Raw genomic sequence first — 72,089 nt, 5'->3', positions numbered from 1 at the left:
TTATATTGACAACGTTTCTTTTTGTGATACAGTAATATGCCATAAAACCCGCCAGCTCTTGCACTATATATTATTTGTACAGCTTTAAAAGTTATATGTGTGAACAATTTCATCTAATCAATTGATGTTAATGGCAAAATACTAAGTTAATGTGTCTTAAAGTAAATTGTTTCATATTGGGATGTTTGTTATACAAGAAAATAAATAATGTTGTTAGTACATTTAGTGCAATTACATGAACCCAGGAATAATTATATATAGATGTTGTTGGTAAGTGTTAGTTACCTGACCCGATTAAAATATTTATATAAAGCAGTAAGCAAATGAAGACATAGAACAAGGCAAAGGCAATGTTCTCAGAAAGCAGCACCCGACACAAACCAGACACAACAGCAAGGCAACCAGCAAGTTCCGAACTAACCAAATCCAAGTAATAGTTATTATAAACTTTAACGTAAGAAAGCCAGCACAAATCGATATGATATGTATCTAGTTGTTTCTATATTAATTTAATTATTTGATAAATATTGATTACAGAGAGTTTAAAAAAAACTTCAATCTTCCTACTCAATCCGTATATTTAATATGCAGTACCCTTTTATGTAAATGTACAGATAATAAATAAATTTTGTTGAAACAAAATTCTATCAGGTCAGGACTACCAACAAATCTCATTTCCTCAAATTGATTAAGAACAAGATATTATCACCTGTCACATATTTTATACGAAATCACCTTGAGCCAAAACTACAACTTAGTTACAGAAATATTTCATCTGAGTATACACAATAATATATTGCCATGTGTTTTTTTATCAATATTTGGAATACGTATAGGAAAAGTGGCAATTGTTGACCTATTAGCCTAATGCCAAAAAACTTGAATCATAAAAAACATCAATGTCTACAAAATTTGTTCTGTGCCTAGTTTCTCATGCATTTAATCATAAAAAATGAATTAAGAATTAGAAAGATAAAAGCCAAAAATATAAAATTTATTCATAGGTCAGCTACAGCTTTTACAATGGAAGATTATTCAAAACCGAACAAAATATACATTCGGAATTAATTAAAAAAATTATTTATTACGAGGTCTGTCCGATTTGAGTTAAAAAGTGGATAAACACATTTCATTTTTTGATCATTTTGCACATGAAACGATCTTTTCTTTTTAAAGAAGTTGCTGAATGATCCTTAATTTTGCACAGAAGTTATTAGTCTAGGCAACGTCAATTGTACGCAAATCTATAAAACCAAACTTTCCGATGCCTCCATCCCCTAAAAAATAAAGATAAAAATAAAATATATAAAAAATAAAATAAATAAATAAAATAATTTAAAGAAAATAAATTTGAGGTCTACACGGCAAAATTGAAAATGTTGCAGGCTCGGTTTGATTGAGCCTGTTCCTGGACGGTACTGTCAAGTGCAAACTACCGTCCACGCAACCTAGCACCGGCTTAAGCAGATTTCAACATTTAAAATGAACTGGTACAATTTTGAATTTTGAAATATCCGCAGATGTGTTTTTATGGCGGTTTTCATGGAACCTTCAAAGTGACACGTAAGTGCCATTCCATGAAAAGCTGCATATGGTCCCCAAGTAAAAGAATGCGTGTGCCATATACAGAAATATATATTGGGCGGAACTAAATTAAATGGATTTTGTAAGGAAATCAGAGTTTATGAAGCCTGCACAGACAAGACGTCAAAAGACAATTTAAAAAGCAGGCCACATATCCTAAGGGTGATTCAACAGTATTCATGTGAGGAATACTGGAACCACCCAACAAGTAAATAGCTGAAAAGAAAGACAAAATTACCACAAGCACAACAAAAATATCGGGCTGAACGTTCTTTAAGGATCGAAAATATAACACCTATGATTGAATGTACGGGGATACTTTTTACAGCCTCCACAAGGCACAAACAACGCTAATGTGCCGATAAAATAGAGACAATAAGAACCCCTAAAGAAACCCAAACCCGGCAAAATCGAAAATGTTGTAGGCTTGGTTTGATTGGGCCTGTTCATGGACGGTACTGTCAAGTGCAAACTACCGTCCACGCCCCCTAGCACCGGCTCAAGCAGAATTCAACATTTGAAATTAACTTGTACAATGTTGAGTATTGAAACATCGGCAGATGCGTTCATTTGGCGGTTATCATGGAACCTTCAATGTGACACGTAAGTGCCATTCCATGAAAAACGGCATAAGATCCCCAAGTAAAAAAAATGTGTGATAAGATCTTCAAGCATTAGTTCTAGATCCGCACATGCTCATAAGTTTTCTTTAATTTGTATGTCGCCATTACAGGTCAATAAAATGTCAATGTAACATTTTACGTGCAACAACATCTGCAGAAGCACGAGGTCGCATTGAAAGCCCGAGAATAAGAAGTCCTCCAGAGGAACCAAAATTATCAAGATAATCAAAGAAGAGAAAAATAGTACAGAAACTTTAAGAAAAGTTAAAAAAAAATCATATTAAAGTAACAATGTCCATGTTAAGTGCGAGTTTTGACAGCTCTTGCAGATTTTTCACCATATGCCTACTGTGTTTTTAACGCAGTACGGTCTTTTTAAGCAAATGTTTACCTCTTTTGGTTATTAACGCGGAGTTTAAGTGCAGTTTTTAAAATAAGTAAATTACTTTCTTTATTCTTTCCACAATATTTTAATTTAAAACAACTAGATAATCGAGTACGACCATTAAACTTTGTTTGTTTTGTAGACATTGTATAGTCATCAATTTGCGCGAACAGTTCAGTGAACTGGACAAACATTTATTTGATAAAGTTGAAGATGAATAAATGATTGACACATCCGTATTTTGTCACAATTTTATGCAGCATTATTATATCACATAAGTATTGTATTTTAAATAATGCATCACAAAAATAAGTCACCGAAGTAAGTTTAATTAGACAACACTAACCGCATGAGATCATGAACCTTATCAACACACGCGCAAAATTGTCCAATCAATATTCTATTAGGAAAACCGTAATTATGAAATCTTCGATGCAAGACGATGCACAACTAGAAAGTTATTAAGAAGTGCATGGACACAATATGAATCGTTGTTAATACAATTGAGAACTCTGACCTCATTTAAATTATACAATACCGCATAGTGACACATAATATGTTTGAAGGTTGATAGAAATAGATATTATTCAAAATCTTAATATAAAAATCACAGAAAACACATTGATAACCATGCAAAATATGCATGCTTACTTGAAAAATATACTTTCACAAGGCTTTCTGATTTGTCCCAGGGCGCGTAGGCCCAATTTTTTTTTAATCAGATGTGTTTTGATAGTCTTTCTCTTTTGTTTTATAGACATAAACAAAAATTAACACACATTTCTTTCGTCAAAATATAAAACCCAAGAAGAAGAAACCATTGTACGTTCATATGGATATATCTTTTAATCACTATGTATCCTTTCCCTGTCGTCACAATCATTAAAACCAAGAGGAAAAAAATCAACCAATCAACGACCATGCTCTTTTTTTTATCTCCGAGAGACAGTGCCGCATCTTGTGTGCGGATTACTAATATCTGTACTCAAGTTATCGCACCGTGCATGAATGGGTAGAAAGGTATCCAAACTATGATACAATTAACAAACACTTTATATTAGTTCGATTGTTCAAAAAGCAAAACGCCTCTATTCCGTTTGTCCACCAAACCATTAACTAAGCATTGTGTAAACAGATTCTTGCTCGCTCAAGGAAACACCATCTTGTACCTAACTGGGTTTGAACTCACATTTTAAGCAAATCAAACTCGTTTATACTCTTATTAAATTAATTAATAATAGACATGCACCGTCCACTTCTCTATATTTTATGATCGTTGTGTTACGAAACTGTGTTTCATCAATGTAATTAAATTAAATGAAACAAAAATTATGTCGAATTTATGACCGAAAAATATTGTATATTTTCGCCACGTCGTATTATTGAAGTTGAAACTTATTCATTAGTTAATGCAGACGAATAACTATGAATAATGAAATGGTAAGATATGCTGTTTAAATTATCATTAAACTGCCACTGTCTGTTTTCATTTTATTTTTAATATATTCATTTTTATTATTATGATTATTAATATTCCCAAATCACCTATTCTTGATGAAATGAATATGGATACCTAATCTGTCAATCAATTTAACAATATCATCGATTGTAAACAATATCTTTTAAAAAGCGTTTGTTTCGTCATAACAATGAATAATTGATAATCAATTATAAGGAACATACTATGGATGATCGACGGTCTTGATTAAAATTTGCTTCGTTTAATATTTATATTCAATTTATTTTCTTGCAAGCTTGCAAATTACATGGTTTTAAAATTAAAAAAATAATCCAAAAAAAAAAAAAATAATAATTTAAATAATCACAAAAACTTAAAAATTCGGAAATAAAAAGACAACTGTTTAAGTAAAGTTTAGTATGGATATTTATTTGCTGACGATTCGCAATTGAACATGGCATTTAAACCAAAGAAAGCCATTTCACGCAATGAGACCTTGCGACGGATTTAAGCATGCCTGAATGATATCATTCTATGGATGAATAATAACTTTCTGAAACCACACAGGTGATCTTTGTACCAAAGTAATTACTGTAATTCGTTACTATATGGGTATCCAATGTACGTTCTCAACAAGTTCCAAAATGATCAAAATACGGCTGGTCGTTTTATAACAAGGACACCGCAAAACTGCCACATAACCCCAGTTTTAAAGGAACTACATTGGCTTCTTGTGCACACCAGAGTCAAGTACAACTCCTTACATATGCGTTTAAGGCGCTTCATGAACAGGCGCCTACGTACATACGAAACATGCTAGACATCTATACCCCATCCAGACAACTTAGGTTCCAGAATGATTGCTTAGCACTTATTGTATCGTGTAGTAGGACTGTGACTTATGGTGATCGTGCTTTTATGACGACAGCCCCCAAAATCTGGAATGCCCTACCTAGAACACTTTAACGCTGTGAAACTCTAACATGTTTTAAGGGAGCACTTAAAACTCACTTATTTAAGAGGTTTTATTTGGACTGATTATGTTTTAGGTTCTTACCTGAACTTTATTATTTATGTGGTTTTGATTTGTTTTGTGTATTGGCGTATATTAGAGGAAAGTAGTCCGACAAGACACCAGTGAAGAAAAAAAAAACGGATAATATAATATTATTTCACTGCAGTGAATGATAATTTTACAATGTAAAGAAGGAAAATCTAAATACGCATTTTGTTTCATTAATATTTCCCAATAGCTCATTTCAAAGACTAGAACAAAGCTAAACATAATAAATTGCCAGAATATAAAAATGATGACATTTCCATTCGTCATGCCATATGCATACATTCAATTAGGTTGTGGTATAGCAGAAATATGATTAATCATATAATAAAACAAGTAATATCATCTCTCAGCATAATGGCGTATTTATAACTGAGCTTCGGCTAGCGATAATTGTAAAGCATGACGATTTAATTACAATTATCGACGATTTAATAACAATTATGAAAGTTATTCAGGCTTATATGAAAAAGTGTCTATTAAATTTAATGAGATGAACATCCGTCTGCAACATGCAATTTTATAACAATGTAACCGATCTTGTGACAAATTAAAGAAACATTTTCAAAAAACAAAAAATGTACCATTGGTTAGTTTCATTCTGAGTTAAAGTTCATTGCAAAAATTCGACTCAGAAACTAAATTATATAAATCTTAACATTGACAAACATATTATATAGTGACAATTATTTTGTAAATAGCAAAAAACGGTGTTCAGAAAGGCTAAATATATCGTCTGTTGTAAATGCAAGTAGCGTTGTAAAAAAAACAAAAAACAAAAAAACATGGAAACTGTAACTAGTTCGACGCTATTTTGATTTTATAACATTTAATGTTTTGGGGGACACCGCATATGTCAACAGTGCAACTATAAATAGAGAGCTATTAACAGAACTTGGTTTTTGGAAAACTAATGTGGCAGGTACTTCTTTATAAAATCAAAGTCAAAAAAAGGGGGGGGGGAATTGTTTTTCATAACTTTTATAATGGTTTCAATCAGATAACTTGTTTATAAATGCATTTGGGCGAAAACTTTTTGGCTACTTTATCGTACACTTTTTCGAAACTTGTCACTTCAAAACTACTGCTTATTTGTGATTTATGAAACTATAATGATTAGTATTGTATCCACAAACTCGATCTGCATAATTACGGTATAAAATTGTTAACATGTCGGATTTTGCATTGCGATACTTTAAGTGTATTCATCTTGTATTACATTTTATTCGTCCATAATTTTATTAATTATTTGCTATTCAGGTTTTTATGGAGGAATATGCATTGAATGGCATGTATATTATTTAGAAAAACTACTATTATATTGCAAATATCTCCACATATCTAGACAAAACTAAATTATGCTATTATTACTGAATATAGTTAGCTATACAGTATGCTATAAAGGTAATTGTTTACTGCTCACCACTGTGTCTGTATGATTTATCTTGTTACTATATGAAGTCACAAACTTGCTTATTATTTCAATTTGCTCTAAGTGTCACGTGACCGGGTTTATGGCACAGGGTATACTTATTTAGTAAATAACTTACTTGCTTACTTACGAACGTACTTACTAAATTTGACTTTAACTCACTCGCTTATTTTCAAATTAAATCCTATAAATAAATTGCCATTTCACTTTTACTACGCTTCATACATGTATCATTACATGGACGTGACTAAAATCATTAAATACAAGCAACTCTCCATGGTGCCTTATCTGCAAGAGAAGAATGAAACATTGAACATGACAATGCTGACAGTTAAATCAAAGAAAGTGTTATTTGATTAATTTGTTTTGAAATACTCCAATTCTTTCGGACAAAAATAATTTCAAACACTTAATTTAGAACTTGCTGCAGACGTGCTCAAGAAGGTTAATGTAGGAACCTTCTATGTGACATTTGCGATAGATATAACTTAAAAAATGAAAACAAATATTGATTTCCGTTAATAATAATTTAAACAAAATTTTCAATAATATTTTGGTTTCCAGTTGAAAAAATTAATGCTTGAATGATTTGAAAGTATATTATCAACATGTACCTAATAAATGATATAATGTCAGACAAATTTTTATGAATTTGTACAAGTTCCCTTTATCTTAGGAAGAGTATCCTAATAATTTCTTTTCGAAAGTTAGATACTTCTGACCCTTACCACGCTCAATATCAGAAATGGACATTATTTTATCCGGGACAAAACCATCGTCATTTAAGTTAAAATTCAAATAAGTATTGACTTGAATAGCTTGCAGTGCAGACCATGATACGACAACACACATGTGTTTATACTTAGTTGGACAGTGACATAGATCAAGGGATTAATATTATAAAGGCACACTATCCCCTAGAAATGCTTTTATATTTATGTTTCCAAAAGCTTGTCCTGTTATAAATTCAAAAAAAAATGCTCACTACCTAAGTACATGAATCATCTTTTGCTAGTATTGCCTTTTGGAATTTAGTAGGTTTATACCGATTTAGTATTTTGTATGAAAATCAAACTACTCAGACTACTCAGTCTACATTTTGCTACTTCTATAACTTATGTTTCATCCAGTGCTATTTTTTTCAGGCATCTTACATGCTCTTTATCCATTATCTAAACGTTATGAAACAAATGTTTGACCTTTCTCAAGGAGGACCTAATAATTCGTCTCTGAAAGATACCGTGCATTTAATGACTTGTATCTATTACCATGGGCCCCTTTTGTACGCCTTGAATAGAGTATATACGACTGTATCAATTGTAACTATTTTTACTACCTGGTTAAAATGAATAAAGGACACACACAGTCATTTGTACTAAATTCGGATTGAAACCATTGTTAAATAATTTGTTTTGTTTTTGTTCTTGTTTCCTTAAGTATTGCATTAGTTTATGAAGCTTTTGTTTAGGAGACAAGCAAAAGATGGTATGACCAAACTTTTTTAAGACAAGATAGGAAAACTAAAAATTGATGGTAATATTTGTCATTGGTCTTACACATATACTTGTAATATATCTATGATTTAAGTTTCTTTTATGATATAAAATATCTTGTGAAATCATTTTAAAATGACAAAACAAATTGATTCAGTCACATGTGTAACCAAAATTAATAATATAATTATTTTAAAAAAATCTTTGAAATACCAAACGAACAAACCTAATAAGAATTGTTTACACATGTTATTTTATTTATACGTCAATAGCAACCTATTGATTTTTATTCACAGATATGTTGTTCGCATCACTTAAAGAACAAAAAACGCGCATTATTAACAAAAGAGTAAATAAATAAATAAATAATTACACACAAAACGGAGTAATAACAAACAATTAATGAAACAACCAACAAGATAAACATATACTTTTGTATAAAAATACTGACAATTACAGACTGAGGTACATATATATTTTTCACCCTGTTTTCTTTTTTTTTTTTTTTTTGACCTTTGCAAGGACGTGAATGATTGTTTAAAGGTATGTTAAAGGTATGCGATTTGAATGTTTTTAAACTAAAAAAATATTATGTCAACCGTAAGTAGGTTAACTATAAAGATGAAATAGGAAAACAAAAAGGAAGTTTTAAGTGTTTTTTTTAATCATTCAATCGAACAACTGAATCTGATTTAACATCTATACAGTGGCTACACTGAAGCAAAAAAAGGAAGTGTTTTTGCTTAAACCAGTTTTTGCTACGCAGAAACGCCGCGTATTATAACACTTATCATAAACAATTTGTGTCATGAGTTTTCGTTATTGTTTTGATGCAGCAAGCATTATCATTTTTAACAGAAGCAATTTAAATTTGTATCATCAAAACTTATTTTATTGGGAAATGGGGTTGACGTTGACAATAAAAGATAAACAAGAATTTGTAACAGAGTTACCAACGTCCCCCGCCCCGGGAGTTTTATATGAAGCATAAAATTGTGCTATTTCAAAAGATTGAGGTATGGATCTCAGGACATTCAGTCCAAAATTATGATCAATGCTAGATCTGCAAATGTAACAATAAATTTGTTAAAAAAATAAAATGAAACACTGAATTTAAAAATCTATCATGTTAAGCTTGGACCTCTAAGTGTGACCTTGACCTTGGAGGTAGGGGAGTAGGTGTTGTGCATGACATAATGTCTCATTATTGAGACTATTTGTGCCAAGTATTTTTAAAATCCCTTGAACTATGAAGAAGTTATAGATTGGACACAAGATATACCCTATAACAGACTATGTAAATCTTTGACCTCTAAGTGTGACCTTGACCTTGGAGGTAGGGACACAGATGTTACGCATGACATATCATCTAATCATTGTGACTATTTGTGCCAAGTATTTTCAAAATCCCTAAATCTATGAAGAAGTAATAAACAGGACCAAAAATATACCAAATAACAGACTCTGTTAACCTTTGACCTCTAAGTGTGACCTTGACCTTAAGAGGTAGGGGTGCAGGTGTTGTACCTGACATATCGGCTTATTATTGTGACTATTTGTGCCAAGTTATTTCAAAATCCCTTGAACTATGAAAAAGTTCTAGATTCGACACAACATATATCCTATAACAGACTATGTAAATCTTTGACCTCTAAGTGTGACCTTGACCTTGGAGGTAGGGACACAGATGTTACGCATGACATATCATCTAATCATTGTGACTATTTGTGCCAAGTATTTTCAAAATCCCTTAATCTATGAAGAAGTAATAAACAGGACCAAAAATATACCAAATAACAGACTCTGTTAACCTTTGACCTCTAAGTGTGACCTTGACCTTAAGAGGTAGGGGTGCAGGTGTTGTACCTGACATATCGGCTTATTATTGTGACTATTTATGCCAAGTTACTTCAAAATCCCTTGAACTATGAAGAAGTTCTAGATTCGACACAAAATATATCCTATAACAGACTATGTTAATTTTTGACCTCTAAGTGTGACCTTGACCTTCGAGGTAGGGATGCAGGTGTTGCGCATGACACATCCTCTTATTATAGTGACTATTTGTGCGAAGTATTTTCAAAATCCTTTGATCTATAAAAAAGTTTTAGACCAGACACAAAATATACCCTGTAACAGACTATTTAAGTATTTGACCTCCAAGTGTGACCTTGACCTTGGAGGTAGGTGACCGGTTTTTGCGCATGACACATCATCTGATTATTGTGAACAATTATAGCAAGTATTTACAAAAGTCCTTCATAGATAAGAAAGTTATGGACCGGACACGACATATACCCTCAAATAGACAATGTTGACCTTGAATGAGCCAGTACGACCTTGACCCTGAAGGTACGGGTCTGGTTGTTGCGCATGACACATTGTCTTATTATAACAAACATTTGTGCCAAGTTATCTTAACTTCCTTTGATAAATGACAAAGTTATGGACCGGACACGAAATTTACCCTGTAACAGACTATGTTAATATTTGACCTCCAAGTGTGACCTTGACCTTGAAGGTAGGTGACTGGTTTTTTGCGCATGACACATCGTCTGATTATTGTGAACAATTATGGCAAGTATTTTAAAAATCCCTTCATAGATAAGAAAGTTATAGACCGGACACGACATATACCCTCAAATAGACAATGTTAACCTTGAATGAGCAAGTACGACCTTGACCCTGGAGGTACGGGTCTGGTTGTTGTGCATGACACATCGTCTTATTATAACAAACATTTGTGTCAAGTAATTTCAAATTCCTTTGATAAATGACAAAGTTATGGACCGGACACGAAATATACCCTGTAACAGACTATGTTAATATTTGACCTCCAAGTGTGACCTTGACCTTGAAGGTAGGTGATTGATTTTTGCGTATGACACATCGTTTGATTATTGTGAACAATTATGGCAAGTATTTACAAAATCCCTTCATAAATAAGAAAGTTATGGACCGGACACGACATGTACCCTCAAATAGGCAATGTTGACCTTGAATGAGCAAGTGTGACCTTGACCCTGGAGGTAGGGGTCTGGTTGTTGCGCATGACACATCGTCTTATTATAATAAACATGGACCGGACACGAAAGTGTGACGGACGGACGGACGGACAGACAGACGGACGGACGGACAGACGGACGGACAGACGGACGGAGCCTATTTCTATATCCCCCTTTTTTCTTCGAAAAGGCGGGGGACAATAAATATCAAGACTCAAGAATACGTCATTGGGATTGAAATATTGTGTCAAATCCGCCGCGGCGGTTTTTTCCCTTGATCAATTAAGCATATAAAAAGAATGGGGAATCACGGAAATGTGTTGGGTATTTTTATCTGATATAAAGCGCTTATTCACATACCTATGTGAAATAAATTTAAATTGCTTGTGTTTCGTTCAGAAATTGAAGGTGCTCCACTAAGGCAAACGAGCTTAAAAACAGAAGATTTGAAAGCCTTACATAGATAACTGCGCAACTACCAACGGACGAAAATGTAAGAAATACACTCAGATTCAAATTAATAATCGATTTTATTTGTTGGTGCGATTCTTTGCTGACTTTGAGTTAAAAGCTTTAAAACACGTTTTCACTTTCGTGTCACTTTGCAGAATAATATGACTATAAGGCGAAACAGAGTGAACTTATGATATGTCATGTTGCAAATAAGTAAAAATTTAAGTACCTACATCAAATTGTACACAAATCTAAACAGAGTGAACTTATGATATGTCATGTTGCAAATAAGTAAAATTTTAAGTACCTACATCAAATTGTAAACAAATCTCTAAAAAAATAATTCCTGTAAAATTATGATGAAAACATCAGTCGAGTTCCTTTAACTTATGAAATGTAAAAAAAATAGGAAAAGAAGTTATAAGATACGCTATTTTTTATACATTTACTTGCCTCTTTTAAAATGCTAAACATTCATCGTTTGCTTTTTTATTATTCCATGGCCGAGTGGTTAATGTTGTTGACTTAAAAAATGCTCAACACCCCTGAGGGTTCAAATTCCGCAAGAAACGTAAGATTCCTTTATGCGAGGGAGCTATCAAGCTATGGAAAGTTGATTGCTACTTAGGTACTTGACATAATACACGAAGGGTATCTGAGATCCTCTGCCACCAGTAAGGCTGGAAACTCGTCATATTATGTGTTGGTGCAAGATAACCCAAATTTTGTTCAGGGCGTTTATCGATATGTATTAATTTAGACAAATACTATATTCTATATTTATATGGTCAATTATGTGACTGTTATTTTGCTAACAGTAACCTTCAGATTTTATTTCATATTGGAACATATCTTGGATAAAAGTAGGAAAATGAGCATCTACAACCGGCTTAACCTCCATAGTTGTGGTTAAGGTACTGGTTATTTCACTTTATATTTGTGATCAAATGTAAATTTCTTTTCATGCTGCCTCGCTGGTTGGTGTTTAACATGCTCTGCCTGTGAATGTTGCCCGCCTTGTTGTTCTATGTTCTCAGTATACTGTACAAATTTAAAATGTCATATGAAACTTTTTCTCTCACAAATGTCTAAACACCACATCTCTTTAATTGAGTAATTGCCCATTACTTTTATACCTAAACATTTTCTTGGAAATAACTCTATAGGAATTGCAGGTATAGACTTAAATCTCGTATGTTTGTAATGTATAAAGAACTCATTAAGACGTGTGTAAGAGTCATAACTTTTGAATGCATAATTTTGGGGTAACTACAATTAAGATTTTTATACTTTAATTTTGTTCGGAACAATGTTTATCTGTTACACATTGAACGGATTGTATAGGCGTTTTCATATATCTTTGATTCTTAACATATATGTACACTATAACTCTTTAATCAATGGTTAAGCTTGTAAACGACATGGATAGGTGCAAGGTGGTTTCGAGCGATATCGACTTTTCCATTATCACACAAGCCGGACTAGGGTATTTGTGTCTGTTCTTTTCTAATCGTTTATTGACTTCTTGATTTTTTATACTACTGTGTAAGTAAAACCGAACACTCATGATTTGACTGAAAATTCGGATTTTCGTGTAATTTTAAGTGTTGCTGTATGTGAATCTCTTTTGTACGTATGAAGTCATACACAATGTTATGTGTGTCCCTAATAAGAAGGAATACAATCAAAAGTTATAGCTTCATTAACTATAGCTTGTTGTTCTTTGTTGGAATGCATTAAGAGTCGGTTTGTATCTAACTTGTTTCCTATGGGACTTTAACAATAGCACATGCAAATTTATTGAACATCTATATTGTGCGCCTGTATGTATATGTTCCGTGGAATTACTGGACTAGCAAGATACAAAAATTCAGGCTGTAATAAAATGCTGCATAGAGCGGATTTATTGTAGTGCAGAGCATTTATACTTTGGTTCCGGGAGCTCATACACAGTAAGATATTGAAACAAAACAACCACACTTTTGGTTCAAGCAGATTAAGTTTTACACATGACATTGTGTTTTCCATGGTTGAAGTTATTAAAAAAACATTATTATCTAGGTACTGATTTCGGTGGACAACAACACAAATATACGATTTCTTGTAAAAAAGGTTTATTCTATTTTTTGTTGAATAATTTTTGCTAAGAAATATAACAGGAAGAATTGTTTATCTATATGACTATACATGGCATACATATTGTGAATAGATGAATAAAATCCATGTTTTGTCCTTACTGAAATGTCTAACTAAATGACGGTGACGAGTGCAAGTATTTAATGTAGCGATTAATAATATATATACAATTAAAGTCATTCATTATTTTATAGTTAGACGCTTATAAAAAAAATAATAAAACGATTAAAACAGCTAAAAAGGAACACGAGCAACTGCAGCTGCTTAAGAAGTTTCTCTTTTTTCATACAAGCGTCTTTCTAACTTACTTAGTCCTTGACCTACTTTTTCTACACACACGTAGTGATATCTAAATAGACGCAGCGTTTGATTTTTTTTCTTCATAAGCCTCTAACTAACTTAGTCCTAGATCTTCTTTTATTTCACACGCGTAGTCATATCTCATTAGAATCAGCCTTTAGTTTCCTCTTTTTCTTCTTATTAGCATCTAACTTAATTAGTCCTAGATCTACTTTTTCTTACACACGCATAGTCATATCTAAATAGAGGCAGCGTTATATTTCTTTTTTTTTCTTATAAACGTTTGTCTAACTTAGTCCTTAATCTATATTTATTGTCTGCACCCACGTGGTGATATCTAAATTGACACAGCATTTAAATAGTTCAATAAACTGTCAGAAGAATTCAAATTAAGATATCCCAATTCGGCGAAAAAGTAGGACAAAGACTATTTTCAAACAAGTGACTTCAGACAAAACAATAAACTTGATAAAAAAATGTCGTCAAAGGGTATAAAGCTTTAACATGTACAAGTGCCATATCATTAAAAAAACAAGTATACTTTCATGTTATTTACAAACTCGATTTCAAAATTGGAGTGTTTCTGATATCAAACACATATGACCAACGGCATAAGAAAACTGACCTTAACTTCACGAGTTTTTTAATTGACATATTGGATTCATAAAGAAATTCGCCTCTTAATATAAATAAAAAAGAACATTTGGAATTTGCTTATTGTTACTTATTTATATTTCTCTTTAACATTTCAATGGTAATTCACATTTTTAATTTGAATGTCAATTACAACGTTAAAGTCTTTTGATATCATGATGTAAAATGTAAACAACTACTTAATTGAACGAAAAAAACAAACAAAAAGTCTTTCTATTTATTAGTTGTATTTACCTATGATATAGTTGCTTTAAATAAAAATAAATAAAAAACTATTGCAAATTATGCACTTAAGTTTTATACACTTCAAGTCATGGTTATGCTTTGATAGCATATATGAAAACAAAAAAAAAACAATAATAACATTACAAGATGTTTTTGAAGGTATTTAGAATGACACATGCAACAACTGTAATAAGGCCGAATGTTGACATGTATTTCACGGAAGCTCCGTTGCAAAGGTCCGAAGTGCATAAGCACACCGCTGCATCCCCTTCTTCTTCGCAGTCGTCCGTCTTGACAATTGGTATACATCCTCTGACAACTTCTGCAAAATATATATGAGATTCAATTGATTTATGGCAACACATGTTTCTCTAAAAATGTTTGTCCAAAATATATCTCCTATATATTTATTAAAATGAAAAAAACTGTGATAGTCATCATCATAGCCCAACTGCTATGCATCTACCGAATAACGGTGTATGTAAAATATTAATGCACGGAGTGGCACCTTGGATATTTCTCTACCGGCAGAGCCGGAAAGTCACTTAATAACTTTAAAACATTCCGTGTGAATTAAAACCTTACAAACAAACTACGATAGACTTATGGTTTATATAAATATCAAAGCATAAGAATTGCAACAACAACAATAATTTGTTTGTGTTGTCTGTATTTTATGGCGCACTAACACGAGGTGATATTCGCGTCAAAACACGTAAGATAATTTTGGCTTGCCTTGGGTGACAAAACATGACGAAACAGGGGTAAAAACTACCCCAATTCCAGCACTAAGTAATGGACATATCTCCTAGCCTACAAAACAATATCAACAAACGTCGTGGGTTGAAATCATTTTTATTTTCGTTATTTGTTCATAATAAATAGTTATAAAATAAGCCGTCAACTGAACACATTTAAAAATTCCCTTTAATATACCACAGTTGATTGATATTAATAACTACCATACAAACTTTCAAAAAAAAGATACTCGCTACAGCATAACTTACGGTCTTTTGCTTTAGTCTTCGAGCATGAGCCAGAGCAAGTGACTTTGGAGACACCACTAGAGCTGAATTCATCATTACATCCGGAGACACACTGATAGCATTCCAAGGCGGAGACTTGATATACTTTATAAAAGATGAAGGAAATGTTTATAGAGAAAAAGATACTATTATACCATTTAATAAAAAAAAACAAAGAAATTCGTCTAAGATGTACTATGCTTAAAGTCGGTATTTGAAAATAAAGATAATTGCTTCACATCTCTTTTTCAAAATATATTCAACAATTAATCATATTATGCTGAAAACTATTGTATAGTGTCATTTATAAAAAAGAACATTGGCAGATTTTTAAAGAAAGGGCAAACTTTACTTGACCAGTTACAGGGATTGCAGTTCATTGTACAAAGTTATATTTGTATTCAAACAAGTCATTTTTGGTTAGACTTTAATACAATTTTGATCAAGAGTGTGACTTGTTACTGTATATCTTTAATGAAACGGGTAAATTGGATATAAAGCTATGACGTCATGAAATATATTTTTATGAATTTTCTAAACGATAAATTATCATTGTTTCCATATGGTCAGTTCTTGAAGGAATACTAACATATATTGTCTCAATTACTTACACAGACATATGAGTCCAAGAGATGACGAGGCTGTATTGCAATTTTCTTTATCACAAAAAGAAACATTGTCGTTATAAAGAATATTTTTTGTTTAGATTTTTTTTATCATGATTTAAACTTAAGGCTTTTTAAGTTCACAACGTCAAGCAAAATATGCTCACAGGGACCGTAATTCTACCACTAGAATGATGTCGCTATAATTGTACACTATAATTGTTTGACAAGGTGTTATTATTACTATTAGTCTTATTTTTTTTCGTTTTTTAATCGTTCTAATTTTCTTTCTTTCTTGCTTTTTTTTTCATTGTGCCAACATACCTTTATAAACATGAGATATAATAAAAGAAAATATCGCTTTAACAATGATCGGTATGACGATAAAACGAACACAACAAGGTGGCAGTTTTATTGTCAATTTTATAGGTAATAAAATATTGAGCATTCGTTTTGAACCATTTATTTTCATTTATTATTTTCTCAAAAGCTTTGTAATTTTCTTGTACTTCTATAGTACTGTAACTATCCCAACAGTTGCTCATTGGCAAATAACTTTAATTGTCTTTTATATATGTTGCTTTTTTTTTGGTTTTAAAGCGGCACACCACTAAATAAATGCTTATTTTCTTGAAAATTTTGAAAATGTAATTTAAAGCATTATATTGTATATTAACCAAAAGGAAGCAATATATACATTAACAAGGCACTTACCACCCACGTTAATTACAAAAAGGGTCAAAATTTGCAAAAAAAGCCCTAACTGCGTTAGAAACGCAGTATAAATATAGTAAAACGTAATAAAAAAAATGGCCATTATTTGCCCATAATATGTGAATTATTATTCGAATCTTGAATTTTTAACTTTATCTGAACTCTTATTCATTTATCTCAAGTTCAAATTTATTGAAATATTTTCGCTCATCTGGAGGCATGCTGCTTTACGAGCAGTTATAGTGATTACAAATTTTAGTTTCTGTAAATGTTTTATAAAAATATATGTAAATATAAGTAATAGTGAGGAATACAGCAATTACTTCGTTAAGCGAGTGAAAAATATAATTATTTAAAACTATGTTTTTTTTTCTTTCGCAGGTCGTCTTTTCATTTCAGAGATAATGGTTTTGCTCTTATAATTTTTTCTAACATTATGTCCGGTGAATGTTGCAACATGAACAAACATGTATCTATTTATATCTTTTATAAACGATGACCGCTCAAAGTGGTTGTTCTAAGTAAAATGCTTGTACTTTAAGTCAGTTTTTATTTCATTTTTTCTATGTTCATATTATCATAAAAAATAAAAGTATTAAGCCTAAAGAGTACATTTTAAAAATATAAAACAATTATAACTATCTTCATTATAATTTCCTATAGTTAATAAATAAAAAAATGAAATGAAAATACTGCTCACCAACAAGTGTCAACAAACAAAATCCAATTAACAAATTCATCTTTTAGAGAAAGTTTACTAAACTTTTAAATGACAATATTTCCCTAATGTTTAATGATTTACGTCTCTCTATCACTAGTGCCGCTCACCAAATGAAACCTGGATGGCCGGGGTAAAAAAAGGTACGCATCAGTGCCCTGTAACCGCAATTTGATATTTTTGCACAGAAAATGACCTTCACAGTGTATAAAAACTTTTTGTTAGTCAGCAACTTTCGTGCTGGTAATTTACGTTCCTGGCCGACGGGAAAATAATTGCATTAAGTGTTTGACACTGAAGCCTTTCAAGCCGGTACAAGAGGCGGAGCAAATGTTAGTCTGTGTAAAGTATCTTCTTATCGTGCAGAGTTTGTGATAATTTTTCCTGTCATTGCATAATTCATTGCCATTCAATACAGACTGATATTAAATGGAGGGTACTGAATGGGCGTAGGTTCAAAATAAAACAAGTTAATACATTTAGACTATTTAATCTGCATGAATATATTTTGTTTTAAGTATTCAAAATAGGAACGGCTAACAGTTTCAAAAATTTTTTTTAATGACGTGCCAATGGCTTTAGACGTGTAGACGTTGAATACTGCTTAAGCCGGTGTGTGTGGGTGGGGTGGGGGATGGGGTCCGTGCCAGGGGAAGAGGGGGCAGGAATGTTTTCAAGGTTTAAATTCATCGCTATCGTCAATCAAACCGAGTCTGTAATATGTTCAAGTTTGGCATAAGAGCTTTCTTAGCGGAATTATTTTGTTATTATTCAATTCCTTTACTTTAACTATAAATAATAGAACATAGATCAACAAAGCAATGGCTACGTTCACAGAATACAGCCCCCGACACAATCCAGCCACAACAGGCACCAATGAGGGACCGGACCAAAACCGGTAGAGGACATGGTGGTGAAAGAAGGGGAGGGGCGTATGATAACATAAATACTATTATCAGATTTTTATTGTTAAATCAAACATACTTTTGAGAAAATTAATAATAATAATAATAATAATAATAATAATAATAATAATAATAATAATAATAATATAAAAGATAGAAAAACAAACTGATTTATTTTATGCTTTTGATTGTATAACTGATTTATCAGTGAAAATTATAATTGATAATTTCAAAGTGAAAATTTTTATTACTCAATGCCGGGTCTGATATAAATTTGCCGTAAGTAACAGAAATAAGGTCGGATGGTGTGACTATTTCTTCTACTAGAATTGTTTGTTTTGAGTTTGAAATCAAGGGATCATTGATTTTTTTGGAATAAAATAAATGATATCATCGTCATTTAACGTTGATTTTCGATCTTTTTTTCCAGACTTTTTGTAAGTCGACTAAAATGAGGGTACCAGTGGGACAAACAAATTTAAAAATTAAATTTAATATTTAAACTTTTGTTAACCATAAAAAAGAAATTGTTTGTTGTGTAAGATGTAATTTATTTCAATTCATGAACTTTAAAAACAGTATTCTCACTCCTCGCTACATCACTCGTGAGAATACTGTTTTTAAAGCTCACTCGACAAAATAAAATAGCATCTTACACACAAACAAACAAATGTCCTCTATATAATTCATTTAAAAGAAGCTCCATTGAAGTAAAAAGACTGAACACATAAAAAAATGATCATATTAATACTATTATCAGTTAAACATAAGCCCAATGAAACCCGGTTGGCCTTGTGAAAACACTCAGACTGTTAAAGAAATGTTAATAATAATAATAATGATGATAATAATAATAATAATAATAATAATGATGATGATGATGATGATGATGATGATGATGATGATAATAATTATATTAATAATAATAATTATGATAATAATAATGATGATGATGATAATAATAATAATAATAATAATAATGATAATAATAATAATAATCATAATAATGATAATAATTAATAATAAGAAGAAAGTAAAACAAACAGAATATAATTTATTTGAATATGCTCAGAATTAAATAATTAATCGATTTTGTTTGTGAAATTTAAGCCCTTTTAAGTTTAAAAGCGTTGTAGCCCTTTTTTATTCTTTGGTTATTTTACACAATAAAAAAACGTGACTTTAAAAAATAAAAAAAGAGATGAGTTAATAATGTGAAAAGTCGCAAACAAGTTATTTGTCCAAACCAACATAAAAAAGTACACAAAATAGTAGATGTATATAAATGTTATATATACAGTTGTAATAAGGGTAACATGTGTGGTCATTGAACCAAACTACATTGTATGAATACAATGTTTAATATATTAAGATAGCGTGGGCCATTTAAAGGTGATCGTCTATCTATTTTCACTACATATTTAACCACTTAACCATTGATTTGTACATACATCACAGGCGGTCAAACGTAAACATAAATTGGTAAACATAAACAAATATAAATGTAAACCTCGAATTTTTTAAAGATCATGTTACTCAATTTTTATATGGTTTAATATAATAAATATAATGCTCAAATGAAAATTTATCAATATTGTTCCAAAATAGATTTATTTGTGAAGATATTACCAAATTTACATTTCATGTTAATAAAGGGTGGTAATAAGAAATTCATTTTCTATGAAGTTTAAGTCACTTTTTTCCAATAAATTCATATAATAAATGTGAACAAATATTTGCAATATATATTTTACATATTCTTCGATGTTTGAAAATTGGTTTAGAAGCATATTTATATACATATATAAAATTTCACTTAAGGACGGTAACAACCTTAATTTCAACCTTTTATTCTGCATTTCAAACGGTTATTGCCATCACAATATTTTTTAACTTACAAGATTTCAGTTCGCCGTGAATTTCATACACACGAGACAATTCGAATTCGCATTCACCAATGTTGAAACCAACAAATCGATAGCTAAAATATAATAAACAAAATCAACAATGAAAGGCGGCGTTCAATGAACTTATAGGTCCATCGTATCGCTGAAATTCTTTTATTTTTGTTTCTTCGTATCGATATATTCAGGAAATATACATAAACACATATATAATATTGTAACATATATCAACTTTCATACATATAAAAACACACAAACAATGCAATATTTATTTTATAAAATTAAATAATTAGTATGTTTTATGTTACCCTAGGATTGCCAATTAAGCTTAAAATAACTTTCCAATTGGGCTCATTTACTGTTAAATTATCACATTAACATAAATGATAATAATGAATGATTAAGAAGTTTACATAAATGAAAGTTTTGCAAAATTGTTCAACAATCAAGACACATTTCGATATAATAAGACAAGTACATTGTACACAAACAAACTTAAATAAATTCCGTATAAACTGAACTAAATAAATAAATACATTACCATATTAAATATAAACATGTTACAAAATCTTATCATTAGTCACACATCAATGTAATAATAAATAAACATTTTATTCACTTGTTTATCATTTTCATTATTTCAGAAAAGTTTTACTTTTGGTTTAAAGATCCTACTACACAATTGTTTATGGTTTTGTATTATAAATATGATTCTCATATAAGATTTATCACTTTTGTATGTCCCAAAAGCATTATTTATACAGATTTTACCGAATTTAACATTTCATGTAAATAAAGGGAGGTAATAAAAATTTATTTTCTTTAAAATCTAAGTCAAATTTTTCATTTATAAAAGAATGCATATATTTTAATGATTACATATAGTATGTACAAATATACAAAATACAAGTATACACTACTGTCTATGACCACTTTTATTCTATTATATTTCATAACAAAAACATGCTAAATGTATTACTCAAATGCACCCAACCAATTTTATCAATTATGCAACCACCTATACCTTGTAGAATTGAAAACAACAAATCTACTTTGTGTGGAGTGAAAACATGTCTACTTCAAAATTACAGAGAGACTGTATAAAAACTATAAATATTTTCCTAAATCAAATTTGAGCATTTTAGTATATCTTAAATAAAGTATATAAGCGTACTTTATCACGATTCATTTAATGTCATTCATTACGGTGGCATGGTACATATAGATCCAGATAATGAGAAAATATTTGTTGGTGTAGCAAAAAATCGAATAGCTTTGACTCACCATCAATTATCAACTATCATTAACGATTCAATCACAGGATTCTTTCCCTGTATGTATTTTGTCTCTATTTTTCTTTTTATCTCACTTTTTTATATTTGAACTCATCAGCATAATTTTGTTGATTAATTGTTATTTCATATTTATGTTTCTAACAAAGCTCATTGTTTCCCTATATTGTGATGTAAGATGAAACACGACAGCCTTCGTCGTCAACAAACGACACAATTACTCACCTAATCTTGTACTCATTCTTATTATACAATTAAAGTGACACTATGCTCATATCTTAATAGTCAAGTTGAGCGGATTTGACTTCATATTTCAAAAGAGTGTCTGTTAATATGGTGTTTGACCGACAGGTGATATTTGAAAATGTTTAGGATAAAATTATAAATCTGCCTAAAATATAAAAAGACGGCCCCACAATTTTAGTAAATTCTAATGGATATTTGCAGAAAATTCCTTAGGATCCATGTGTTATTTATTGTTTTTGCAAAGTCAAATATCAAATCAAAAGGAATTATTGCAAAATGAAAACTTATTTAAATATTCACATGTTCACTCACTATATACCCTTAGATGGGCATACTGCCACTTTAAGATAAGACTTCACTTAGCATTCTGTTGTGTCTAATTTACATATTTTTGAATTGAATGTAAATATCATGCTTCATTTTTTTTCTAATTATAGCATAGTATGCAAGCTTGGGGAAATAAAACTAAAACAGATAACAATCAAGAATATTAAAAAAAAAATGTTCATTAAATTTCGAACCTACTACTATCAATGTGAAACTGAGTCTTTATCCCTTGTCACTGTGGCCAGTAAGACAAATGTGGTGTTAGTTAACTAAATTTATACCCAAACCGTAAATGTCACTATTGATATCCGTACGATTTTCAGTGGAATCCGAAATTGACCAGCAAAAGGTAATCGAATATTCAAATGTCTCGGAGTCAATATTGCAAAACAACAGTAAAATTCGAGATAAAAACAAATGTGTTTACATTGGCGATTCCAAATCATTTAACTCTTTTATTGATACATTTACGATTGTACATTAATTTATATCTTAACATTTATGATATTGCAACTAATTGTACTACAGCTGTTCAGGATCTAATATTATAAACGAGCAATGACTTACAAAAGATGCTGTATGTTTGCATGTTCCAGATCATGTGTACGTACATTGCTAAACAAAGAAATGATAAAAATACAAGAAAATATGTTTTGATTGTTTTGTCCCATTATTGCATATAAATACAATAAAAGTTTGGATTTAAATGAACAGCAGTAACCTCATAACGATCAAGTCCGAGTACATCCGCATATGTTTACATTTGGGAAATGGATAATGATTTAACGAATATAGTTTACTTTGTTTGTTTATGATAATAACATATTGGTCAGATTTTTAAAGTAGGTCCTTGCAAAGTTTCACTGTCTTTAATTAATTTAAATAGAACTTAGCGCCGATAAATGTCGTTTCCGTTGCGTTTTCATTTTAGGAAGTGAAAATGCAAAAAGCAACACGGTAGAAAAATACTACTTCTTATATTTTTATCTGATCAATTCCTCGTGAATTTTGGCATTTATATAAAACGGTAACATCTATACCTTACGTATTTACGTCAGTCTTTGACAAGAATACGCGTATCGGCACATAGGCTGCGCATTGAAACTGGTAGGCACGGTCGAAATCGCATAGAACGGTCCGAGCGAGTTTGTCAGCTTTGTGATTCTCAAGAAATTGAGGATGAATACCACTTCACTATAATTTGCAAAGCCTATGAAACCTTGCGTCATAAATACATTAAACAATATTTTTACAGGCGCCCAAATATGCACAAATTCGTACAATTAGTATCTGCTAAAAATAAAGTTATCACCAGAAACCTGGCGAAATATATTTACCAAGCGAGTCGTATTGGCACAGAGCTGCTTTATACAATACAGTAATAATGCAGTTTTATTTTAAAGGTTGAATATATACGTTTCTAAAGTGATAAGCAATATCAACTATAAATCGTTGTGTTTTTTTTTTTGTCACGGCCTGATCCGACATCAACGTATTAAACATATATCTGTGGTCGATGCTACAATAGTAATTTCCTATAGATTGTTGTCTTTTTCTCAATAAACACCAAAAGTAATATTTTTATGGCATACACATGCATAATGTCTACTTTACTTAATCATGAATAACTTTTAATTGAAACAGATGCTGAGGACCATGTTATCAAGGACTATATGATATTCCGTTCGTTCTCCAATAGTACTTTTTATAAATTGTTTTTCTTTACTGCCAAAAATAATATTTGATGTAATCAGTTTAAAAAAAATACTTCTAGAACAGGTGTTAATTTTATTCTAACTTGTATGATTGTTCAATTGATAGAAAGTATTTGTTCACTTTACTTAAGTTAATTTTCAAATTTGACTTTTCTTTTACTAAGATGAATACTTAAGTACATATTTCTAAGGTAATGTCTTAAGAACATACACATACTTATTTAATCTTTAATAGATATAAACTTTACTTAAACATTATTGATTGCTAATACAGAATGTTAACATTGTCAATCATAGTGACCATATGCCATGGTATTTTGTAAATGTATATTGTACAACGATGTACCATATGTTGTGTACAAGTTGAAAATAAAATCATTCTTCTTCTTCTTCTTCCTTACAATAAATAGAACTGTGAAAAGAGACAGACAATCATTGTTCTGTTAATGCTAAGTTAGCGTATAAGACACAACCAATTGATAAGTACACAAGGTTATTCACACATTCGGCGTCCGGTATTGTCAGGGGTATTGTCTATATAATTGAATTTGTAGTCCCCAAGCAACCGTCCGATATTCGGTTTTTACAGATTCCGGTATTGTCAATGTTTAATACAATAGTTTAAAGAAGGGAAAATTCGGGACTGAATTATTCGTCCGGTATTTAGAGAGTTCCGATTTTCTCAGCGTCCGGTTTTCTCAAATTTCACTGTAAATTGAACATGTTTAATTATATATTGGATTAAAATGAGGTTTATTGTTTACTTATATATCCAATGACAATACTGAGTGCATTGCTGTAGAATAGTGCACGGTTTCAGTTCAAATGCGTAGTAATTTAATCACGAAGGCCCATGGGCCTGAGTGATAAATTACAAAGCATTTAAACGAAACAAACCGTGCATAATTATACTATGATGCACGCAGACTTAATATCTATGTTCATTCTAACACGTCAATAAAAATGTAATAATTATTATTTAGTTTGACATTATGTTTGGTGGTTAAATTTGTTTTCGCCTTAGAGTTTCCAATAGAAACGTTCTTTAAAGGCTGTTCCAGTGGGTTGGAAAAAACTGCCGTTAAAACTTCCGTGTGTGGAATCATTTAAAGAATAACATTTTTTAAACGTTGATTAAACTTGGTTAATTTATTTTATTTCTCTCTATATTTTTCAAGCGAAATACAAAGTAATAATATTGAAAAAAAGTGAAATTAAACTCGTTTGCGACATTTAAATAGCGTTCTTGTTTTGATTGTTTTGCACGTGCTGTTTGGCGCTACTTCACGTAAACAACATTTTTAACGTCTGTACAACATTAACGACTGAATTAAAGATATTGGTTTTCGGATTCATGTTCTTAATAAGACCATAGTTTTCACAACAAAATTCGACAACATTTTTTATTATCATAAGATTTTCCAAAGAAAATGGCGCCGTCAATGTGCTTCTTTGAAAATACACAGGGAAGCAATAAGAACGGCGAGTGCATTTTGTAGAATAATGCATGCTTTCGGCCTTTTTTGTTTATATAGAGAATTTTCCGATAGTGTTAGAATAAACATTTTTGACCATTTATTGGATTAAAACGAGGTTTATTGTTAATTGAACACTTTTTTATCATTTATTAAATTAAAACAAGGTTTATTGTAAATTGAACATTTTCTTATCAATTATTGAATTGCGACGTGTTTATAAATCAAACTATCACTTTTTCTGAATTGGAACGGAATTTTTCAAAATAGATTTGATATTTTATTTTTAAGTTGACATATTTAGGCAGTTAGATTTCGATTAAAACTATTTTCATCGATTTTTTATTCATAAACATATATAAATGAAAATATTGATTTTTTTCGTTACAGTGTATTTATGCATCGTTCAAAAACTTTCTTTGTCATTAACACTCTGGCCTCTCAACCTTTGAGATCGTACGTTTTAAATGGAAGCTTGTATTATTTAAACTGTACCAACGAATATAAAATTGATATAAACTTCTTATATTGATCATGCATGCAACATTTGATTGAGTCATAAAAATGTTTTACTGCGTAACATGTCACTGAACCATTTAAAAGTCGTTGAATGTCGCCGATCGGTTAATAAAAATATTATCTGTAACAGCGTTAGGAAAAATTAGTGAAGTTGCCAATTTATCAAGTTTTCGTGTCGTCGCGCCTTCGCCCTAAAAGTCAAATACACAATCATTGGCCAAAGTCAATTTATGGAGTATTCGTGTCGTCGTGTTCGTGATATGATAAATATTGGGCGCCAATACGAAGATTTTCACCCGCCGACACGATAATGCTGCAGAAGAAGATCTCGCGCCTTTGCCTATAAAAGTACTGTTTATTTTCGCGTCGACTTTGCCTTCGCCCTTTGAGTGTCAAAGGCACCTGTACGGAGACATGAAATGGCAGAAATCAACCGCCAAAACTTGTTCAAAATAGTTATAAGTTACATCAGTGGTAGGGGGTCCAGGGTCCAGAACATCCTGGATGCAGAATGGCACTTGATGTAAGGTATTTGTAGGATACTTTAGCTCGAATATTATCAATTTCAATTTTAAATAAAACTGGTTATTATATATAGAAACTCATCAAATATTTATAACTTTTTATTGCAACACTTTACAACATATATCTAAACTAAAGCTAACCATAAAGTGTATGATCAAGATCTATGCTGGGTTATTGACTTTTTAGCTAACTTAATTGCCTTAAGGTGACGTGACAAACCGCTGAGGGTAGAGTTATATACAACCCCATTTATTTATGATGGCCAACAAGATAGTGTATCTATCTAACTTTGAAAGGTTGAATATTGTTAACAAATGAATACGTCGTGTAAAATACAAAATAACTTGTGAGAGGTTTTGAAATAATTGAATTGCTTTTAAATGGTAAACAATTATTGTACTAAATGATGGACAAAAAAAAAATGAATAGGGAAATAATGTTGTTGTTTTTGTTTGCGTTTGTTTGATCTACCTTCATAGACATGTTGGAAATACCGTTAAAAACATTTTATTTGAATTGAATATATACTTTTGAAATATTGATGAAATTGATGACGCGTATTTATATTTTTTGAATTTTCACTGTAAAATATATTTTTCACTGCTGCAAAACATATTCTTATTATTTTCATCGGTTACTTCCTTGTCTGTTCTTTTCTAAATTTAGCCAAAACACTAAATTTCAGACGAAATTTCTTTCGATTTGTAGGATCAAGAAAATAAAAATGCTAATTTATTAAGCATAATTTTCATTCTTGACAAGTTTTATTTTATATCGTCGATTAATTTTCATGTTGTGGTATCAAAATTATCATATTTCAGTCATGGGTACACCCACTCGGGGAAAAAATTTAAATTTAAATACCGCTCAAATAAAAATTAATTCCTCAAATTTAAAGAAAAAAAAAATCAAAAAGAATTTTTCCATATATGTATAAGCACATACTGTCGATATGAAAATATTCCAAATAAAGTTGTTTCTGATCCTCTATATAACTTTTTAATCATGTATGGAAATATAATAATTTTAAAGGCGATATAACAATTTGGTTGGTACGGAGTTATTTTTAACCTCTGCCCTACTGTTTTGACTAATGAAAAGGATCTAAATATAAAATTAACTATTTAACATAAACTGACATCGATATTTCTATTTAACTAATATTTAAACGTTTGTTTTTATGGAAAGAAAAAAGACCGTTGTGCACTTTAACGAAACAATGACTTAAAAATAAACGTCAATCGCTAAAACTTGTTCTCTTGAGCTCTAAACATCGTATGTTTTTTTCTTATCAGCCTCTTTTACATGATTACGCTAGACAGCAACATATTTTGTAAGCTAGGCTCAAATGAAAACAAAAAAGCCTTTTGGGGGAAAATGAAAATCTTGTACTTTTTTATAAATTTTTTTTCCCTTTTATATAGGTTCGCTTTTGGGGAAACAAAAAGAAGAAAATTAAAATTAAAATTTTTGGGTTTAATTCAACTGGGACAAAAAGAGTGGGGAATTTTTGGGTTTTCTATTGTTTCATAGAAAACCCCTAAAAGGCTAAAAAAATAATTTGGTTCTAAAGGGGGTTTACATTTTAAAATTGGTTAAAATTTTATTTCTCAAACCGGGTTTAAAAGGGAAAAAATTAACTTCTAGTAACAGATGGCTTATAAATTTTTTTTTAAAAAATAAAGAAATAAAAGAATGTTTTTTTTTTTTTCAATAAAATTCCTTTTTTTGTTCATTTGGGGAATGTTTGACCCCAACAATATATGTAATCAGAGCTTGCGAAGTTCTGAAGACTAGACCCCGACTTCCCTACGCGGCGTGTACGTCGCTCAGAATGCACAAATCTAGTTAGGTCACTTAGCTGGTGTGACCTAACCAACGGCGAAGGGTGTGGCTCTACACATGTTGCTGCTCACCGAAGAGGTGTCTTTCCTTCAATTGTCATCTGCGTTCAAGATGCGAAGAACTTGGTCTCAGGGAAGATCTCTACGAGAAAAGACGGCTAGAGAAGATCTCAGTTGCAGCTCTATGATCAGCAACGTTGAAGGCGAACTAAGTCCTCCGGTGCAGGCTCTACGACCAGCGACGTAACAGAGGCCGATAGTCTGGGACATATGGCATAGCGGGCTCCCAGTTTAAACAAAAACAACTTAAATAATCATCCGGTAGAGTAGCTTGGTTGCGTCCGTAAGGAAGATCAAAGCAGTAATATATATACGTTTACACATAAATCTTAGTATCTGATGCTAAACATATCTTGCAGTTGAAACCTCATGGTCAATATTTGGTTGAAGAATGTTTGAAAAATGGGTAATTAAAAATAAGTCTGAATATGTCTGTGAATAGAAGAGTAGGAGAAAGTAAATACATACTAGTACACACAAATCTCGGATATCTGGTACAAATGATGCCATATTTATCAGACAAATGATTTATGGAGACCTATTTTAATGCATGTTCGAAGAATTGTATTTTAAGAAAGAAATATAGGATAAGAGGTAGTTAAAATATAGAAGTAGGGGAAAGAAGGAGGATAGGTTAAGCTTTCGATTGATATTTGGTTGAGAATAGATTTTGCAATCATAAATTGTATCTTATAATAAAAAAATTTTGAAAGATTTTTTAAATGGATTAAAAAAGTTGATTTGGATTTAATGATTTTTTTATCATTAAGTTATTTTCTAATTATAAGGCTGAAAACCCCAAATAAAAATCATCTATGAATATTTCAACTCAGTACGCAGAAATAACAAGAAAAAGTATATGTTTACGTTTAAGAAGCACTATGTTTTTGTAGCACTATATAATAATAATCATCCGCTCGGTACAAAGTTACACTACAAAACGACACCAAAAACAAACACTATGTAAAACACATTGAGTTTGTTTCTAAACAATCAAAATAATGGAAGAAAAGATTTTACATTTTTAGAAGAATTGGAGAAGTGCCTTGGACGATTTCTGTCTGAGTTAGATGGGGATTTTGGGAGTGTGCTGCTCTCTCACACATCCATTTCAACTTTTCTTCCCCCATAAAGTCATCTAGAATAATATTGTATATAGTTAACGTATGCTCAAACAACGTGTTAACAAACAATATTTTATCTCCCTATGCATTGATTAAAATAGTAAACTTCATTATAAGATAATATATTGTTGTGATTAAATACAGTCATGTTAATTGAAGAAAAGATAGAAAAATAAGATACAAAGATAACTTCACTCTACCCCTTTCTAACGTTTCGGAAATACTTAATAATAAAATAAATTTATAGGATTGTACGAGGAAACACTACATGACCCGTAACAATAATTGTTACAAATGTACGAAAGGCTGTAAAAGTTATATCCCTTGATCAGTACAGTAGCGTACCATTAAATGGTAACATTACTTAGTTTTAATGGCAGGGTCAGGTTACTGACTTGATTTGTAAAAAGTTTTTCAGGAAAGTGTCATCAGACATGAATCATGGCCGATGCATTTTAAAGTAAAAAGTTATAACACATTGCTCATGAATTGTCTTTTTTGTAAAGGTTTAAATAAATATGTCTTTGTCAAACATGAATGCGATGACCATATACAGGTTCGTGATAGTTTTTTTTTTTTTGAAGATGATTTCTTTCCAAAACCTTAAATGACTACTTAAGAAATGAAATAAACCTGACAGTGTATTCTAAGGTTAAACCGATTGTATTATATCGTACTAACCCCTGTAACAACATTGGATAACAATTTTAGTGTTCGGCGCGGTATTGTCCGTTATGTTCAAGCAATTACTTTTATTTTCTATTTTGATCGTCGGTGCCTTAAATGCTGTATTCGATCTGCATATTAAAAAGAAGAATTGTAAACATGGTACAAATGTGTATATCTAAATTTTATCTCGTTGCCTGCATGTACTTTAATAATGTCCTGTTTATTCAAAATCTTATACAAAGGTTTTACAGTTTTTAATAAATCAATATCATTTCTATGTGTATTTGCACATATTTAGTCAACAGGAAGTAACATTATTAGTTCAAGAGTACGATAATAATATTTATGATCATTATTAAAAAATGCAAAATATTTGCTGAAAAAAAAACTGATAAAGAAACAAGAAGCGTGCGACACTTGAACTTCTGAATCAGTCAACAAATGTATTCAAATATTCAAAAGAACGCCCGAGAAAGATGGCCATCGATAATTGTCTGCGTACATCGTACTTGGGTATGCAACTTTCACGTACACGCGGTCACCAATCTCCATCTTAACAAGAGCAATTGCTGAACTGCAGCTGCTGTAATCGTTATCATATCCTGTTGTCATAGCAACATCAGTATCCATATGAACAATAGCTACGACCATAAACTTTGCCGTCGCATGGCATATGTGGACGCTGAAATGGTACAGCCCAGCCAAAGGTGCTGTGAAGATTCCGGTGATTTTGTCATATCCACCACCTTCGTTAAGTAAAACCTCGGGGAAGACGATAGTTTGAGCGACGACATATATAGTTCTACTGTACTTTGTACGTGCGTTGAATGCTATCTTCGGTATTTTTGTAAAATTACCTGAAGCAAACATGTTAAGAAATTGATTTTATGATAATTTTTGTCTTATCATAATTATGTAAACGAATCATACTGACCTGCCATTTTAATGTAGAATGAATTGGTGATAAGTAATTGTTAATGAAACGGAGAGAATATTTTTTTTGACAAATACAAAACGTATAAAGATTTTAAATGTTGCAAAACTTACCAGTTTAAAAAATCAATACAAAATTTCACTTTCCTTTGAACTCTGATGTTTTACTTTAAAATTATACTATGTTGATAGAGTTTGATCCACTGTCATCAAAATTTATTTAGCTTTTTATTTTAACAAAAACCACTGGATCCTCCGAATAGATGAACTTTGTTTTATTGGGCATCGATCAATACTTATTATATATAAAAATCATACTACATCAGGCTCTAAAACAGAATTATTTCATACAATAATGTGGAATTAAATATGTTCAACATTAATCAATTTGACGTAAGCTTTTGAATAAATAGCATAAATAAATGGAAATGTCAATTATAATCTACTTACCAGCTAGCTTTTCACGCTGAGCCGCTTTGAGTTCTTCACGAATCTTCTTGTAGTCATCAATCATTTGACCAATCTGCTGTTTTTGATTCAAAAACTCTCGTTTCATTTCCTCCTTCCGATGTTCCATTATAGACAGCATGTTCTCTTCAAAGTTTTCCTTTTCTTTATCCCACTGATTCATTTTAGCTTCCATTCTGACCATTGTCTCCAACATTTTTTTGTCATATTCGAGTTTTGAACATTCCGGCTCTATATCGGGTTCACTTGCTGTTGAGTAGCACACTAAAGTAAGAAACAAAAAAGCTCTAACTGAATTGTAACAAGCCATCCTTCTCTTAGATAGCAAATACCAGTGAATAATGAATAAGGAAGAATGTCTACAGACACTTTATACTTTAAAGCAGGACGTTAAATATTTTCAAATACCCGATAACAACGACGATGTTCATGTCCATGGACTTTGTTTGTTGATGTTGCGTGATTTGCATTTTTTTCTTTTTATTCATATATCTAAAAATCTTTCAGAAACAGACAGAAAACATCACGCAATACAAAACATTCGCTTTGAAAATAGTTATATAATATGTACAACTACGATCAATCAGTGTTTTTAGGGTAACATATTCACAAAAAAAACTGTAAACACACACACACACACACACACACACACACACACACACACACACACACACACACACACACACACACACACACACACACACACACACACACACACACACACATACTGAAAATACTGATCATTTTAAGACCAAAAATCCCTAATTCTAGACTTACGTCATTTTCTTATCCTTCGGGAACTTTTTGTTGTTGGAAATGGTATACACCCTAAAACCAGTTTAAGGGATCGAAAGGGATGTTGCACTTTTTCATTGTCCCCTATGTAGAGACAATAAAACCGAGTTTGTAAATTTCATGTAATTTGTTCTGATTAATACACTTTTTCCGATATTACATGATTTCCTTATTATTTGTTTTTTGCTTATAACAAAATTCAAACTTATTTCGCTATAGCCAGATATCGTTATATCCGGGAGGCAATCAACTAAAGAAAGTTACAAACAAACAATATAAACAAACAAAAGCAGGAATTGGTACCTGTATCCTTACAGCCGACGTAGTCATAAGTACAGTTGCTTGTGTAATAATATTGTCAAGAAGAACCTTATAATTCATTTTGACTTTTTATGTTACATCTAGAAGCGTATAAATTCCGAATATTTTTATTGATTTGAAGTTGCACAACTGTTTTTCTCCGCTTCTTCAAATTATTCTGTATTCCAAAAACTTCAAAACTTGGAACTCCGAACAATTTTTTAACACTTTTCTTGTACAATTGTTGTTGCATCAATTGAAATTTCTTTTTCGAAAGCGGTTCCTTGAAAGGCGTTATAAGGATAACAGGACATCAGAATGTGAATGCGAAGTGATTATCTATCTTGGCACCTGTAAAAAAATCACAACTTGGTAATCATTTAATCACTTTCAAATTGATAGATTGACGAATGAAAAATAAGATATTAACATTATTTTGCTTTAAATAATTCTGGTAACTAGATGGCAGTAATACAATCATGCTTAAGATTTAAATTTCAATAGCCTTATACTGTTGTTTTAATGGGAAAACTGGAATCAACTGCTTGTGATGCCAAACTTTTCTGGAGAAATTCTAACAGAATGACAAATAGGGTAAAGTGTCTTCCAGATATCACATTTGATCAATGGTATGAACATTTAAAACACTGCTGTTCATTAGTAAAACTGAAACTAGTGTTGATGATATTAATGAAACTGATGATCTTATATGTGATGGTATTAAAGACAGTTTGTTTAATAGTGACATAACTGATGATGAAATTCTTGAGGCCCTGAAAAATATTAATCCTTAAATATCTTCTTCATGTTATTTTGTAGCAGAACATTTTATTTTTGGTATAACCATTTTAATTCCTTATATTGTGAAGCTCTTTCAAATAGGCTCTACACTTAAGGTGAATTTCCTTCAAATTGGTCAGAAAAAATTATATCTCTCTTTTTAAAAAAGGGAACAATTTAAACGCAGATTATGACAAAGGTATTGCTCTTTAAGTTATTTTAGTAAGTTATATTAGAAAATTAGTATATTAACAACTCGTGTAACTTTTTACTCTAAGGCTCTACATAAAATGACTAATGCCCAATCAGGTTTTCGTAGTGGATATTTTACCATTGGTAATGGCTAAGTATTGTATTCAATAGTGTATAAATATTTGGATATGAAAGGTAAAACGGTTTAAGCAGCCTTTAAGGAGACTTTTTATAATATTTATCTCATTTGCCTTATGTAGTAGCCTGTTTGTAGGGTAAGGTCAATATTATAAATAATAAAGTAAACAAAAAGTGAGAAAAAAACGTAATAGCAGCCAAATTACGAGAATTCTCACATTCTTTTATACATATTACCAATTATGTAAAAGACTTTCATTTCGCCGTGAAGTAATATAATTATAATGAATGTTTATCTTATCTTAAACAAATGATATATCGGGAATGACCACCAGAATGGCAGTCAGGGAAGGAAATAATCGCTACTTTATAGCATCTATACCTGCACATTCACAGCCAGCTAAACAATATCTAGATGTTATACTATGCCAAAAGTCTTTTAGTGGTTTCTATAGGTTGGCTATTTGCGTAAATATTAAACTTTAAAGCTTTAGACAAAACTTGATTGATCTAAAATAATAACTTGAATTCAAATTCATTGATACTTGCAAATACATAAGCCAAATATTTCGTACGATGTGCACTAATATGTGCACGGTCTTAGACAGTACCCTTCCTATCTTATAGTTTTATGTTAGGTGCAGGTAAGGCTATAGATATAAAACGACTTGTGAACTTCTAAAAACACTCAAATTACAGGATTTCATAACTTTTGTATTCATTTTAAAATTATATTTTTGTCTTTTAGTGCTGTTAATGCATTAATGTAAAGACACACAATACTCTGATTAGCACAATAAATATCAATATACTAGTTTAGAACTTCCTGTTCTGAAAAGACAAGAGTATTAACAGCATTAGTGTTTTGTTTATTCATGATGGTGATCAGGAGACCCTCAGAAATTTCAAAAATTCTATCCGATTAAACACTCCCCCCCCCCCCCTTAGCACTGACAACGTACAACTCTAAGCCATAAGCCCCTTTGTAGAAAAGAAAATCGTGCACATGGGAAGTTTTCTTTTGTAAAGCATTGACTATATAATTTTCAATTTAATAATTTTTAAACCTTTATAACGCAGGTGTAAGTAACAACAACTCGACAAAGAATTGCAACTCGCACGCCTGAGGCTCTGACAATGATTAAAAACTCCAAGCACCAACTCCAAGCACCAAACCTCGAGCAATAAGAAAAGTGGTATTGGATCTTAAAACGGTATTCGATATTCGAATGAAAATATATTTAAGGTGTATTTCCAATTATCTGTAGGTCGCTGCTATCAACACAGCATTCATGGCCCAAAATCTAAACGCAACATCGAGAACAAGATGGAGTAAACTTGCTTTTAGGAAAAAATATAAAAATATCAACACTATTTACCTTGATAGTGTGTAAACTTTACTGCAATAGCATTCCATTACATATGTACAACTTGCCATTACATGTGTTTTCAGATAATTTTCGGTGAGTAATTAAAATTTCCTACATGAAAGGGTGCATATTAAATACGCAAATATTTTTCTATTTTAAAAACAAAATAATATAAAATTAAGGATTATTGTTGACACAATATATCAAATAATAAGGAAGAAAGAAACATATCAAATTTTATAGTAACTGTTTCAAATTATTTACTTTATTCATGTGACAATCCGAGTGATCAAATGATAACCTTAAAGCTACATTACCACACACGATGGTTTGATCAATTACAAAATAAAAATAACACTTAAGGCTTAAACACTGATATATGAAACTAGAGTTATTATAATTGCACTACTCTCAGAAATACCAGCATACTATATATATTGGCACTTTTAAACAACTTAAGTTTTAACCGGTTGCAACGATATATTTTGTGTACTTGATAGCAACTTGAACAAGTGTCAAAACTTATCGGACAAAACTCTCTCGTAAACAGGAAAATAAGTGTCCTTTGTTACCATATTGTTATACTATTTTATTTTTAAGTCACAGCTAGCAAGATAAACATGGATGCCCCTGCTATTTTCAAATGAAATAAAATAAATTCAATCATTATGCGTCATCTTTTTAAAGCAAAATTTATTTGTGATATTTAATATACGTTTACGTATCTAAATTGCAGCAATAAATGTGTATTGGTTTTGTTTCTCTACCTAAATATGTTTACAGAATGATTTAAATTACATGGCCTTAAAAATAATGAACTGTACAAAAGTGTTACAGTTTAGATTGTTTTAAATTTTATTCCATGTTACATACATGGAGAATAGGTACTGACACGGATACTAGTAAAACTTTTAAAAGGCAGGTTTTGCCTTACAAATCCATGTTTATTAAATTCTTTGGCAATGCCAAACATTGGTTTACGTACGTTTTATGATGGATTTAAATCATGCTAGAATAAAGTAGAGCTGAATATGCCATTATGTGTCGTATTTTAAGTTCCATACAAAATACTTCACTACAATTGAACCAATAGCCAACAAAGCAGAAGAAGCAAAAAAGTTCATCTTTATGGTAAATGATTATTATTTTTAAGACTGTGATAAACCAAAGATTTAAAAGCTTTTTGTGATATACAAATGGTAGTATTTTTTAGGCATAATAGGCCTTTAGTTATGTCAATCATTTTATCCTTTTGACCAACAGTGTTAAAGAGACAAAATCAAAATATATACATTACAACATAGTTTTCTACAGTGACATATTTCTATAATGATCACTTGTATGTAACAAGGAAGACTTCCTTGTAGAAAGAAATTATAAATGAACAAAAGTTTACGAAATTAACAGTGCAACAGTCAGAAAATATATGTCAACGACGATCAGATAGCAGAGCTGCTGATGCTGAAAATTTGATTACTAACGATAAATGTTTAGATCAAAATGCCGTTGTTTTTATATGTATACAAATAACCCCATTCCTGTTCACATAGATAGATCAAAGATCAAAATGGCAAGCGATTACTCGATTTATAGCAATCAAGGTCACGGGATTGTTAATAGCTAGCTGTCGCATTTTTAATGAAACTGACTATTTTACTTTTTGTTCCGATCAGGGTTTAAGAACTGTTGATTTACTTTAAGTTTATTGCATATTGCCGATTTCGAAAATATAACATATTTCGAGTTCGATGAACTCATGTTTAAATAATGTATACTCTTTCAAAGGTTGCTCTCTATCCAGTAGATTGCAAAACAGATTCCAATGCAAATTCGAAATATCAGAACAGAAAAAAGTAATTGGGATAGTAAAACGACCATCTCGTTCACATCGCGCAACTTTATCAACCTTGACTTCATAAATAATATAGAGGACAATATTTAATTTTCACCGATTGACATAGTGGTAGACGGGTTCACAAATTTGCTGAACGACTAATTACTGATTAATCCATTTATTTAGTTTAATCCACTTATAGCGATAATCATTATAAATAATATAAATATAAAATATAAATAACAAAGCTAAAGCCAGTTACAAAAGAACAAAAACAAGAGATATTCATTAATTGGACATTGACAGTCACGGTCAATTTTAAGTCAGGATCACATCTAGATTATTTAATATATATATTTCTTTTATTTTTTGGCAGCATATTTAACTCAAATTCGAACATAAATAACAAAATTGCGACAATCAAACACAACAGTCAATAATTTCACCTTATCTGTCAAGGCCATTTGAAAATTCAAGGTCCATGTCAGTAAAAAATATGGTGAACAAGATCAACAATGAAAGGAAGCGTTCAATAAAAGCAATCAACCTTTCAGAAGTTCCTGTCCAAAATGTTGTTTTGTCCATGTAGGAAGATAATGATCTATTTATTATTTACTATGTTGCAGTCAATTTAAGCAAAATTCAGTGAACATTCAATAATTTAACCTTCAAAGATAAGGTCATAAATGCCAAGGTCAATTTGAGTTTGATAAACATGATAGTTTTATCCCTAAATGTTCTGTTTTTATATTAAGAGAATCCATTCAAAAATTACAAAGTTACAATCAGTTAAAGCAAATCACTGAAAATGTCAATATTTTGACCTTCAAAGTCAATGCCATCAATGAATGAATGTGAAGATCTGTCTAGCTCACTTCAATGATTATCATAAAAAGATAATTATCTTCAAGTTTGAAAAGAATCCATTAAAAAATACAAAGTTATAGCCACTTACAGCAAAAAGCAAGCAAAATTCCTGCATTTGACCTTGAAGGTCAATGTCATTATAGATGAAGATCAAGATTAATCCGCTATACAAAAGAGTCTTGTCACAAGGGTTGTTGCATCTAAGAATGAAGACAATACACGAAGAATTAAAAATGTTAAGATCAAGGTACAAGTCTGCGGACGGCAACGGCAACTGCAACCGGCAACGGCAACGCTTACATGACCGTAGCATACCTGTATTTTGTTTCTAAAAAAAGGTCAAGCTAAAAACTACAACAATAATCCGTCAGTACAATTAGAATGTATAAGCACGCAGATGAAATGTGTGGCAACAATTTACAAATCACTAACATCGTTGAACAACTGGCGTGAAATGATTCTTAAGATGGGAAAGTAATCAATTAGGCATAAAAAGTAAGAAACCTTCTCAAGTACACAACTTTTACAATCACTATTTTTAAACTGATTATCCAATACATTATTTGGTGTAGAAATATGAGTTAATGTCATAAAAAATATAATTAAAAGTACAATGATAAAGTGTAAAGTGCCGTATAAGCACATGTGCAGATGCAACAAATATGATAATTATGTCGTTATGACAATGTTTTCTTAAACATGTGTTCAAATTTATAAATTATTATTTACACATCGTGCATACCTTTTTGAATTAAAAACATGTTAAAACAAGTGAATTTCCTGAAAAGACATAAAAGGGCTGATGAATCTATATGTTATTAATATTGCAGTCGTCATTCAATCATTAGATATTGAGACGTACACGAAATAAAAAAACAACACCTAGGAATCCGATACAGCTTCAGTAAGGTATGTTATGAAGCCACAATTCATTGAAAACATTATATTTTATAATGAATATAACAGAACATGAATAAGATTTTTTTTACCATTTTATAACATTTCAAAATAAACACAAGTGTACCTTTGATAAACTTATCTAATTTGATTTTCGGTGTCCTGTTCATTAACCATCAAAGGGTTAACAAGAATATGATGAATATACAAATTGATATAAAATATATGTATAATAACTCCCAAATAAATTGTCTTAATTATATTTAAATAATTTTGAAAAAAATAAAGAAAATTCGTATTAGTATCAAAATGCAGAAAAAATTGTAATAAATGATTAAATGTAAAATTTAAGACATATATTTTTGATTAAGTAACACAAAAAAAGTTTTATCATTTTACATCAGTTATTATTTATACATTACTGATATGTCAAATGTGAAATCATAAAACGAGAAAAAAAGACATAAATGTGTTGAATTACTTAAAACGTTAGATACCAATACATGTATATACATGTATGTAATCGATTGTCGGCTCATAAGGTTCACACTGCTAACTTTTCAATAGACCAATTTAATTTTATAGATCAAATTCTTTTAATATTGGTTTTAATTTTATTATCCGAAAAGTTACTCATTTGCAAATTACATTAACCACTTTTTTTATTGCTTGCTTTTTGACAATGAGTACAGTTTATGTGCATTGATAATAGTATGGAAGTCAGAATACTACATTGTTACATTTTACATTTTTACTTTTATGGCAAATAATTCCACATTTATCGCTACTTTTGTCAGGTAACAAGCATCTGACAAATTGACATTCATTTCATAAAATTCGACAATGAATTCTAAGGTTTTTAATATTTGAAAACAATTAAGAAGTAGTCTTAGCCGTGAAACTTATTCAAATATAAATTATCTATATTTTATAAAAAAGAATTATAAAAAACAGTGTAATACAATATAATGTGTTCAGGTATGTTATCTTCATTAGGTATAGAGAGTACGCTGCTTTTATATTACAGCACCAAGAAACAGAAAAATGTATCTGTACAATTTGAATTTTCGTATGAATAAATATTATCGTCAACAGTCCGACTTCTTTTTACATATTCAAAAGAACACCGGTGAAGGACGGCCACCTATATTGTGAATCAGCTCGCAACACGCTAGGATGTGTACATTTTACGTACACGCGTTCACCAACTGACATTTTTACCGGAGCCATGACCGAGCTACAACTTCCTTTAATGTTTTCATATTCACTTGTTACTGCGACTTTAGTATGTCCGTGAACAATAGCTACGACCACATATTTTGCTGCTTCGTGACAAATGTGAACGCTGAAATAGTACAGACCAGTCACGGGTGCTGTGAACATTCCAGTGATTTTGTCATATCCACCACCTTCGTTAAGTAAAACATCAGGGAAAACGATGGTTTGGCCGTTGTCATAGTTTCTACCTGACCTTATATATGCATTGAACGCTATCTTCGGTGTTTTTGTGAAATTACCTGAAGCAAAAATATTATGAAATTGTTTTTATTATCAATGTTAATGATTCTTGAATTAAGGGTTTTTTTATATGGTAATAAATATTTGTATATATTTAATTATTGATGAATAAAAATGTATAAAGATTGTAAATGTTGAGAAAAAATTACAAGGTTGAACATTAGGCAAGACATGTTCCTTTCTGTTGACTCGGAAGTAATAAATTTATATTTTGTGTCAAATAATAATATGTTGATCGCATCTTGATAAAGTTTGATAATAATTCATTTAGCTACTCATTTCTACATAGCGTCAATCTAACTATGAAATCCTCGGCCTATGTAAACTTAAATCTATAAGTAATGGTTAATATTTATTACAGATAGAATTACTCTTCATCAGACTTGATCTAAAACAGAATTATGTCGACATTAAATCTGTTTATCATTAATCATTTTACACAAGCTTTTGATTAATTAGTAGCAATAAACTACAACATTGTTCTACTTACCAGCAACTTTTTCAAACTGAGCTGTTATGTAATTGAGTTCTTCGCGGATCTTCTCATAGTCATCAAGCATTTGACCGATCTGTTCATTTTGTTTTACAAACTCTCGTTTCATTTCCACCTTCCGATGTTCCATTATAGACAACATGTTCTCTTCAAAGTTTTCCTTTTCTTTATCCCACTGATTCATTTTCGCTTCCATTCTGACCATTGTCTCCAACATTTGTTTGTCATATTTGAATTTTGAACATTGCGTTTCGATATCGGGTTCACTTGCTGCTGAGTAGCACAGTACGGTAAGAAACACAATAGCTTCAAATGAATAGTATCCAGCCATCCTTCTCTAAGGTTGCAAGTACCAGCGAATTATGAATAAAGAAATAATAATACAGACACTTTATACTTTTTACAGGACGTAAAATAATGAAATATACCCGATAACAACGACGATGTTCATTTTCATGAACCTTTTTGTTGCTGTTGCGTGATTTGAAAATATTCTTTTTTGTTTATGTATCTAAAAATATTTCAAAAATTGAAAACCAACATCACTCAAAACATTACGTCCGTTGTTGAAAGAAATACTTTTAAACGAGTATATTCAATCAGTTGTTTTTAACCTGACATGTTTACAAATATATGTGGATACACTTGCACACTGAAAATAATGGTATTGCAAACGTACAAACTATACATTTTGATAGTCTGATCATCGCTTTAACATGCTTCTGATATGAGAAAATGAGACATAATGTAATAATAACAACATGAAATGATAATGAAAAAGTAAACTAAAGTTTGCAATAGCTTTTTGCCTTATGCTTGTTTGTATTCGCCTGGCTTGTTCACGCTTTCTGAATCATGCCTAGCTTGGTGATCGTACATTATTTTAAAATAAAACCAGTTAACCCGATATTATAAAAGATTTTGATTTAGAATATACCGTTATATGATAGATTTAATACATTACTATCAGAAATATTTGATACATTACAGATATGATCTTGACAACAATAAAGATACAATTAAAATTCAAAAATCCAAAACAATAAATAAACTTTTATATAATATCCAACTTGAAAATGATGAGAAGGTAAAAAATAAAAATGAAGAGCAATGGGAAAAAGAAATAGATATAGAATTGAATTTGAATAAGATATAAACTATACCACTACAATGTACTATAGATGTGACATTAAGAAATTTTCAGTATAAGTTTATCCATAGACTTACTGCAACAAACACTATGCTTTTCAAATATAATCTATGCAATTTAAATTTGTGTGATTTTTGCTGCAGTAGTTTAGAAACACTTCATTATCTATTTAGGGAATGTAATATTGTGCAAAATTTATGGTCAAACTTGCATTCTTTTCTCTTGTCCGTTAATCTTCATTTTTCATACAGTAAAGAAACAGTGTTTTTTGGAGAGCTTACAACCAATATAAAATAGTAAATTATATCATTATTCTAATGAAATATTACATTTTAAAAATGAAATATCAAAGAAGTAAGCCCACTACATTATTTTTAAAAACTTTTCTGTTAAGGATACAGATTGAAGAAGCAATTGCATTGTCAAATGATAAAATTAAATCGTACAAACAAAAATGGAGTAAACTATCTAACACTTTAACAAACAATACTGATGACCAAAACAGTAATATTATGTAAATTAAACCTTAAAACGTAAAAAGATAAATGAAACTGATTCACTTGTCTCTTTTTTCTCCTTTCTTTTGTATGTGTGTGTGTGTGTGTGTGTGTGTGTGTGTTGGTGTGTGTTGGTGTGTGTGTGTTAAGTGTAAGAATGATAGTTTTTTAAGTAGATTTATTCTTTTTCTTTCTTTATTTTTTGAAAGTTTGTTTTTTCATTTGTTTTCTTTGTGGAGTTTCTGTCGTATCAACCTCATGAATGTTTGGTTAATGAATGTGTTTTTAAATGAGATGGATATGTTTTATATTTAGTTACAAATGTTGTATGTAAATGAGAATGGTTGTATTTATATGTTTTTGAAATATGAAATAAATGAAAAAATACACAATAAAGGTACAATTGGTTTTAAGGTGGAACGTAAATCGTTTAAAGTCTTGCTTTAATTTGTAAAACAAATACTGCCGTTTCATTGCAAATATTAACGGAGCAGCAGACTGTGGTCATTGGAAAGTTCACTGCACTATTTTTGTAATGACATTCCATGAAATATCTAATGACATAAAACCCCGCTTATAACGATATTCAGGTAACCGTTCAATTTGTTTTGATATAGCCGGATATCGTTATATCCGAGAGGAAACTAATTCCATACAACCCAAAGAGTCGGGACCAGCCTTCGTTTAGGCGGTACAACGTTAAAATCGCTAAAGTTTTAAGTGGATTTTGTCAAAAACGACCTTATAATTCAGTATAACTTTTTAAATTCGTAACTCTTTGTATCTAGAATCGTCCAAAATCAAAATATATTCAATGTTTCGAAGTAAGCCAACTGTTCTTCCTATTGTTATTCTATATTTCGGAACTTATAAATTAAATTAACTTACTTCTAAAACGGTGATACCGATGATTTTATATGAAATTGTTAAACCTACAGAATGTGAATTAACAGTAATTATTTAACTTGGCTTACGTTAAAATCACAAATTGGCAAGCATATATGTTCAAAACTTTGATTAAAGTGTGAAAACATTAGTGTGAAAAATAGTATTCTTTAAATTATATTGTTATAAATGATTTGGTTAATAGCTGTCATTTGATTTACACTTGTGTCTGCATTACGTTTTAGGACAAATCGGCGACTGAGAGCGAAAGAAAAATATCACACCACGGAACACAACACGTTATGGACGTTATGATGTCTGTCATTTCTATTTTGTAATATTCAAAGGAAATGTCCCGGATTTTATAATACATATTACTTTTGCAAAAGGCAAATGTAATTGACAAAATAAGAAAAACACATATTAACAGCCGATTAACGGGAATTCTCAAAGCCCTCTATACATATGCAGCAAACCATTATTATAGAAAACAAATATATAAGAAAAAATATCTCTCATGTAAAGACTCAATCAAACCGAGTCTGCAATTCTTATGTAATTTTGTTGTGATTAATACTGCCGAGGGATCACTTTGTTTCCTGAATTTTCTTGAATATTATATCATTATTAAGGATTTTTATCTCAGCTTAAGCATATGATTGTAAAAGATCACAAGCATATCATTGAATATGATCACCGAAACTGAAGGCCAGAGGTGGTAACAATTGGTATATAAACAAGCATTTATAACTTAACTCCAAAACAAAATAAACAATATCCCAATGTTTTACTTCGCCCATTGACTCGGCATGGTCTCTAGGCATAATCAAACTAGTGAATGCATCATGTATACACCACAATCATTGCATGAACTCTTTTTCTTTTATATAATCTTCTAACATATGACTATATAGTCGAAATCTCCAAACTTTGGGTTTCGCAGCTCATAGGTTACCTCTTTGCAACTGATTTTTCTACCACGTGTTGTCTGTAGTCTAAAACTTCCTTTGAAGAAGGTTGTCTATTTACGTATATCTCAGTTTTAGATAAAAATATAATGATCATTTAATTATAACTTCGAATCAAAACATTCTTTACTTATTCTTGCTAACAGATATCCAAAATATTTCGTGCCATGTGCATACATATGTACAGGTTCATCGGTAGTACCTTTCCTATGAAATGAGGCAATCGAAAGAGTTTATGAAATGATTAAGACGTCGGGAATGGTCATAGTCATTACAAATTGCAGAATATTTATGAAGCAAGTGATAGCTAATGTACATTAGATTCTCTCTCATGAACAGAATCTGCTTAAACTGGTGCTAGGGTCGTGGCGGTAGTTTGCAGTAAACAGATCCGTCCATAAACAAGCTCAATCGAGCCGAGCCTGCAACATTTTCAATTATGTTGTGTAGGACTTTCTTTAAGGATACTTGCTTTCTCTATTTCATTGAAACCGAGTCTGTAATTGTTATGCGTTTACTTAGTTTTCATCGCTCTCATGTCCTCTTTCTATATTATCTCTTTGCATAGAATAAACTAAACATACAGGTTAAACATTTCGAAAATTGTATATTATCATATAAATAAGAAAATAAGAAAGCTGCATATTATTTTAATGCTGACAAATGGATTGATAAGTGGCGTGTCATCAAGAAACAATCGCTGCTTGTACTATTAATATTCTAATGTCATTGGCAGGTAAAGTGGCAAAATAAGAATATAAAAAAATAACAGTTTATGACATAAATGACTCTGGGCATTAGAATAAATACTAGGACACAATGTTCTGTACAGAATGTCTTGAACTCTGGACGTTTTGGCTAGACCAACGAGTTATTTCGTTACGAATTGTAGACTATATGAGCATAAGAAAACAAACAACCATGACAAAACAATATAAATTAAAAAAAAATCTCTTGTTACAGCACTAAATATATCATTCTGTCTTCTAGCTGTTTAAATGCCTTTTCTGCATGCGCTTCGAATAAAAAATGATTATCAAGGCAACGGCGACGTTCATAGAACACAGCGAGTCACATATCTACCGGTTATGAACCAAGCGTAGAACGCAGCACAAGGGGATAGGAGAGGATTTCACAATTGTATCTTATTTCAGTTAATCCTTGTTGATGCTGTTTATTTTGAATAATTATGAAATTTCATATATTATATTTTTTCCAGCAGTGATATTTATGATATGCTGAATAATATAATTTTCTACAGGGCGAAAACAAAAGCAATCAATTCAATTTTACCGAAATAAAAAGTCCATTGTTTTTAAATGACTAAAAACAACAAAGACAACGCAAACCTTGTCAAAACAGTCAAAACAATTTAATTCTATCCAGTTACCTCTCTGGCGTGGGTTCGATCCCCGGGAGATGCTTTGGTAGTTTAGCGCGGAGGAAGGTAGTCTGGTACTGGTATAACTCTCCAGGAACGATGGTTAGGAAACTACCCACCTATATGACTGAAATACTGTTGGGAAAAGGCGTAAAATTAAACAAACAAACAAACATTTAATTCTAAGTTCTTACTTTAAGTTGAATATGATAAACAAGATCATCAAGGAAAGGCGGCGTTCAATGAACACAGCCCCCACCCGACCCAGCAACAAAAGTCAGCGGCAAGGAGTCCAGGAGGAGTCAAGTTGAAAACTTGTGTTTTCAAATGATTAATACTTTATAACAATAATTATTAAGATATTGAAATGAAACGCAAAACAGCGACAACTAAATTCTTTTTATTTGTTTGACTTTCTCAGTTTATGTTTCTACACTAAACATTCTCTCACTGATGTATGTTCTAGCCACGCAAGCACACTAAGATAATTTTATGTGAGAAGGCTATATAGCTACCTTACGGAACATCCGTGGTTCTACTTAGGTGCCCGTTTGTATCTGAAAAAAAATACACCGAAAGGCACCTAAGGTCTTCTTCCATCAGTAAAGCTTTGAAGCCAACATATAACATATAACGTTTTGGTGCAACGTAAAACCCAACGAAAAGAATTATTAACTGTTACACGGAGGGGCTGGTGGTCGCGCTCTACTTTATACCCTGTTCTTCCTTTTTTGTTCCGGGTCCCCCTGGGCTCCTTGCCGCTGATGCTCGCTGGGGTCGCGTTCATTGAACGCCACCTTTCAGTACGACCTCTTTAATAATCAAAAACAAATTTGACAAGAGCTGGTACAGATCATTTCAAAAGAAAAGAATAGAAACTGCTAGAAAATGGCTTATTCTTTTTATTAAGCATAAATATATTTGCATAAGACAATACAAAGAGTTAAAACTCTCACACCATTTACAGATCTCAAACATTTCTTATCAACTTGTGTATAAAGATTTCTAAGAAGGAAGGTAGTTTGTTAGTAATTATGATAATGTATAAAAAAGAAGACAACTTTCACATTCAGCCATGAAGACAACTTTCACAATTATCATCTTCAAACAAACTGGAGCCGATAAATAATTTGGGGTAGAAATATTACTGCGGTATACCGTACCCCAGATATTGTTTGATATTATGAGGATTTTCATCCTATTTCGCTACTTTGAACGAGGATAGAATGTAAGTTAAGTGATGATATTTAATCATTTTGAATTGGTTTGAACATCTGCGGATGTTTTTAAATTCAAAATTTCACCATGTTGAATTCTGCTTAAGCCATGCTAGGGGGCGTGGACGGTAACTTGCACTTTCCAGTACCGTCCATGAACAGGCTCAATCAAACCGAGCCTGCAACATTTTCAATTTTGTCGTGTTTGGCTTTCTTTAGGGATTCTGTAATTCTCTATTTTATTGATATGAATTTTATAGAAAAACAATTTCTTCGATAATTTTCAAGTTATTGAAAACCCAAAAATGTCGAGAAATATCTTTGAAATGTAATTAGGAGGTAAAATTCGTCTCTTTGCTCATGTGATAAATGGGCTCGGATCATACAAATTTGATGTTTCTGTGCATATACTTCCTTAAAACTTCCTTGAATGATGATGTTTATGTTGTAACTGATCAATCAACAATAGAACCCCAGATGACATTTTGAGAATAAACACACATGTCAGTGTTCCGAGTATTGCGTTGGAGTTGCCCGCCTTTTGAGGCCTCAAATAGTGTAAACATGCGCTATATAGGCCCCAAACATATTTTTTTCGTTTGAGAAATGGTGTTCAAAAGAGTGATCACTTTTTCGGCGCCACCCCACCCATTAAAAATTTATATCAAGAGGGGGTGCGGCAGGGGGATGTGCCCTTCTGTTTGGGGTTTTTAAGTGGGGCCGAGAATTTTGGTACTTGTGGGGGAGGCTTAAATGGCCTCAGGTCGATTTATGGGTACCGTGTAATCAACGCCGAAAACCTTAGACTTTATTTCAATCAATTGAGAAGTTGCTGCAACTTGAAGTCAGTTTTGATGAGGAAAAACAACGAAAAATAGAGATTTTTGGCAATTTTGAGACGTCCCCCGTTGCCATGGTAACTGGAAATTTAAAATTGAGCATGCTTTTCCACAGGCTATTGTCCAGACATTAGTGCCTAGTTTGATCAGTATTGAAGCAGCATTTTTTTATAGTTTCATAGCAGTTTAAACTTGTAACAAGAGGCTTTATTCAATTAAAACAGCCATTTTTCGCAATGCTCTTAAGACGATACCGGCATGCTTGGACGGCATAAGCACTAAGGCCAATATTTTACTAAGTATGTCGACATGTTTCTTAAGACAAACTTGCCCTGTAAAAACCTATTATTTATGTCATCTAAATATGTTTTGTTATTCTTCTTCTTTTCAGAGATTGGTCACCTTGATCACAGTTTCTTGAGAGATGAATTAAAAGATCTTTATCATCAATTTTGATGGTTCTACCCTGCTCCCGACCTGCTTCCGACCCTGCACACATTTAATTTGCTCCATAGTGTGATTTTTCAATCAAATGGGAAATTAAATCTCTTGATTGCCAGTAGGAAAAGAACAGGTATAACACTGAAAATGCATTGTTAAATCTGAAATATTTGAATAAATGTCATATAAACAGTACATTATCAGCAAAATGAAATGGAATCGATAAACAGACGTGAAATTTAGACAAAAATATCCATTTTCCATACTAATGTGCTCATTCTGTTTTGTAATGCACTGTACACTAAAGTTGGGCTATTTTGCAAAACTCAGTACACTTTAAATCAATACTAGGTATACTTTCTTGTATCTTTTTTTGCCTGTATCTTTTTGTACTTTCACACTTTTTGCCTGAAATTTGGACAAAGCAAACTTGCATTTTGAGTAAAAAAAATTGCTCGGTTCATTTTTTATATATTGGTAATATAATAATTTCTAACGATTCAACAGTTTCGCGGTCAGTATTTTCTAGTGAGCAGCGGATGGTTTAGGGGTAGTTTAATCAATTTTACAAACACCTGTAATACTGTTACGCGTTTTAGAGCTACAACAATATCTCAAGATATATAATACCCGTTTAGATAAATGAAATAGCCATTAGTTTGGAAAATGTCGTCGCTGACTTTATCTTCGTTCCCCGTTCAAAGTCGCGAAATGGGATGAAAATATCCGGGGTACGGTATACCGCATTGAATATGAGTAAAGTTCATAAAAATGTCATTTAAAGTACAATGATAAAACAATTTGCTCAAAGTTAAAAGTGCGTTATAAATACATTGATGAATGCTACATAAATAATATGTCTAAATAACATTTTTTTATAAAATCTGTGCTTGTATTTATAAATTATTCTTTACACATTCAGCTATTAATAAACCCGGTAACTAGAAATAGTATCACAGTTTATGGAGCCCGCTGCTGTTATATTACACCACTATGACACCGAAACATATACTATTACTATTTCAATATTCGTATCGTAATATGTGTTTAATTATTAAACAGAACACCGTTGAAGGACGGCCATCTGTAAGAATCAGCTACTAAGGCGCTGTTAATTGTACTTTTTACGTACACGCGTTCACCAACAACCAATTTTACCGGAGCCATGACCGCGCTACAGGTTGTTCCACTTCTTCCATATTCAACTGTACTTGCAACTGTAGTATTTCCATGAACAATAGCTGCGACCATATATTTTGCTAGTGCATTACATATGTGAACGCTGAAATAGTACAGACCAGCCACAGGTGCTGTGAACATTCCAGATGTTTTGTCATATCCACCACCTTCGTTAAGTAAAACGTCAGGGAAAACAATAGTTTGACCGCTGTTATAGTTTTTACTGGACATTGTGTATGCATTAAACGCTATTATCTGTGTTTTTGTGAAATTACCTGAAGCAAAATATTAAGAAATTGATTTTATAATCAATGTTAATGATTCTTGGTTTTGATATTATGTTTAAACTTTGTTAAACCTGTGATAAATATTTGTAAACGCAACGGAAAAGAATTCTTATTAAAATGTATAAAGATTGAAAATGTTGAGAAAATTGCCAGCTTGAACTTTCAATAAGAAACGTTTCATTCTCTTGAACTTGGATGTAATATATTTATACTTTGCTTTAAAATGATTCAATGTTACCGCCTTTTTAGTCCAGTTTGATAATGATTCATTAAACTACCTTTTTCTACAATTTGTATTTATTATAGAAAGTGAATCTAGATCTAGAATAATGATCTGTTCATCATTTATCCATTTAACATTAGCTGTTGATCAATATATAAGCAGAAATGAATGTAAAGTACAATATTGGTCTACTTACCAGCAAGCTTTTCAAGCTGAGTCGCTTTGTCATTGAGATCCTCACGGATCTTCTCGTAGTCATCAAGCATTTGGCCAATCTGTTGTTTTTGATTCAAAAACTCTCGTTTCATTTCCTCCTTCCGATGTGCCATTATAGACAGCATGTTCTCTTCAAAGGTTTCCTTTTCTTTATCCAACTGATTCATTTTAGCTTCCATTCTGACCATTGTCTCTAACATTTGTTTGTCATATTTGAATTTTGAACATGCCGGCTCTATATCGGGTTCACTTGCTGTTGAGTAGCACACTACAGTAAGAAACATAATAGCTTTAACTGAATTGTAACAAGCCATCATTCTCTAAGGTAGTAAGTACCGCTGAATTATGAATAACGAAAATGTATACAGAACCTTTATACTTATCAACAGGACGTAAAATAATCATATATACCCGATAACAACGACGACGTTCATGTTCATGGACCTTTTTGTTGCTGTTGCGTGATTTGCAAATTTTTTTATGTATCTGAAAATCTTTCAAAATATTTAAACAAAAACGCTCTTAAAAAAACATCCGTTGTTGAAAGAGATACTTATATACAACAAACTACTATGATCAGTCAGTTTTTTTAGCGTGACATATTTAAACATATCTGAAGGCATATACAGACATTGAAAATACTGATTTTGCAAACACAATACATCCCTAATTTCAGTCTAACATGTTTCTGATACGCAAAAATGAGAGATGTTGGAATAGGAAAAATATGAAATGAATTTGAAAAAATAAACAGAATTGGAATAGCTAATGCTGCGTCTAATGCTTGTTTGTATTTGATTGGCTCGTTTTGTGCGTTCTGAATTCTTGTTTAACTTGATGATCATATGTTATATAAAAAAGACAAAACATTTACTGTTTTTGTTCTGATAGTAGCAATACCAAGTGTTCAACATAACATGCGAAATACTCATTGTTCATTAAACGCCGACAAAACAGAAGTTACTTTCTTACTTTAACATTGTCAAACAATCATGATTCGGATTAGCGTAATCCAGCTTATGAGGTAAAATAAGCTCCGATCATTTTCCCGCCCATTACGTCATCGCAAATAAACATATTTAACCTCTCATTTTCGGTATTTTCCGTCAGCGACAAGAAGGAAACAAGAACATGCACCGGTGTAGTTTCCATTTACCACACCCAAACATAATTCGCTTGCGCGATTACCATTCATCAGATTTATCCATTTTTATCAGACAGACAGCAAGTTTGATAACAGCTATTGACAGCATGCATACACATATTTTAGAACTGTTATTGATAAGGTTCAATGAATAAATGAAGCATTAACCTACGTCAACTTACATATATTTAATAATTAAAGGCTAACTGTGATCACATGGCTCAAAATATATCCCAATGGAGGTAAACAGAGATGCTAGGATACACTGCATATTTATTTCAACATTAAAATGGGACACATTCACTCGTTTCTAGTTGTACAACGGAATTATCGACAGTAAACATTGAATAGTTCCGTTGTTATTTATTTGGTTAAAAATGTGGGTTTTCCTTCAACCCAATATAGAAAGAAGTGCTCAGTTCCCTTTATTAGTGTTGCCAAAAGTGACTCCTGGTATCGCATTCTAGTACTGTTTGCTGAAAGTAAAAGGCATGCGTTCGAATACGACCATTATAACATAACGTTTGAACGCACACACATCCTATTGATGTCACAAATGTGGTTTGTGTCCTTATATATGGGAAGCATTCCCTTATGTTAATTCATTAATTGTTACATTATAATCTTAACCAATTTTGCATTACGTATATCCTGTAGTTAGAATCGTTTAAACAAAATCAGAGGATAGTAAAAGTCAACTGTAATGCAGTTGATGTATGGGAAATTTATAACAGTTTTATATAATTTGAGATACTTTTGTACCAGCAACAGTTACCTCTCATTATTATACTCCGCCTATTAATTGTCGTCTATTTCCGTGATATTTCCATATATGGATGTTTCAAAATCGTTTACAAATGTTAATCGCGTTACAATGTAAAAGGAAATTGTGGTATTGTCAACCTGAGAGTGTCAACTGATGTAGTTACATTCTCAACGTCATTATGTACAGCATCAGACATGTTGTGTACATTCAATCGGTTACATAACTACATGTCGCAAATTTGAAGTTACACATGTCTAAATACAGTTTGCAATGTGTCTAAGTTGCATTTTTACAGCTTCCATTTTATCAAATCGAGATAATCAAATGCTCTATACCAGTGCGATATTTAACTCTCGGATCGACAATTAGATTTAACTTATGTGTTTATATAAGTAGAACCGAAGTATGCATCGTCAAGTTTTAAAGGCTGGATTTTTGACAAAGAATAGCCTCAATATAAGTATAGTTTATTGTAAAGCGATATTGCCAAAAAGAACATTTTAATTCAGTATAACTTTTTAATTTCTGGATTTTTTTAACATCTAATATAATCTGAATCCGAATATCTTTAAGGTCTCGAAGTTCTGCAACTGTTACCACTGATTCTTTTGAATTCCGTAACATCTGAATTCTAACCCCAAACAATAATCTAATACAATTTGTGATGTGCCAATTAAATTTACTATTTTTAACGGTAGCTACAAAAGGGTGATACGGATGATTATATATCATAGTAATAAAACTTAATATACTTAAGGCTGCATAGTATTTAGATAACGGCAAATGGGTTGCAGGTAAAGTGTCAATGTATAATTATAAAAACATATGGAATTTAGACTGTATAATCATGACAAAACAAACAAAAATAACAATAATATAACATATAAAAACGAATCTATTATTACAGCAATAAATATATCATTCTATCCTCTTGTTGTTTAAATGACTTTTGTACATGCGCGTCCATTTCTTCGTTTTTAATAAAATAAAGGATTATCAAGGACGACGTTCATAGAATGAAGCACCAACACAAACCGAGACACAGAACGAAACATTGTACGCAGCAGAAGGAGAAAGGAGGGGATTTTACATTTGTTTCGTCTTTAAATTTGTTGGTGTTGTTTTTTTTAATTGTAATTAGATTTTAGACTTTTTCATATATATTTTTTCAGGCAGTGATATTTATGACAAACTGAATAAAATAATATTGTAAAGGGCGCAAGTAAAAGCAATCAATCCAATTTTACCGAAATAAGGACTGCTTTTACTCTATGGTTTCAAAATTACAAGTTATAGCTTAACATCATTTATTGTTTGTTTCAGTTTAATGTTCTTCTCATTTTATATTCTACATTAAACGCATTCTCTCAAAGTTGTAGGTTCGAGCCGCGCAAGCATGTTGGGATGTGAGATCTTCCTCCATCAGTAAAGCTTGAAAGTCGCAATATGTCATATACTATGTTGGTGTGACCTAAAACTCAACAAGAAACATTATTTTTTACATAAAAGGGGACTGGTGGTCCGTGCTCTTCTTTATGCCCTGTCCTGCTTTTTGTTCCGGGTCCTCCTTGGTTCCTTACCGCTAGTCCTTGCTGGGTCGTGTAGGTATTGCATTCATTCCGCCTTTCCTTGTAAATCGTGTTTTATAAAATCATGTAATTCAAAGTGTATCTGGTTTACAAACATTTATCTTTCTTCCTGTTCAATAATATTCAAATTGAATGTTTATTGATAAATTATTGTGATTGTTTGCATGCACATTGTTTTCGATCGATGAAAGCAACAGAAGAAGAAGAATACTCTAAAATAAATAATCATTTTGTCGCCCTACATATTGAATGCTGTGCTAGCATTATTTTTTTTTTTTTTTGCAATTTGCAGCTGTGTTTACAATTGTTGATTTTAAACATTGTTGAATCGGACTGATTATGTTGGACGAGTACACAGAGGTCATAGGTTTACTAGCCGATGCGCAAGCCTAGTCTGATTGTAGAGCTGCAGCTTTGTAAAGACACCACAACACTTGACATAACTTTATAACTTCAATTACAAAAAAAGATCTGATATAAATTTTAAACTTTCAGAAATTAATGAAAATGCGGATAGATTGGATTCGATATGGATCTGAAACGATTCTTTTGACCGCAGTAAGGCTATATGGGATTGGTTTTACAGTCGTCACACAAATACGGGCATGAAAAAAGTTAAGGATTATGTCTAACACTAAATGTAACAAGAATGTGAATGTTTCTTGTCTTGTTTTCAATTTATAACTCACGAGAAACACACATTGATAGGCATGCACAATTATTGAGTGTATTCCTTTAGAATCTGATGCATGTTCGTTTCTCAGGCGGTACCATTGATTCAGTATAATATAAAAAATACACGTATATGTTTCGTTGTCATTTTGTTCTTTTTATATTTATTAAGTTAACATGATTTATTATGAAACGTGACAAACGTATTATTATGTTATTTTATAGTCACGGCAAACGAAAATTTAATCATTACAATTACTCTATCATTATAACATCGTTGTCTTTTCTTATTTTAATTGCCGATTCGATGCAGACTAATATTAACGAAACAAATTAAATGATTTAGCACTAATGATTATAACCTTGCGTAAAACACAGTTTTTCATATTTTACAAAATCTGAGACTTTTGTCCTCGGTTTTAATGCTCCTCGTCAATGATTGTAGCATGATTGTAGCTTGTTTATAATCCGATAGAAACCGGCGCTTATTCGTACAGATGCAAGAGAACACAGATGTCGACTTGTTCAGCAACGTGGAATGAATAGATTAACTTATATCAGTGCACTAGAAAAAATGTTATTACTGTTAAGAAAGAAGACACGCTTTTGGCTTCGGAAAAGACAATAACTGCTAAAAATGGCTTATTCTTTTTTTTTAAGCATAAATATATGAGACAATACAAAGTGTTTAAATCCTCACACCATTGTAACTGCAAAGTCTGTATTCTTAGCACATTCTTGAAATCAAAAAACTACATCAATTATCCCTCAGGACCAGAAGAGTGAAAAAACACTGAACAAAACCATGTTGCAACATTTAAGATATCTCTTACATTGCTTTACAACTGGTGTGTTAAGATTTTTAATGAGGAAGTAATTTGTTAGTAATTATGATTATGTATAAAATGTGGACAACTTTCATAAGAAGACAACTTTGAATCATCATCTTTAAACAGACTATAGCAATAAATTAAAATAACACTAAATTTCATAAAAATAGCAAAAGTACAGTGATCAACATTTTATCTCAAAGTGTAAAGTGCCATAAAATCACATATACAGATCTTACAGATATAATATGTCTAAATGATTTTTTTGTTTAACTCGTGCCTGTATTTCTAAATTAATCTTTACATATTCAGCTATTTAAATAGATATCGGCAAAAGAAATAGAGAAAATAAGAATCCCTAGCGAAAGTCAAAAACGAAAAAAAAATGTTGCAGGCTCGATATGATTGAACCTGTTCTTGGACGGTACTGAAGGCAAACGATCATCGGTAAGTAACTAGAAATAGAATCAGATCGCATATAAGGGAGCACGCTGCTGTTATCTAACAACACTATGAAACAAACATATACACTGTTAATATTTGAATATCCGTATGAATGAAATAATATCGTCAATAGTCCAGTATTTGCGTATTTGTTTAAATATTCAAACGAACACCGCTGAAGGACGGCCATCTGAAATTTGAATAACCTATCAAGGCGCTGTTATGTGTTTATTTTAGGTACACTCCATGAACAATAGCTGCAACCACATATTTTACTTTTTCATGACAAATGTAAACGCTAAAATAGTACACACCAGCCACAGGTGCTGTGAACATTCCAGTAATTTTGTCATATACACCACCTTCGTTGAGAAAAACATCTGGGAAGACGAAAGTTTGGCCGTTGGCATAGTTTCTGATGGACCTTATATATGCATTAAACACTATTTTCGGTGTTGTGGTAAAATTACCTGAAGCAAAAATATTACGAAATGATTTTAAACTCAATGTCAGGGATTCTTGGTTTCAGATTTTTGTTAAAATAAACTCGTGATAAATAATTGTAAACGAAACTGAGAAGAGAATACCAGTTTGATAACAATTCATTTAGCTACTTATTTCTACAAATGCCTCTAAATACTTTATATTCAGACTAGATAAACTTCAGTTTGTTGTGCAATTGTCAATACTTTATTATAGAAAGAATCACTCTTCGTCAAGCTTGATCTACAGAAAGAGTTTTTTGTATTGAAACCATGAAGCTAAATTTTAGTTTATTGGTTACGGTCAACAGTTATTATTATAGAAACAATCACTCTAAACAAAGAATGAGACTAGTAAATAAAATAGTTGATGCTATATCTCTCCGTCATTTATTCAATTAACATTAGCCTTTGTTCGGTCTGTAGAAATACATGCAAACTGCAATATTGTTCTACTAAACAGCAAGCTTTTCCAGTTGAGCCGTTTTTTATTGAGTTCATTACGGATCTTCTCGAAGTCATCATGCATGTTGCCAATCTGTTTATTGTGTTTGAAAACTCTTGTTTCATTTCCACCTTCCGACGTTCCGTCACAGACAACAAGTTCTTTTCAAAATCTTTCTTTTCTTTATTCCACTGATTCATTTTAGCTTCCATTCTTACCATTGTCTCTAACATTTGTTTGTCATATTTGAATTTTGAACATTCCGGCTCTATATCAGGTTTACTTGCTGTTGAGTAGCAGACTGCGGTAAGAAACACAATTACTTGAAATGAATAGTAGCCAGCCATCCTTCTCTAATGTTGCAAATACCAGTTAATTATGAATAAAGGAATCGGGAATACAAACGTTTTATACTTTAAAACAGGAGATAATGAACGGCGCCTTCCCGTGTTTATATTGATTTCCTTAAATAGTTGTAGGCACAAATCGGCGACGTCATGTATAAAAGAAATGAACCACAACACGGAACACTACAACGTTCAAGATATGTCCTTCTTGTAATATGTTTATTTTCTAATAGACAGTTCCCAATTGTAATGGTATTACATCCCTTGCAAAAATGGCAGCCATTTTTTTGGGTCAATATTCTTTATAAAATAATTAACAAAAAATTAAAAACTCCTTATAAGCAGTCTATTAACGTGAATTCTTATACTCTTCGTTACAAATGCAGCAAATATCTTTATAGCACCAATATATAAAATACTTTTATCATTTTTTTCATGAAGATGATATAATCATAGTTTTTATCTTATCTTAATAATATGATGTATAAAGAATCATAAAGAAGATAAACTACCACATACATTTCCATTTCGGCATTAGCACAATAAAATGCTTATTTACGTTTGCTGCGTAAAAAATGATACATATAAGATATATATTTTGCCAAAGGGGCATGGGTTATACTTTTGCAGTTCTCTTATTATTTTTGAGATAGTGCTTGATATCCTGATCCGTTTATAAACTAAATATTCATAACAAATCAAATATTAAGATTATATATTTATTCATGTTTTTTAATTGACAGAATTGTTTTAAGTTTTAGTTTAACAAAGATAACAAGGCCCAAAACACATGAATCAGTTTTTGCTACAATATTCGTCATTTTCATTTCACACGCAGTCTACATACAATCAAACATATTTGGAATAAAGAAGTACAATGCTCATTATACAAGTTACAACACTTTCAAAATTAACTTAAATGAGACAGTGTTATGTGATAAATACAATATGAGACGTTTCTTTTTTATTTTCAAAGCGTTTAATGTCATATTGTTGTGAAGAACCAACACATTGAATATGTTTCTTTTTTGTGAGGAGACGAAATGCCCTAGACATGAAGAAGAACACCAGCAAATGATGGCCATCTGTATATAGTGTTTTCTTTGAGGTTACCTGAATGATAGACATACTGGATTGACACTTTCTCACCAATCTTCATCATAGCTGGAGCGCTAACGGAACTACAAATTTCGTCTTCTGTTGATGTAGCGACTGCAGTTACTTCATGGATAATAGAGATTATCATGTATCCTTTATCATAATTACAGATGTGGGCACTGAAGAAGTAAAGACCGGCTACAGGTGCTGTAAAGATTCCAGTTGATTTGTCATATCCGTCGCCAATATCTAACAAAACGTTTGGAAACTTGACCGGTGAGTTAATATCATAGCTTCTACTTGAGATTGTGTATGCATTGAATGCAATCTTTGGTGTGGTGATGACAGAACCTACAAAAACGTACATTTTCTATCATCCTTGTAATAAATCAACATAAAAAACAGATACTGAGTAACATGGATAAGTATGTACACATATGATAACAAAAGACTCCTGGTAATAAGTAGGAATCTTGAGGTATGCAACATTAAGATCTTAATTGATATTAACAAATGTTTGTTTTGCATTATAATTTTCAAAATGTGATGTATGTAATCCTTTAATTTGTGTAGTTGCTTAATAATATATCAAGAAAGAAGTGAAGACAATTGTTTACAAAGATTTATATTGCTAAGATTTTGTACTGACTTACACAGGTTAATGACAAAAATTTATTTATTTTATGGTTGATTTAATTCGACGATGACAAATTATCATCGTTACCAATTTAAAAGATGTCATCTATTTTTCAAATCAGTGGACAACAAAAGCAAGATCAATAACGAAAGGCGGCGTTCAATGAACGCAACCCCCACAGGATCCAGCAACAAGAACCAGCGGCAAGGAGCCCAGATGGACCCCAAACAAATTCATGACCGGGCGGAAGGCAGAGCTAGGACACCCTAATCATTAAAATGATAAACAATTTGTTACTGACAAAGAACTCAAAGAAAACAAATAAATGATTGAAAAATGGCCCACAAAGTTAAAGGTCACAGGGATAGGGTACAGGAGACCCGGGAAAGGGGAGATAAAGAAATAAAACTAGGGGCAAAAGGAAGGATACTTACCGTAGACGAGGAAACAACAAGGGACACAAGCAAAAGTGTCACCAAAACAGTATGAAACAACAAAGACATATATCTGAGGAACACAGAGGGGCACTGCCTTTGAACGGTCAGCAGCATGAATACTGCTGGGGAGTTAAGACCGGTTAATGTTGCACCAAACCTCACTCTTAGCCCCACCATGTTGTTATAAACGAGACAATGTAAATAAAATGAATCCCTGTCAAGTGAAATTCTAACAGCTGTTTTGGTTACAAAAGGTTAAATAAGTAAAACACCAAAATGATCATGTCATTCTAAGTTTGCGACGACGCAGTAATGATGTACACATCAGTTTAAGACCGCTGCCTCTTTTGTTAAAAGAAAAAGAAAAAACAAAGAACATCAAGCCTGCAGAAAATGAACTCATTCTGCATTTTAAAGATATGTAAGATCTTAAGTTTATCATCTTACCAGTAATATTTTCAAGTTGTAATGTCCAAATTTGTCGGTCGCCACTGATGCCTTTGAAGTCTTCAAATATGTTTTCCAGCTTTTCATCTTGTTTTAAAAACTTCTCTTGCATTTCCCGTCTACGATGTTCCAATATAGCAAGCACATTCTCCTCGAAGAATTTTCTTTCTTTATCCCACTGATCCATTTTTGCTTCCATTCTTAAAATTGTCTCTAGCATTTGTTTGTCATTCTTAAATTTAGAAAATATTGGCTCGTCGTCAATCGCTTGTGAGAAGCATAAAACGCTAACAAACACAATTGCTGACAATGAGAAATATTCAAACATTATTGCTACTGTGATAGTTATGACTGACTCTATGAATAAAGAACTGATATAGATGCTTTATACGTTAAAACAGGACGTTATATAAGTATGCTCCACCTATCACGATATCAAGTCCACTTTTTGGGGGGTTTTTTGTTGCGTGATATGCATTAAGACGTGGGAACGTCCGATACCATCACTAAAGCTCCTTTTATATTTCCAAATTACTGTCGGAATAGAATAGAATATACATGTTTATAAAAGAATGCAATCTTTTTGAAAATAGCATTGACAATAGCATCTTTTTGTATGAAGTATGGTCTACCTGTGTGATGTAATGGGCAAACTTACTTTATACAACCATATCACGTTTCGATTATGAAGGTTTTATTTTGTATTGTATACTTAAAAAAGTTCTGTAAAATTACCAATTACGGCTTCAAAACGCAATTAATGTATCGCTTGTGAAAGTTTGAAGAATTCTCAGACAGTATACGTCAGTATAAACTTCTACTCTATGAAAGCCTTTCAATATTTATGCACAACAGATAGTTTATCGCAGTTTTTATGAATGAAATAACAATACAATATTTACGAGAAATCAGCAATTTAAACGTCCTTAAAACATCAATAAACAATTATTTCGATAAACAAAAATGTATTGTTAAATTGCCTAAATAAGAAGATATTTTAATTTTACATAAAACTATAAAATTAACTATTCATGTTGAATATTCTTTGCATATTGTTTGCATTGTTTCATTTCTCTTAATCTTAAGATTATGACTTAAATGTTCAGGGTGGATTTTAATATGACTTTAAAGATGATACAGTGACTTTAATCACTCATGAACTACGCCAATCAAAGTAGGAATGTTTTAATGTCCCCTCTGGGTTTTCTTTTTCTCTTGAACATACCATGCTACATATATTTTGGCAAGAATCAAAATTTTTCTGTTTACCAATCGGACATGGTTAGCCTTTTCACATAATTATACACTCCCAAGCCAGCCAGCTGTCTGTGTGTTCTAACCATGTTGTTGGCTCAATTTGACGTTGTGGTATTGAAATCCTTTAAAGTTTTGAATGGTCTGTTCCAGTTTCAAAGAAGGTAAAAATAAGGTAGAACGCGACGCTTTGCAAACTTTCGAGTAACGTCTTTAAAATTGACTTGCAGAAGGTTGACCATATTTCTGATTAGGTTCCGTTGAATAGTTTCAGCTATTTTTTGGACACACGACGTCTAAGTTAACCATCAAAGCCCGTTTTTTGACCATGAAAGTTTGCAAAGTGTCGCGTTCTACCTTAAACACAATTATGATGTACAATTCAGATAAGTGGCGTATGTGTTGTGAACATTACATTGTGGTGATATTTGTAATAGCTTTTAATATGAAGAAACAAGTATTTTTGGCATCAGAATATTCATACAAAGCCACCTCGGCTTCGCGGCCCTACGTACAAGAATGAACTCTTTCAAATAGAGATTTAATTCACAAGTCAAAGGACTCATATTTTTTGCAACAATAAAATACTGATCTCCCCTTAAAATACTGCTCTTCAAAACATGTACCGAACAACGAGCAAAATAAATTTGCTGGTCGATATTAAACATAAGTAACCTTATGAAAATGTCATGTTGTAATTTCACAAGACCTCAAAGCGTCCAAGCTCGCGTATAAACATGTGACACGACAAAAAAGAAAACAGAACAAACAAAAAAACTGTACCGAATAGATTTTTTTTGTTCCGAATCGACTTTAGAACATACGATTTTAGTAGGCTATATCTAATTTCAGATGAATTTTAAATGTGTTTTGTTTAAGTTTGCAACAAATGTATTAATGTTCTATTAAATTGTTTGTATTCGGTTTGACTGCCAATTAATTTTATTAGTGATATTTCTGATATTGTATACAGATGAATGAAAATGAATCGATCAATATATAAGTTTTGCACAAGTTCAAAGTTAAATTATGCGTCAATAAGGTTTCTTCGATTATGTAATATATGTACGATATTTCAAAAACATTCCAATCAAATAGTCAAATGAACATTTCATCCCTTCAAATTAGTCTCCCTGATCTGAAATACATTAATCCATTTTGTTAAGACGACCTCTGAGGCACTAACTGATGGCTTAGCCAATGGTCTGTCGAAACTTGTAAGTGTATGTGGCAAAAAATAACCATTTCCATCTTCAAATATTGATGTACAATCTCTAATGTATGCATCATTTGCTATGAATAATCTATTTCGTATATTTAACGATGTAGAACTACCAATGGATCAGAAGTGTAAGTTATTCGATACACTATTATCTTCAATTCTAAATTTTGGATCCGAAATATGGGGTATACATGAAGCAAAGGATATTGAGTCTATTCACACTAAGTTTTTAAGACGCATTTTGGGTGTCAAAAAGTCAACAAATTTATCTACACTTTATGGAGAATTAGGAAGAATTCCTTTGTTATTCATTCGAAAAATAAATATGATTAAGTACTGGATAAAAATTTTAAAACAGAATGATACTGCTCTGGTTAGAAGAAGCTATTTAATTTTAAAAGTAGATGCAGATCGTAATTTAAAATATAATGGGAAAAATTGGGCTTTTCAAATAAAAAATATTTTACAAGAACATGGTTTATTGTATGTATGGAATGATCAATTTGAAATCCATATTCCTTTTTCATTGATTAAACAGAGAATTATTGATAACTTTTTACAAAAATGGTACTCTGATATCAATAACTCCAATCGTTTACAGTCATATTGTGTCTTTAAGTATGAATTCGAATTAGAAGAATATCTGAAAGTGATTACTGATAAGAAATATAGAATTGCTATGTCAAGATTTAGAACTTCATCACATAATCTTTTTATAGAATCTGGAAGATATAATGATACTCCACGAGAACAGAGACTCTGCAAATCGTGCAATATGAAAACCATTGAAAATGAGTACCATTTTTTGCTAGTATGTCCATTTCACCGTGACTTAAGAAGTAAATTTTTTAAACAATATTATTGTCGTTGGCCAAATATCACTAAATTCGAAAAATTAATGTCATCAAAATCTAAATCTGTTCTACTGAACTTAGCAAAATATATTTATTTTGCAATGAAAAACCGCATCTCATAATACACTCTCTAAATTTAAATATCTTTATTACTAACTCTATTTTTTCCTTAATAACTAGAACTTCTTTTTTAATATATATATGTAACAATATATTTAGTATTTTTTTGTATATCTAGACAGTTTGTGAGAATTGTTTATGTAATTTGAACTACTCTCTTCGGATAAAATTTCATTTCTTTTGTCATGTCTGTCGCTGAACATTTTTGTTTGTATTGGCTCTAAACATATGTTTATGTTTTATGCTGAATAAAATTTTGTATTGTATTGTATTGTATTGTATGTCTTGGAGCATTATGTTGAAGTAGACTAACATGCCTAAAGCCTAGCATAGGGTGTCATGTCTGATAATGATTCTAAAGCTTTGTAAGTGTAACGTCTCGGTAGTAACTGTAATAACAAACTACCCATCGCCCTTAGGCATCGGAATTTGAACAACTCTATCATATGCTTTTACCCAAATGACATAGATTTGTGTGGACTTTTATATATCAGGCTTTTGTCCTTTTTCATCCATTTTTTTTCAACTATGTTTAGCTGAAGGCTCCTGTTAACACCGTAACAAAGAGCTATTCAGGCGTATCAGAATCAAAGCGTTATCATACTGTGATCAAATACATACCCAGCAAACATTACATATAGGGATATCATCTTCAATGTCGGCCCGATATTGGCATCCAAGGTCGGCTCGACATCGGTGGTGCAACCCGGCTCAAAGTCGGGCCGATATCGGATGCCGATATCGGTTTACCAACTTAAAGTCGATTTTTACCTACATTCATAATAAGCTTTTTTCTTTCTTATAGCATATTGGTTTGCTTTCCTTAACATATAACAGAACATATATTTAGTTTGCAAAACATCTATTACATCACCAAAATTAAACATTCATATACATAATATATTTACACATAAATACTTTCATATTTAAAAACCATGTATGTTCTTGCTAACACACATAAAATTTAAACATTAATCAAAATGAAAATGTTTGAACAAAAATACTTAAGTCATGTGACTGGCAAATACAACCTTGCTATATTGATACTACTTTTTGTTAAGATAAAATAAGCTCAGTGGCATTTTTCTTACTTGTTCCTTTGCTTTTTTACATCCTGTAGACCTGAAATCTGTCTAAGAAGTGTCAAGATGTAATCTTTGATAAATTTAGTAACTGTATTTTAGATCTTGCACATTGATTCATACTCCAGTGATCACAAGTTTTGAGTTAAAAAGATTAAAAGACTATAGCTGACGTTTTCACATTATCATGTTGAACAGAGCTAAACAGCATTTTGTAATTTGTAAATAATTTTATAATGTCAAGTGTCAATTGTGGTTCCTCCAGGAGTCCTGATATATATGATCTTCTTAAATTGTTTAGTTTTCTAGACGTTCTTTATTTCCACCATATCTTGATCATTTGCCAGATGACGCTATTTCCTGCCATTGATTTTCATCTCGGTGACTGTTGCTCTCTTTTTTCATCACTACATTCTGGAGCAAAATTGAAAAGAAACCTTAGAAGGACACACTCGTATATATAATATATGTATACTAAAGATACAAGTTACAAGCTATTATATTGTTTTGATCTATATTTAACACATATATAAAAAGTATATAGATATATCAAACATTTTCTTTTGAAACATTTCTGTTAATAAATCAGTAAGAAAACAATAAAACTTTACACAATAACTCTAAAAGCTCAAGCTGATTAATTATTTCAGTTGTCAGCACTCTGATTCAGGAATCTGTTTGTCATGTTACAGACAGATGATTTACCTGCAATGAATCATTCATGTTTCAAACATTAAACTATAAGAAAATATATCAACATAATAATATATTCACATTTTTATAACTAAAGGAATATGTTAAGAACAGTATCCTTTCAAAAGGCAAGCAGCCACTATCCGTTTCTTTTTAAGTAATCAATATTTCATCATTTCTTATTAAAACTTTCATTAGACATCTCTATCATAATTATATCTTTTTATAAACATAAAAAGAAAATTATCATTTGATGTTTATTCTCTCTCAGTCGCTTAATTTCATGCAACAATTTAAAAACAGTCGCGAAAATGTATTACAAAATTATTTTTGGTGAGATAATTTTAAAATTCACAAACCTACGTTCAAAATATCAGTGACGCCAAATGTACTTTTCTTAGTTTTGGCGCAAACTTCTTCCGATGACAAAAGAGCTAGAAAAATACCACGTTGTGCAAATCACTTATAATAAATTTGCAACAGACATGGAGCCGATATAGCTTCAAAGTATTTTTTATGAAAACGACTTGATTAATCTTAACAAAAGCATCGATTTCTTGCTGAAATGAATTTGAGATGAACATACTAAAAACTCATTGAATTGAATAACAGGAAATAAATGTATATCGGACCTAACTCGGACCGACATCACCATGTCTTTGACAAGTTTGTCTATATCGGATATATATAGGTCCGACGGCGGAAATCCGACTTCGATATTCCGACATTTAGCCGATATCGGCCCGATATAGGTATGTTTGTTTGCTGGGATATACATGTAATATAATATACAACCCTCGTACATTTGCTGAACTCTTTAGAACAAAGCTTAACTTATAACTTAATGTTACATGAGATTGTATAAATGCAAATGGTCTTGGTCTTCATACTGATATTTTAGTTTTGAATCATCCAACTGTTAATACTGTGTATGAAATCACACCTGACAGTGTGACACAATATCTGAATGCATATTTTTTTTCTATAAGACACTTATCTAGATATTTAAAACAAAATGTAAAAAAGGTAAATATAGTATTTACATCTATTTATTTTGTACCGATTTTCTTTTCAATTGGTGTTTACGTCTATAAAATGGATCAAGTGTGTGGTTAAACATATTTATTTCCTGTTTGTTTATTTGGTTTCTAAATTCATCATGTTCGTCACGTCTCAAGTAAGAAAAAAAGAAAAGAGATTGCATGTAGGGAGAAGTCAAGAAAAGGTTTTAATTTTATGTCTATGAAAAAAATCAGTTCAATTGAAGTAATAAAACTGTCAGTTACATACTACTTATTCGTCAATATTGATTGATGTACAAAATGATATTAAATAATTAAGCGAATGATTTTATATAAGGTTATAGTAATTTTACGTCGAATTTTTATTTTTCCCAAATCATTTTTTAATAACCCTTACTTCAAAATGCAAGAAAAACAGCAATATGACAGTTTGAAGATGCACAACAAAAATTTTAAAATGATAATATTAGATAGAAAAAGAAGAAAGAAAGTAACACAAAAATGAATGAGCTTATAGCTTTACATTTATATATAAAAAGAGATTTTCTCTCTAGTTGCCAATTCTGTTTTAAAAAGTTATGATGTATCAAAAAACACGTGTTTATCCTGATACCTGAATTTACAGTTATTAATACGCAGCAAAAGTAGATTTCATAGATTTCCTTTTGTAAGGGAAAAGCTATGTATTCGTCTCATGAACAATTCACTTTATTTGAAGATTGTCTTTGCGCTGAAATAAAAAATATCAGTGATTAGAATAAGAGGACACTTAAATATGAATTTTATTTTTCAACGAAACATAATAATATGTATGAAATTCTATAATGATGAGTACAAATAATTGTAGTCATTCAACTCCAAAACCAAAACTGACACAACTTCAAAGCCAACAACTGATTCAACACATTTTTGTTTTCTTAAAAAGTTAGTTTGTTTACACTAACGTCATGGCGGGATGTAAAGTTTAATTAAACAAAATACAACATGGTTAACAAATTCAAGATATTATGTCAGGATAATATAATTATATAAAAAATTATATGAAAAAAAAAGTTGTTCTACTTAACCCATTACTTCATGAGCATTTTGTGAAAAATGGCTGTTTTCATTGAAAAGTCTCCCGTTACAAGTTCAAATTGCTATAATACTATAAAAACTGCTTCAACACTAATCAAACTTGGCACAAATGTTGACTGGACCATTGCCCTTGCAACAACATGCTCAGACATTAATTTTCTGTTACCATGGCAACGAGGGGACATCTCAAAATTGCCAAAAATCACTATTTTGCGTTCATTTTATCCATCAAAATTGATTTCAAAGTGCTGCAACTTCTCAATGAATTGAGATAGAGTCAAATGCTTTTCAGCGTTGGTTACACGTTACCTTATGATCAATCTGGGGTCATTTATAGCCTCTCACAAGACCAAAATTTTCTTGGCGATGAGGGGGACTCCGCCCCCTTCAAACCCCCCAAACAGAAGGGGGCATATCCCCCTTCTGGCAACCCCCTGATGTAACTTTTGGTTGGGGGGGCGCGCCGAAAAAGTGGTCACTTTTTTTAACAACATTTCTCAAACAAAAACAAGTGTTAGGGGCCTAAATAAAGCATTTTTTCACCATTTGAGACAACAAAAGGGGGGGGGGTGAAAAAGGCGTTAAAAGGCGTGTATATGAAGTAATGGGTTAATCAAAACACTCCAATAAAAGATGGGAGTCTTATCCTACATTTAATACATGATACTTGAAGAGTGAGTAGACTTTACTGACAAGGATTGGCCTGACTTAACAGCAACTGCAGTAACAGAGCTGCGGGTACATTGCTAATCATCCCTGTCAGTTGTCGTTGCAATCGACTTATTGTCGGGAGCTTTTGTGATTGCCATACCAGTAGCAACGGTATGGCAAACTGTTCGCTGAAGAGATAAAGATCAGAAACTGGTGCTGTAAAGTATCCAGTAGAGTTATCATATCAACCGCCCTCATTCGGTAGAATATGGGGAAATATCAATTTTTGACCTTCGTTATGTTTTCTCATGTATGTTTCCTTGTTGGCTATACGCTGCTTTTCGTGGAATGGCCGTGTCACATTGAAAACCGCCTTATGAACACATCTGGGTATGTTTAATCAGTTCAAGGTAAACGTTGAATTCTGCTTGGGCCGGTGCTAGGGGACGTTGACGGTAGCTTGCATTTTCCAGTACCGGCTTTGGAACAATGAAACAAAACCGGAAACATTTTTAATTCTGCCATTTTCAGGCGCTCTTTAGGAATAATGTTTTTTTCTATATTTCAAGGATTTATTTAAAGAATAATGAAAAATGTAACATCCTTCATGCCCCTAGCAACGGCATCCTCAGAACTATAGTTATTTGAATCAATGAACCCTTAGGACTGGAAAAGAAACCAAACTGAGATGAAAACTGGGTAGAATATACAGTCGACAGACATCACTCAACATCTGCTGCTATACATAGTAAGTACAATTAAAATGGTTTCCTGCGGGGAACATTTTTGATGATATAAAGATATTTCATTTAACTATCTTCAACATTGTTTGGGTGGGTGGATAAATAAACGTTTGTATCAGGAATATAGTTGACAATAATCGATCAATATAGAAGAAGGTCTTTGGAAACTGGTGACCGTTAAAGACCGGAGAAGGTCTAACATAAAACAATTATTTCTTTTTAAGAAAATGATTAAATAGGCCTACCATTTTATGAATAATTCCGAGCAAAAAAATAAAAAGCAAACACACAAGTTTTCGCAGAAAACATATATATTTATTATGGCAGATGCCACTACGAATATTTTAATTTTGTAGATTTTCAGTATAAACAATTTATTGTTTGTAACATTTTGAGATACATATAAAAGAAACATTGATTATTTTCAAACACATCATTCAAGTTTTTCCACCTTAAACGGTATTATAATTATAGAAAATTAAATATATCACGTATTAGTTTTTTGTTCTTAATTAGGTGTAATTCTTATTCCCTAGAGGATTATCCGTAACGTACCGTCAAAACGGTATTTAGCCAGGTTTTCGAAAAGGTCAATTAACCAATCATGTACGGCTTACAGATCACATGCTCTTCCATGTACCGAAAACAGGTCACGTGCCCCTCCATGCCTCAAAAGTAAAACGCGTACCAATACCCTGCGGTCTCCAGACCGCAGGGAATAAACGATATACACGTAAGTAATCTAAAGAACATATTTCATCTGTAATTATCCATAATAATTAATGATCTTTGTTATTAAAGGGACTCAGCCCAGGACAATATATTGTTGAAAGATTGTCAAAAATAAGCTGGAGCACATAACACAGAAGCATTTGTCAAATTTGGGTCATTTTTCACAATTAATTTAAAGGCAATTATTTTGGGGAAACGTAGTTAGTGAATGATCTGAAATTTCATACTATTTTTGGTCCAGACCTACATCTCTCGGAAAATTATTTCAAGTCCAGTCGGGTAAGAAAAACTCATTGGAGTCCCTTTAAGGTTACATCATTTAAATCTTATTTATTTTTGTCCTTGCTATTCGGGTTACAACAGTTTTAGCTTTTTTGTCTTCATTGTCATCTTGCTCTTTATCCGAAACAAAATGAAAAAATGTTGTTGTTTTTTACACATGCAAATATTTTCTATCTTAAAAAAACAAACATTTAGAATAAAGGACTATTGTTCACAAATGGTTAAGCCTTCTGTTCATATTTTGTAACATCACGTGAATGTTTTCATCTTGTTGATTTTTTATCATTCTTTTCTTTGTCTTCTTTTATGTTTTCTTGTTTATCTTTTTCTTTTTATTTTGCTATCACTATAACATGTCTGGTTTTGCTTTACATAAGAAAGGCTAAAGGATGTCAGTCTCTTCCTTCTCCATTCTGCCCATTTGTAATGAACCTGTTCTTATATTGTTATGTTGATAATAAATATTGTTTAAATACTTCATCAGGACGTTAATATGTTAAGTAACATTCTTTCAGTAATTCAATGCCATCATTCAGATGCATTCTCCACATTGCAGACTAATTGGACATTGTGCGTATATGCATCAGATAAAATATGACCAACAATATCATCAAGGAAGGGCGGCATTCAGAAAACGCAACTCCAACACAGTTTTCATTCATCAACAACTACCACGCGAAATTATAAATTGTATTTTATTAATTGGAAATAAATATTCATCATTTTAAATGAAAATTGCAATGCAAAAGTGTTTTTGGACCGGCCAGCGAACAGTGCAGACCATTTTAAGACAGCTGAGGTGTGAAGGCTGTTCTTTGTATGCACTTACATGGGACGATTTGATCTCAGCCAGTAGTTAAACGGTTTAACAGAAATAATAATATTATGATATCTCAATATAAATAACATTTTTACTGTTCCAATTATCTATTATAAGACATTTACCGCATGCATTTAATTATTACACAATATATAAAACAATTTTAAAAGGGAAAATATTAGGTATTATAGTAACTGTTTTAAATAATTTTGTTTTATTTCGAGAGATAAAACAATAACCCTAAAGCTACTTTAACACACACGATGGTTTGGTAAATAACAAAAAGTGAGGAAGCTATCCAGCTGGCTTGCTTCTGCTCAGGTGCCAGTTCGTGCCTGAAATAATGCGTGTAGAGGCACCTGCAGTCTTCCTCCAACAGTTAAGCTGGAACGTCGCCATATGTCATATACGGTGTCGGTGCGACGTAAAACCCAAACAAACAAATAAACAAATAACAAAAAAGTAACTATCAATGCTTAAACAGTAATACATGTATATGAAAAACAAGAGCTGTTTGATATGCATTACTTTTAGAAAGATAATAAATTTGTCAATTTTCAAACAACTATAGTTTTTAACCAGTTGCATCGATATATATTGTGTTTAAGCGATAGCACCTTTAACAATTGTCAAATATATATCGGACGAAACTCTCTCGTGAACAGGAAAATAATTGTCCTTTGTTTTGTTAACAAATTGTTATTTTGTTCTATTTTAAAGTCGAAGGTCCGCATGAACGCACCCTTCCATTTTCAAATGGAATTCAGACATTACTCTTTACCCATTTTCAGTCACAAGTTTCTGTAATTGTTAATATACGTATGCTTCTGTACATATATTAATTTCAGAAATAAATTTGTCTTTTTTTTTCTTTACTAGTTTTGCATTATGACTTAAAGTGCACAGCAATAAATTAAAGAAATGATGTTCTGTACTAAATAAAGTGTTCAACGACGCTTGATTAAATACAAAGAAGTATATGTAAAATAAACAAATGAAAGCACAGATACAAACACCCAATTATGATATTTACTTTTACTGCTTTAGTGATAAATTTAAATTCAAAAATGTTTGTGTACACGTAAAACAAACAAATGAATAAATTAATCGACTTAACATTAACATATTTGATTGATTATTTGGTACAAAGATAAAATACGAAATCCTCATTTAATCAAAGTTCATTTTATACATTTTATTCAAAGGAGGTGAACTAAATTATTTATACTTCTCTACATAGATTTATTAAAGTGAAACCAAGGTAGAATGCGCAACGGATAAAGATTTCCATGACGTCACGGTAACGTCAAATAACTTTACGTACGTTGACGTCATTTTGTTGAGATCTGTGATACAAAAGCTAAAGAATGTGACGTAAAATAAGAAGACACTTTGTTTGTTTCGAGTATACATCAATTGAACTGGGAGAAGATTTAAACGTCGCGCCTTGCATAAGATGTTGAGGACTTCTTGGGTTTTTACATCTCCCATATACACAGACAAAACGAAAGCAAAAAGCATGTTTTTTCAATGCCTTAAAAGACAGATTTAACACTAGCATTCTGGAACACTTTCATAGTAACATTAATTACATTATGCATCTAATTTTTTTCAACAGTGTTAAAGAAACAAAAGCAAAATGTACATGCCAGTATAAATGACGGTTTCATTGTTTTCAAAAGTGACATACATATATCAAGCACTTGTTTGTAAATAAGGAAGTCTTCCTTGTTTTAAAAAAAAACTGTAAAGATAAAAATATATACAGCGGAGCTCGTTTAGATTTAATATGGACTGGTTCACATATTTGCCACGTGATAATTCTCTTAAGATGAAATTATGTCAAAGTTTAAAA

The 72,089-nt window shown here is 31.5% G+C and overlaps 3 protein-coding genes and 1 long non-coding RNA gene across 4 annotated transcripts; all 4 read right to left on the bottom strand.

Moving 5' to 3' along the window:
* Positions 1–13,584: 13,584 nt before the first annotated feature.
* On the bottom strand, positions 13,585–18,013 carry LOC132714836 (uncharacterized). The gene is made up of 3 exons (XR_009623614.1): positions 17,854–18,013; positions 15,817–15,939; positions 13,585–15,131 (listed from the first exon to the last, which is right to left on the bottom strand). It is a non-coding gene; the product is annotated as an uncharacterized LOC132714836 (long non-coding RNA).
* A 12,618-nt stretch (positions 18,014–30,631) lies between these two features.
* LOC132714833 (uncharacterized) lies at positions 30,632–41,487 on the bottom strand. Its single transcript, XM_060697751.1, has 4 exons — positions 41,059–41,487; positions 40,159–40,567; positions 31,860–32,245; positions 30,632–31,333 (listed from the first exon to the last, which is right to left on the bottom strand). Exons 1-4 carry the CDS (start codon positions 41,390–41,392, stop codon positions 30,924–30,926), a joined length of 1,539 nt encoding a protein of 512 aa, XP_060553734.1. The 5' UTR covers positions 41,393–41,487; the 3' UTR covers positions 30,632–30,923.
* A 7,999-nt stretch (positions 41,488–49,486) lies between these two features.
* On the bottom strand, positions 49,487–57,063 carry LOC132714838 (uncharacterized). Its single transcript, XM_060697754.1, has 4 exons — positions 56,712–57,063; positions 56,104–56,259; positions 50,325–50,612; positions 49,487–49,893 (listed from the first exon to the last, which is right to left on the bottom strand). The coding sequence occupies exons 1-4, from the start codon at positions 57,061–57,063 to the stop codon at positions 49,487–49,489; spliced, it is 1,203 nt and encodes a 400-aa protein (XP_060553737.1).
* A 516-nt stretch (positions 57,064–57,579) lies between these two features.
* On the bottom strand, positions 57,580–60,038 carry LOC132714835 (uncharacterized). Its single transcript, XM_060697752.1, has 2 exons — positions 59,683–60,038; positions 57,580–58,512 (listed from the first exon to the last, which is right to left on the bottom strand). The coding sequence occupies exons 1-2, from the start codon at positions 60,008–60,010 to the stop codon at positions 58,112–58,114; spliced, it is 729 nt and encodes a 242-aa protein (XP_060553735.1). The 5' UTR covers positions 60,011–60,038; the 3' UTR covers positions 57,580–58,111.
* Between the last annotated feature and the right edge of the window lie 12,051 nt (positions 60,039–72,089).

Source organism: Ruditapes philippinarum, unplaced genomic scaffold (genome assembly GCF_026571515.1).
Source record: "Ruditapes philippinarum isolate M1 unplaced genomic scaffold, ASM2657151v2 ctg4390_1_1_1_1, whole genome shotgun sequence".
In the NCBI taxonomy this organism is placed as follows: Eukaryota; Metazoa; Mollusca; class Bivalvia; order Venerida; family Veneridae; genus Ruditapes; species Ruditapes philippinarum.
The sequence above is the reverse complement of the archived record's forward strand: the minus strand, read 5'-3'. Positions and strand labels throughout refer to the sequence as shown.

Bases quoted from the DNA above. Each gene is read 5' to 3' on its own strand.
- LOC132714835 (XM_060697752.1), bottom strand. From the start codon at position 60,010: ATGTTTGAATATTTCTCATTGTCAGCAATTGTGTTTGTTAGCGTTTTA. The intron at 58,513-59,682 runs GTAAGATGATAA...ACGTTTTTGTAG, and splicing joins ACAACTTGAAAATATTACTG to GTTCTGTCATCACCACACCA.
- LOC132714838 (XM_060697754.1), bottom strand. From the start codon at position 57,063: ATGGCTGGCTACTATTCATTTCAAGTAATTGTGTTTCTTACCGCAGTC. The intron at 56,260-56,711 runs GTTTGCATGTAT...TTTTTGCTTCAG, and splicing joins TTTAGTAGAACAATATTGCA to GTAATTTTACCACAACACCG. The intron at 50,613-56,103 runs GTGTGTACTATT...TTCTTACTGTAG, and splicing joins GTTCACAGCACCTGTGGCTG to TGTGCTACTCAACAGCAAGT.
- LOC132714833 (XM_060697751.1), bottom strand. From the start codon at position 41,392: ATGGCTGGATACTATTCATTTGAAGCTATTGTGTTTCTTACCGTACTG. The intron at 40,568-41,058 runs GTAAGTAGAACA...TTTTTGCTTCAG, and splicing joins TCAGTTTGAAAAAGTTGCTG to GTAATTTCACAAAAACACCG. The intron at 32,246-40,158 runs AAAAGAAGTCGG...TAAAGTATAAAG, and splicing joins GGTGTTCTTTTGAATATGTA to TGTCTGTAGACATTCTTCCT.